Source organism: Hyaena hyaena, unplaced genomic scaffold (genome assembly GCF_003009895.1).
Source record: "Hyaena hyaena isolate Hyena2069 unplaced genomic scaffold, ASM300989v1 scaffold_879, whole genome shotgun sequence".
In the NCBI taxonomy this organism is placed as follows: Eukaryota; Metazoa; Chordata; class Mammalia; order Carnivora; family Hyaenidae; genus Hyaena; species Hyaena hyaena.
Window position 1 is genome coordinate 4,403 of NW_024081510.1, and position 51,578 is coordinate 55,980.

A 51,578-nucleotide genomic window follows, 5' to 3' on the forward strand; every position below is an offset into this window, starting at 1 on the left:
ATGAAGCAACAGAAAGAGAAATCAAGAAACTGATCCCATTCACAATTGCACAAGAAAACCAAAATACCTAGGAATAAACCTAACCAAGAATATAAGAGATCTGTATGATGAAAACTATACAAAACTTATGAAGAAAATTGAAGAAGATACAAAGAAATGGGAAAACATTCCGTGCTTATGGATTGAAAAAATAAATATAGTTAAGATGTCATTACTACCCAAAAGCCATCTACACATTCAATGAAATCCCAGTCAAAATTGCACCAGCATACTTCTCAAAACTAGAACAAACTATCCTAAAATTTGTATGGAACCACAAAAGACCCCGGATAGCCTTAAGTAATATTGGAGAAGAAAACCAAAGGGGGAGGCATCACCATTCCAGACTTTAGCCTCTACTACAAAACTGTCATCATCAAGACAGTATGGTATCAGTACAAAAACAGACACATAGAACAATGTAATAGAATTGAGAACTCAGAATTGGACCAAAAAGTATACAGCCAACTAATCTTTGACAAAACAGGAAAGAGTATCCAATGGAAAAAAGGCAGCCTCTTTAACAGATGGCGCTGGGAGAACTGGACAGCAACATGCAGAAGAATGAAACTAGATCATTTTCTCACACCATACACAAAAATAAACTCAAAATGGATAAAGGACCTGAATGTGACACATGAAACCATCCAAACCCTAGAGGAGAAAGCAGGGAACAACCTCCTTGACCTCCACCGCAGCCATTTCTTACTTGACACATCCCCAAAAGCAAGGGAATCAAGAGCAAAAATAAACTATTGGGATCGCATCAAGATTAAAAGCTTTTGCACGGCAAAGGAAACAATCCATAAAACTACTAGGCAACCAACGGAATGGGAAAAGATAGTTGCAAATGACATATCAGATAAAGGGTTAATATCCAAAATCTATAAGGAACTCACCAAACTCCACACCCAAAAAACAAACAATCCAGTGAAGAAATGTGTAGAAGGTATGAACAGACACCTCTCCAAAGAGGACATCCAGATGGCCAACAGACACATGAAACGATGCTCAGTGCCCCTCCTCATCAGGGAAATACAAATCAAAACCACACTGAGATACCACCTCATGCCAGTCAGAGTGGCTAAAGTGAGCAAATCGGAGGACTCTAGATGGTGGCAAGGATGAGGAGAAATGGTCACCCTCCTACACTGTTGGTGGGAATGTAAACTGGTGCAGCCCCTCTAGAAAACAGTGTGGAGGTTCCTCAGAAAATTAAGAACAGAACTCCCCTATGACCCAGCAAAAGCACTGCTAGGAATTTACCCAAGGGATACAGGAGTGCTTATGCATAGGGGCACATGTATCCCAATGTTCATTGCAGCACTCTCAACAATAGCCAAAACAGGGGCGCCTGCTTGGCTTAGTCGGTTAAGTGTTCGACTTTCGCTTAGGTCATGATCTTGCGGTTCGTGGGTTCGAGCCCCGCGTCGGGCTCTGTGCCGACTGCCGGCTCAGAGCCTGGAGCCTGTTTCAATCTGTGACTCCCTCTCTCTCTGACCCTCCCCTGCTCATGCTGTCTCTCTCTCTCTCTCCTAGAAATAAATAAAACATTTAAAAAATTAAAAAAAAAACAATAGCCAAACCTAAGTGTCCATCAACTGATGAATCGATCAAGAAGATGTGGGTTTTCTATACGATGGAATACTACATGGCCATGAGAAAGAATGAAATCTGGCTATGCGTAGGAACATGGATGGAGCTTGAGGGTGTTATGCTTAGCGAAAGAAGTCAGGCAGAGAAGGACAGATACCATATGTTTGCACGTATAGGAGGATTAGGAGGAACTTCACGGAGGACCGTTGGGGAGAAGGGGGTAAATAGCGGGGGAGAGGGAGGGGGTCAAACCATGAGAGACTCTTGAGTGTTGAGAACAAACTGAGGACTGATGGGTATGGGGGGGAGGGGAAGTGGGGTAGTGGGCATGGAGGAGGGCATTTGTGGGGATGAGCACTTGATGTTATATGGAAACTAACTTGACAATAAACTATTAAAAAAGGAATAAAAAGACTTGGTCATTAACAGAGTGAGCCACCAGGTGCCTCTGAAATTCCTCATGCATTTGTAAAGATAATTACAGAAGCTGGCAGATCACAAGGTCTACAGGGTCTCCTGCAGACCCAGGAGAGTGGATATGTCTGTTCATATCCAAGGGGAGGAAGAAAGCTGATTCTCTCTTCAGAACCCCTTCACTTGGGTGGTCAGCTCTTCACCTGATTGGACCAGGCCCACCCACGTTAAGGAGTCCCATCTGCTTTCCTCATTCTGCAGAGTCTATGTGAATGTCGTGCAGAACCACCTCAGGGACACACCCAGAATTGTGCTCACTCCCGGGCCCCATATAGTGGGCACAGGAGAAACCACCACAATGACTTTATTTGGAAAGGAATAGCTTCAAAAAACCTTCTCTGATCAACAGAACCCTGAGTCCCAGTTCTGTGTGTCTTGTGCTCAAGGATGGACAATCCCTACTGTGGACAGGCCTCATTCCTCCTGCATGAATTTAGGTTCAAAGACATTGGTATTAGCTCCTCTGGCTGCCCAGAGAAACTACCACAAACTTGTGGTTGACAGATGCATTGTCTCATGGCTGTGGAGAACATGAGACTGAGGTCAAGATGTCACAGGGCCGCTCTCCCTCTGAAGGCTCCAAGAGGGTCCCTCCTGAATCTCCCAGCTGCTGGAGCCCCTGTGTGCTGGGCCCCTGGCCCCTTCTCCCCAATCTCTGCCTCCGTCACCACATGGGCATCTCAAACCTCACTCCCTGGTCTCATAAGGACCTGCCCTGATCCGGGATGCTCTCACCTCAAGATCCTTCACCTTGATCACCTCTGCAAAGACCCCATATCCACATGAGGCCATGTTCTGAGGTCCTGGGTGGAACAATCTTCTGGGGACCACAACGGAACTCACGATGGTATCTCAGTAGCTGCAAGTGTTTGCCTAGACATCTGCTCTGCAGACATCTGCTCCAAGTTTCCTCACATTTTCTCCCTTCCTTCTTTTTCAACACAAGTGCATCCCTCACCATGACCTGTGCTCTCCCTACAGCGTGATGTTGACCGGTGACTGCCTGATGCTCTTTAAACCCAGGAGGAGCTGAGGGCCCACGTGTATCCCCACAGTTGCCTCTCCTCTTCATGACTCTTCTGCAGGGCAACCTTCTGACTTCATGAGCCCTGCACGTGTGCATTGTGAGACCTGTGCCCCGTGGCAGAGGGGGCATCATGGGACCACGGGAGGGCTTGGGAGAAATCAGATGGCATTCCCAGAACAGCACTGGACACAGGTACATAATGGCCACTGTGGGGCCCTAAAGTGCACATCCTGGGTCCCCTTCTCTAGGAAGCAGCAACAAGCCCCTCTGGGGTGGGAGGCACTGGGATGAAATGAGGCATTCCGAATTAACTGCAAATGCACACACCTTACTGAGGCAGCATCTCTCATCCACACCTGGATGCGAGCACACTCCTTAACTTGCAGAATATGCACAGAGTGAGTGCTGAGTTACCCCCAAGGTCGCATGGATTCACAAACCCTCGAGCCTCCATGGGAGATGGACCCCTTCCATGTCTGGGGTGCAGGCATCCACTCTACATCTGATTTTGCAGATGCAGCCAGGGGGAGCTGCAAGTTGGGCAATCCAAAGCTTGTGCATGCCCCCATTGGCCTCTCCTAGCACTCAGGGTACCAGCCTTAGTGAGGCACCCTGAGGGGTGTTCTAAGGAACTCCTGGGCCTCTCCCAGCCTCCCTCCATCATTGTCCCCACAGACAGTGTAGAAGTGGTTTCTGGCGGAAGTGTAAGTTCAGCTCTCCATCCATGAGCATGCTTGTTCAAATCCACATCCACACTTGTGTCTAGTCTACTCTCCCTGCCCACATGCCCTGACTCTACCCTGACCCACCTCAGGGAGCCCTGGAATCTTTGGCTGGACCTCCATGTAGTTCTGTCTGCACTGACCTGCCATGGAGAGGAGGGAAGACGGAGGTATTCAAAGTAGACAAGATGTCCAGGTCTTTGTGAGGGTCAGAGGGTGGGGGAGAAGTGGGAGTGGGTAGGTGGGGGAGGTAGGGCAGGTGAGGAGAAGGTGGTAGAGGAGGGGAAGAGAAAGCCTAGCATTTACAGAGCAACTACTTCATGTCTGGCACTGGGCTCAACAATTAACATATGCCCCAAGTACATTTCAGAAAATCACCCCCAGTGTGTAATAATATGGTATGTCAGTCAGCACGGTCTGTGTAACAAATATCACAGACTGGGAGGTTAATACAACATATATTGTGTCCTGGTCCTGGGGACTGGAAATCTGAGATCCAGGCGTGGGCAGGGCTGGTTCCTCCTGAAGCCTCTCTCCCTGGCTTCATGTGGTTGTCCCAAGTGTGTCTGTGCCTGATCCCCTCTTCTGATAAGGACTCCAGTCATATGGGATCAGGGCCCAGCCTAGTGACCTCCTTTTACCTGAACCACCTCTGTAAAGACTCCATCTCCAAATGCAGCCCTGTTCTGAGGCCCTGGGGATTGGGGCTTCAACATGTGAACTGGAGGGGAAGGAAAATGAAGATAAAACAGGATCATTCAGAAAGGTGCACCCCCCCTTTTTTTAAAATGTTTTATTTATTTCTAGGGGAGAGAGAGAGAGGCAGCGTGAGCAGGGGAGGGTCAGAGAGAGAGGGAGACACAGACTGAACAGGCTCCAGGCTCTGAGCTGGCAGTCAGCACAGAGCCCGACGCGGGGCTCGAACCCACGAACCGCGAGATCATGACCTAAGCGAAAGTCGGACGCTTAACCGACTAAGCCACCCAGGCGCCCCGAGAAAGGTGCACCCTTGTATGTGGTCTAGCTGGGATCTAGAATCGATGAATGGATACGTGTCCCCCAAATCTGTGACCCACTGGAACAGAGAGATCATGGGTCTTGCTGGTCTCCCTGTTCTGTCCCCCACCCTGAGGCGACCCCAAGGACTCTGTGGGCTGGCTTTCTGAGCAGATGGTCAGGGGACTGGGGTCGTGTGTCCAGAGGCAGAAGAATGGCCTTAAGGGTGCTGAGAAGGAGAGTCCAGAGAACGCGTAGATGAGGGATCCATTGTCTACGCTGTAGAAGGAGATACTGCCTGCATCACAGTCCAGGAAAATGCCCACCCGCTGCAGGGGCTCCGAAGGGTGCAGGCGAACCCTCGGGAAGGCAAGCGCCCAGAATGCCTTCCTATATAGCTCCAGGGCCCAGAGCCCATGCTGGGGTGCCTTGGGGATCCTTCCCTTCCGATCCAAGCTCTCCAGACACACGCCCAAGTTCCAGGCCTTCCTGCGTCCCACCTGGATCTCCCAGTAATACCTCCCAGCCGAGAACTGCTCCCGGCCCAGCACACAGGGGTCCAGGTTGAATCTGCCGGGGGTGTCGAGCTGCTCCTGTTCAAAGAGCAGTCGCCTCACAGTCTTCCTGTCCTCAGAAAGAACAAGCTTGGGGCTTGCAGTGTCTGGGTCCAGGGATGGGCTCACTGCGGGGAAGAGGAGAGGATTGGGTTTGGGGGTGGGGGTCCCTTACCTGCACTCCTGCATGAAGGTGGACCCACAGCCTTCCTGGGAGTCCCTGTGTGTTCCCGTTCTCTGTTGAGGATCCTGTGCAAACTGACCATCCCAGAGCAGCTGAGGGAGCTCCAGGGGGAATCAAGGAGAGTCAGGGGGAATTCCTATGAAGGGGCAGGCTGGCACATGGGGTGGTGCATGCCTCCCAGGGCTCTGAGTGTCACAGTGTGTGTGTGTGTGTGTGTGTGTGTGTGTGTGTGCGCGCGCGCGCGCGTGCATGCGCATATGTGTGTGTAGCATATGTGTTGTGTGTGTGCGAGAGAGAGAGAGACGGGGAGAGACAGAGATAGACATAGGGAGAGAGATAGAGAAACAGACACAGAGAGAAGCAAGGAGAGAGAGACAAAGAGAGCAAGGAGAGATAGATAGATACAGGGAGACACAGGCAGAGAGACAAAGACAAAGAAGGGCACAGAAAGACAGACTCAGAGGTCTGCATGCCTCTCAGGGCTCTGTGTGTCAGGATGGGTGTGCATGTGCTGTGTACATATGTGCCAGTGTGTGTGTTGTGTGTGTGCATGTGCGTATGAGGGAGAGACAGAGAGACATAGATAGATACAGGGAGAGAGATAGACAGAGAGAAGCAAGGAGAGAAACAGAGACAGAGACAGAGAGCAAGGAGAGCAAAGAGAGATGGACACAGGGAGACACAGGCAGAGAGATAGAGGGAGACAGAGGCAGAGGAATGTAGACACACAGAAAGACACAGGGAGAAAGAGAGACAGAGATAGAGAGACATAGGAGGATACATGAAGACTTGGGGACATGGGATGAGGTCTCAGGTGCACTGATGACATGGGACAACTCTGGGGTCGACCACTGAAGGGTCCCATCTGGAAAACCCCAAGAGGCAGCTTAGCAGCTCCACAAACTGAGATGAACACCTTCCAAAACAGAGCCCTTCTCTCCTGCCCCGACATCCCTCTCTGGGCCCTCAGGCCCCAGGGGATCCCCCAGGGGAGGGTCTGTCTACACTTGGATTCCATACAAGAGGCGGAGAGGCTGTGTGTGGATCATCCCGGTGCCCAGCTGCCAGAGCAGGCACCTTCACAACAACAGAAACCTCATGGCCGGTGTCCACCCTCGCCATTCAGCAGCCGTGCTGCTCTTGGCTTGGGTCTGCACACGATTCCCCAACACTCGTGTTTCACGACCTTCTATCACTGTCAGCTGGACAACACACACGCTCTCCTCCTATCTGAGCCCCAGCTTTCTCCCTGGCCTCCACCTCCTTCTGGATGGAACCCTGCTCCCTTTCACTTTCCAGCAAAGATTACGTGTTCCCCCTGATTTCTCATTGCTGCTTCCTGAATTCTGCACCCTGTGCCCCATGCAAACCCTTTCCCTGTAGAGTCGGGGCCATGCAGATGGAGCCCACCCACGTTCCATCTCTATGATGGCCAAGCACGGACTCACTAGCTGAACAATGAGCCTGGCTCCTTCTACTCCAAATTCCCTCATCGTTAGAAAATATTCACCTTAAGACACAGTTGGAGACATAGGGGAGCCTGGGTGGCTCAGTCGGTTAAGTGTCTCACTTGGGCACAGGTTGATTCATGGTTCGTTGGTTCAAGCCCTGTATCAGGCATTGTGATGACAGCTCGGAGCCTGGAGCCTGCTTTGGATTCTGTGTCCCCCTCTCTCTCTGCCCCTCCTCAGATCATTCTCTGTTGCTCTCAAAAATAAATAAATGTTGGGGCGCCTGAGTGGCTTGGTCGGTTAAGGGTCTGACTTTGGCTTAGGTCATGATCTTATGGTTTGTGGGTTTGAGCCCCGCGTTGGGCTCTGTGCTGACAGCTAGCTCAGAGCCTGGAGCCTGTTTCGGATTCTGTGTCTTCCTCTCTCTCTGACCCTCCCCTGCTCACGCTGTCTCTCTCTCTCTCTCTCTCTCTCTCTCTCTCTCTCTCAGAAATAAATTTTAAAAAAATATTAGGAGGGCACTTGTGGGGATGAGCACTGGGTGTTATATGGAAACCAACTTGGCAATAAACTATTTAAAATTTAAAAAAAGAAAAAAACGTTAAAAAATTAAAATAAATACATAAATGTTAAAAAAATTTTACAAACCCACACAGTTGAAGACTTAAAGTGGTTGCAAGATACCATGAACAATATTCCCATGGTAACATCTCATATAACCCACAGTAATAGGCTAAACACTAAAATTGACATTGACACAAAACTGTTCAATAATGACTTCTTGCGCACCACAACACACCTGTCCTTGGAGCTCAGCCTGTGCCCTTGTGCACTGACTACTCTTGCACACACCCACATCTGGTTGTGGATCTTCTCCTGTGCTGTCCAATCATGTGTGGGCTGGACCCTTGCACACCACACCCAGCTGGCCGCCACTGTATACCTGTGCTCCACTCTATCCACCGCTGCAGATTATCTCCCTGCAAAGCCGTTCTCTCACTGGTTTCTTTCCTCCCTTCAGGCTCCAGGCTTCTTCACAACACATTGTCCCTTTTAGACAACAGACAGGCTCTCCTACCATGGACCTCACAGTGAACCACAGCAAACACAAACAGAACCTTCCCATTCCCCGCTCACCAAGTCTTACCTCAACCACACAGCCAATAATTTTGAGCCCTCCCTCCCACTTCTCTCCATAGGGGATGCCTCTCTGTGGACCACACTTGCCAGTTTTTCTGAGTCATTTTCCCAGTGTCACCTGACTCCACTTCTCAGCTGCATGGAAGGGGACTGGCCACTCCCTCAACACACTGCCCCTGCGTATTTCCATGGTGACATGTCCCCTGGCCTCCCACAGCCCTGCTCTAACAGACCTTCAAATATCAGAGTTCTCCAATGCTAGATCTTGGATCTTTCTTCTTTACCCTGTATCATTCATTATTAAAATTCTTATTTCTTTCTCAAAGACAAATTTTTAAAGAACAGTTTTAGGTATAGTGAAAATGGAGCACTTACTGGTTCAGTTTTCTGGTTTTACATTCCAGATAAATCCCATGGACCCCAATTCCTATCTGCAGTCCCAATTTCTCCTGGGAGCTCCAGACTCACATAGCCAACGACTTAGCTGACATCCACCCTGGATGTCAGAGAACTTCTCAATCTTATGAGGTCTAAGGTGATTTTCACTGCTTTGTCCCGAGTCTGTCTTGTTTTGCCCCCAAGCCTTCTGTTAGATGGAGCCACAAGGGCCAGAGACTCATGTGGCCAAGGGGAACCTTGGGCTGCCCCCTCTGCCTTGCCCCTTCTGGACTCTGCTATTGTGGCCCCAGGACCCATCTCAGGGCTGTATCCTCTCCTCCATCAATGGCTCTCCCCTGCTTACATGCCCTCACTCATTTTGCATGGTGCTTCATGTGAAATCTAGGCCTCCACCTCAGCCTCCCAGGCTCTGCAGGCCCGGGCACACGTGAGCTTTCTCATTCTGTTGGTCCCTCTTCTGCACACCCAGTGACCCCACTCTCTCTTCCAGAGGGGAGGGTCCACCCCTCCTCACATGGCTGTGGTCCTGCCATCACCCATCCCTTCATTTAGATGTTGCCACCTCACCATCCCCACGGGCCTGGACATCCCATGTGAACATGCTCCTTGACTACCTCATTGTATTTCCATTCTTCCCTGTCATCGTTATTCCAGTTACAGTCACAAAACCCACTGACTTGTGCTCACATCCACACATAGATTCTATGCCCCATGAGGACAGGAGAGAGCTGTTTCATTCACTGAAAGATTCCAGTTGCTGGCACAGGAGGCATCTGGTTATAATCATAAGTGAAATAATGGATAGAGGTCAGCTTCTTTTTGTTTTCTCCTGGGCTCTCACCAAGCAGCTGTGCTGGGAAGGTGTCTCCAGAACCCCTGATGGCTCTCATTTGCTGTCTCCTGGCCAGCAGTTCTGCCCATCCTGCCCTGGGAGGCCCTCTCCACAGCCAGTCCCACCGCTTACACCCATGCTCCCCCTCTAGATGGTGCCCTGGGGGAGACAATCACTGGCCCTGCACCTCTGTGGTAACAGTGTCCCCACAATGGCAGTGACACAGAAGAGCTGGCTCTCTCACTGCCTAGGCTCTGCAGCCTGTTTGTCCTTCCAGTAATAAATAGGAGCTAAGGTCTCTCAGGCAGCTAACACTTGGTATTTACAGCCATGGGAGCAGCATTTAGCACAGGATTTAACACATCATTTCTGCACTCTGAGATAGAATGGCTCACACACGTATGCACATGTGCACACACACATGAGTACATATGCAAACACAAACACACAGTGTACATACAAGCAGAAATGAGTGCATGTGCATAGTATGCACACATGAGCACACATGCACGTACATGCATCCAGTACACAAACACATGGGCAGAGATGTAGAACACACACACAACATCCCCACACATGCACACACATGTGCACAAATAAAAGCACAGGCGGGGAGCAGACGCTTCCAACCCCCAGTATAGTCCTCACCGTAGATGACATCCTCTGGCCAGCCTGCAATGAAATAGAAAGATGTGAAACGGTAGGATTTCACTGAACAAATGGGGGGAAAGCTCATGTTCTGTGAAGCTGAGTCAAACAGGACTTAAAAAGCTCTGGTGTGGACTTTGTCAAGAAAGAGCAAATATCTCTTCTTATGTGCCTGAAAAACAATAATCCAGGTCAAATTATTCCTAGGAAAAGGTTTTGTGGGGCGTAGCCTGATGGCCCAGCCTTCCCACATCTGTTATAAAGAGACATCTCTGCTCTGATCCCCAGGTCGGGGTTTGACGGCTATGGGCAAGGTCACAGGAGGCAGGGAGGGAAGAGGATGGGTGAGTGGAATAATCCATACAGTGAGACCCCCACGCTCACAGCAAGATCCTCTCAGGTGACAGACACGCTGCTGCTGTGTTTGTTGATTGAGCACTTTCAGAATGCTCCCATCATCCCCGACCAATAGACACTCTCAGGTCCAAGCTCACAGCTGTCTCCACAGAGGAAAGCTGCCAGCCTTCCCAAAGTCACCCAATGAAGAGCCGCTGAGCACCTCTTAGGGCTGGAGGATCTCACTGGGCACGTGGTAGGTGGGCACTCCCTGAGCTGGGGCCTGGGCAGGTCTCTCCCATTTCTCCTGTGCTTGAGCGTGCACCAAGAGGCCCAGGAAAGCCTTCATGCTGGGCTCACAGGAGTGCTCCAGCTGGAAGGGGCACGTCTGTCCTGCTGGGGGCTGCTTACCTTGGGACAGCTGCTCCTCCTCTTCTCTGCACAGTTTCTCTTCTTCCTGTTGCACTCTATTCCTGTCCCTCTGACATTTCCAGAAAAGACAGGTGGCTCCAGTTGCTACAAGCCCCACCACAGTTAGGATCACAGGCAGCACTGTCCTCCACACCATTGATGGGAAACTTCTGGATATCTGAGCTAAAACAGAGACTGGGGAAGTGGGAATACCAGGGTGAGAGAGTCCCTGTGTTCTTAGGAACACCATGGGGTTCATGGATCTGGGGGCAGGTGCTTGTGAACTAACCTGCCATGACCTGGAAAATATATGTGTGTGTTTGTACAGACAGATCTGGACAAACATACAGGAGAGAGATGGTAGACACTGGCAGAACGTTAAATACTGGGTAGGTCTGCATTCTGTGTACAATTCTTGCAAATTTTCTGGAAGATTGAGGTTGTTTAGAAGGAAATTTATTTTATTTTTAATTTTTTTACAAATAGTTTATTGTCAAATTGGTTTCCACATAACACCCAGTGTTCATCCCCACAAGTGCCCTTCTCCATGACCACCCCCCCCACATCCATCAGTCCTCAGTTTTGTCAGCATTCAAGAGTCTCTCATGGTTTGCCTCTCTCCCTTTCCCCACCATTTCCCCTCTTCTTCTCCCCTTTGTTCCTCAGTTAAGTTCCTCCTAATCCTCCTATATGTGCAAACATATGGTATCTGTCTAGAAGGAAATTTTTATACAGAGTGAAACTGGAAGCCCCCGAGATGTCCTTTGGAAGGTGGATGCATAAACAGACTGTGGGGTATCCAGACCACGGAATACTGTTTAGTGTTAGTAGAAGGGAGCTATCCGTACAGCCACTGTGGAGAGCACGTTGGACGCTCCTCAAACACATAAAAATAGAACTACCACCTGATCCATCAATCCCACTTCTGGGTATTTATCCAAAGAAAGTAAAAATATTAACTAAAAAAGCTAATGCACCCCTACATTTATGGCAGTATTATTTTACGATAGCCAAGATATGGAATGAGCCCAAGTGTCCACTGATGGATGAATGGATAAAGAAAAGAGTATATTTAAACAATGGGATGCTATTCAGCTATAAACAAGAAGGGAATCCAGGCATTTGCAACAATATGGATGCACCTTGAGGGCTTTGCTAATTGAAGTTAGTCGGACAGGGACAAATATGCAGGATCTCATGGATAAGTGAAATATAAAATGAAACAAAACACCTCCCCAGACCTCCAGAAAACCAGGAAGCCCAGTTCATAGATGCAGAGAACAGATTGGTGGTTTCCAGAGGTGAGAGGTGGGGGATGTAAAGGGTGAGGAGGGTCAAAAGGCACAAACTTCCAGTTATAAAATAAATAACCCCCAGGGAGGTGTCATACAGCATGGAAACTGTAGTTAACTACTGGGTTGTGTATTTGGAAGCTGGGAGAGAATAGAGCTTACAAGTTCAGATCACAAGGAACTATGTGAGGTATTGGATATTAACAACTTACTGTCTGGGATGCTCAGAGCTCTTGGGGCTTGAATGGAGCAGACCACTCACCGGGAAGTTGGCTCTTGGCCTCCTTCCACTCTTGGAGGAGGGGGCTGGAGATGGAGCAAAAGAGGCCCCCCACGTCCCTGTCCTGGACGGTCACGTTGGACACCACTGCAAAGAGGCCCGTTGTTGGCGACACTGTGAGGTTGGTCATGGAAGATACGGCCTGTCCCCTGAAGTCTCTCCACTCCACCTGGGGCTCTGGGTACCAGCCCTCCGAGGTGCACTCTGCCCTGATACCTTCACCCCGGCCAGCTCGCACTTGGATTCTGGGCTCAGAGCCCAGCCCTGTGAGAAGAAACAGCCTTTCCAGCCTCTGCAACCATTACCACTCCTGACGGAAAAGTACAGATCCAGAGAATTTCCAGCAGGTATTGAGGTTTTTCACGGACTACCTACTCTGTGTAATATTTATATGCTATATATGTTACCCTCTTGCCAGAAAGCACAGGACAATACAGAAGAGGCCCAGAAAGATCAAATACCTTTCCTGTATGGCAAAATCAGTGTCTTTTCCTCTCCATGTCTCTCTGTGTTTCTCTCTGCCTCTGTCTTTCCCTCCCTCCCTCGACTCTCCTCTTTCTGGGTCAGTGGGGATAACAGAGAGAAGCAGGCTTAGAAAACGAGACAGGTGTCCAGAACCTGCCTGTTCTGGTGCATTAGCACATGCTGTGGGACATGCTCAGGCTTGTGCCATCATGGGACGATCTGCAGCTGGGGGAGAAGCTCTAGGGGAGACCAGAAGGTCAGGGGCCCCAGTGGCAACCCTCACCTGCCACCCTCAGCCACAGTGTGGTGTTCTCAGACACCACATCATCTTTGAACTTGCAGTGGAAGGTCCCGTTATCGAACACGGTGATGTTGTGTACGGTCAGTGCGGCTCGGCCGTGGGTCAGCCCGGCAGTCATAAAGGTCGTCCTGCCCTGGTACTGCCTCATCTGCTCTTCAGGCACATCCCTGCCTCCCTTGTGCAGGTGCACAGCTGGGGACTCCTGCTCCCTGTACCACCGCACCTCCATGAGCTCTGCGCTGATATTGAGGGACAGACGGCATTGCAACTCCACACTTTCCCCCACCACAGCCAGGACTGGTTGGCCAGGTCCAAGGACATAGAAATCAGCTTTCCCTTATGAGGGCAGAACAGAAAGCATGGGTTAGGTCAGGTGAGAGGAGACAGGGGCCCAGCCGCATTCCCCAGTGTTCCTCCCTTCTCCACTCCCCACCTGCCAGCCTGCTTAGGGTCCCCAGGGAAGGACTGCTAGGATCCAGCTCAGCCCCCTCCTGCAGTCCTGTCCATACCATGGTTCCCTCCTAAGACGGGTGAGGGTGGGTTGAGCCTCCTACCATTTGCAGAGAGGCTGCAGGACAGGAGCAGCAAGAAGACAATGGTTATGCAGCCGCTGAGTCGAAAAATGTCTGGACCCTGTGTGTTTGCCATGCCTGCTGAGGACAGAGAGACCTGAGCTCCGGTCATTGGAGACAGGGCAGGAGGGAGTTATTTTCTGTGTCTGTCTCTCAGTCTTTGTTTATCTGTCTCTCTTGGTTTCTTTCTCTGTCTCTCTCTCTCTGTTCTGAATCTGTCTCTCTGTTTCTGTCTCTGTCTCTCTTGGTTTCTGTCTCTCTCTCTTTCTCTGTCTTCCTTCCTTCCTTCCTTCCTTCCTTCCTTCCTTCCTTCCTTCCTTCCTTCCTGTTTCTGTCTCTCTGTTTCTGTTTCTATATCTCTCCATCTCTGCCTCTGTCTCTCTTGGTTTCTGTTTCTGTCTCTGTCTCCTTCTCTTTCTATCTTTGTGTGTTCCTGTGTCTGTCTCTGTCTCTCTCCATCTCTGTTTGTCTCTGTCTCTGTGTGTCTGTCTCTGTCTTTCTCAGTTTCTGTCTCTGTCTCTCTTTCTTATTCTCTGTCTCCTGTCTTGGTGAGAGATGAGTCACCACTAGGAGGTTAAACGGAGTGAAGGAAACATGGTAAGAGGAGAGAAAGGTCCCTTTTCACTATCTTGGCCCCTCTTACTCGTGCACAGGTTATTCATCCTAGAGATGGAGAGACAACAGTGGCCACCTGCTCTCATGTCCACTTACTTGTGGATGACGTTTCTCTTGTGGTCATGTGTCCACAGAGTTCTGCGGACACAATCTCCTGTGGACGGGCTCTGTCTCCTCACCTAGTTGTGTAGAAACATTCCCTGACCTCTGGCTGTGCTCTGTTGTGGAACACCAGCAAGCTGGGGGAGAAAACCCACACCCTGATCAGGTGATTCCAAGCCCAGAAGTACCTCGGTCGACCCCCTTACAGTCCAAGGAAACTTGCTGTTGGAGGTGAAGCCACATGAGCCCCAAGGGCTCTGGGCAGAGATGGTTTGAGGCCAGCATGCTCCTAAGCTTTATTATTTATGGTGAACTCAGCATCTAGAACAAGTGTTCTGAATCAGATGTGCTGGTTTGGGTGATTCCACCCAGCACTGCCTTGCAGGATTGGCACGGGGGGTATGCTGGCACATGCTCTCATTCTCTTCCATGCTTGCCTTCCTTTGGTGTAGGCCTCTGGGGTCTCCCTGTCACTCAAGAATAGGGAATGAGTGGAGAACACAGACATCTAGAGGAGTCCCTTTAAAGTAGAAAGTACTCACCCTGCCAAATAGTGCAGCTGTAGGGCTACCCAGGGAGATTCCGGTGGCCTTGAGGGTATCAGTTGACTTCTCTGCAAGTTCCAGAAGGCTGTAGAACAAAGCTTGAAGCCGTGATAGGAGAGGTGGGCAGCTGTGTTCCCCAGCTTCTGTAGAATCCTATTACTTTCTGTAAAAATGACAACTGCCTTTTTGGCAGTTGCAAAAGAAAAAACAAATAAACAAAGGGCTTCTTAAGGGGTGTAGTTGACAGAACTGAATACACTGAGTGTTGAGGAGCAAGGTCCTGGTAGCAGGAGATAAGAGGAGAGAGGAAGACCCAGCAAGGCAGCCCGTGGAGAGATTGCTGTCTGGGCCAGTGCCAGGAGCCCCTAGGTGGAGTCCTGGCTCTTGAGTATGAGGATCCAGGCAAAGGTCAGAAGCTGAGGGACTCAGATAAAGTTTCCCCATTATCAAAACACCCCCAGTCCCGGACAGGATGGGCCTGGTAACTTTGGGAAAGTTTCTCACCATCAGGTTGAAGTTGGCCAAATTCTGGCATTTCCTCCTAAGACTCCTGTGCAGGAATTCAGGCCACCTCCTCCTCCATGTCTGGGGCCATCACAGTCTGTCTTTGTTGGGGACCTGACTTGGGCTGGGCTCAGAACACTCCACTCCATTACCCCTTTTGTGAGTAAGACACTGGACTGAACCCTACCTGTTCTTCCCTCCTGTTGACCCAAAAGTCTGCACATTTTCTGGGAGACTTTGGGAGGGTAAAGATGTTTAGGGAAAGCTTCTGTCCCACTTGGAGGTGGGGTGTTCAATTGAATTTAGCAGAGTGTTATGGACTGAAGGTTTGGGTCCCCTTCCCAAAGTCTGTGCTCACACAGGAGCTGATGCTTCCAACCCAAACCATCCTCTGCGTTCCCCTGGGTAGAGTGAACTGTTTGGTAATCAAGTGGCTCCCCTCTTATATATAAATATGAAGAGTTATGTCTGCCACTCTTTTTCATCTCCCCTTTCATTGCTTTAAGCAGATAATGACATTAGCTAAAACCTAGTGCGGGTGTACTTCTGAGTCAGGATGGAGGACTGGGAATGTGACATTAGAGGGAGCATCTAGGGTTTGGCAATGGTGATGGAAGCAGGTGGTGATGCTTGCTTAGGAGAATGAATCCTGAAGGTGGGCTCACGTGGACAAGTGGTCCTTTCCGGTTATGTGCATGGTCCGCAGCCTTTTATGTGAGTGGGAAGAGCAACTGGAGACAGTAACCACCCCTCAGGGGCAGAGATGAACCTCAGATGGGGACCAGCTCCCTGAGTGCAAGGTAGAAGGACAGATACAGGAGGCCCCAGATTGTGGGGTCCCGCATGGCCTGTCCAGGACCCATACATGCAGACAGACAGACGTCAGATTGACGGTTGTCAGCAGTGGGTATAAGGAGAAAATATAACCACACATACTCCCCATACTCCCTCCCCTCCCATCCCCTCCTCCACCTTTTCCTTCTCTCTATCCTCCTCTCCCCCTCTCCCCCAACTTCCCTCTCCTCCCTTCCCTGTCCTTATACCCTTATTCTCTCTCCTCCCTTCCCTCTCCACTCTTCTTTTTCCCCTCCCCCTCCTCCTCCTAACTCTCCTCCACCTCCACTCTGAGTCTCCCCCCTCATTCTCCCTCTCTCCTTCTCTCCTCCCTTCCCCTCTCCCCTGTGGCTCCCCCACTACATGGCAGAGTTAGAACTCTGCTTCCTTTACAGCCTAGTTGCTCTGCTGATACTTCTCTGGGCTCCAGAGCATCTGGGCCTGGTGTGGGATAGGACCCAGATCTCACTGAGGTGCAGGAGAAACAGGACCCAGAGACAGTTACAGCAAGCCCCCCACTGTCTGATGAAAGGTGAGTTCCTTTACATTGTAAACTGTGGCTTTGTTTCTGTGTCCTGGACAGATGGGTCTGCACACAGCCCTTCCCTGTTATCCCTCCCCATGCAGTTCCCAGAGGCAGGAGTGGAATCCAGGCACTGCCAGGTTCGGTCTGTCCTACTTCTCCATCTGTGCTCATTTCCTCCAGAGACACTGCTGTATGAGTAGGCGTAAACTCTTCTGTCCTGGAAGAGCTGAGTTCAAGGTCCTCTATGTCACCATCTTAGACTGGCCACTCCTGAGACGCTTTCTTTCTCATCTCCTGATACTGTGTGGATTTCTCCCAATCTGCAGTTTTAATAGTTTATTGTTCGTTGACGTTTCTTGATTTATCTAGTGTTAGTTCCTTTTCTCAGCGGCCCTGGGCCTTCTCTGCTTTCCCTGCACCATCAAGGCAGCACGTCTGTGCTCCCTGACCAGCCAACACTCCACCTTCCGTCTACGGCTCTCCGCATGTCAGATGTGATATCAGCAAGGACTGGAAAATAAAAACGAACAAACAAAAATCTTCTCAGCTGATAATCAGATTAAGAGGACAGATACAGATAAATCCAGCTGCAAAGTAAATAGGATGTCTCGTGTAGCCCAAGGTCAAACAGCAGCTGTGAAAGGGCCAGAAACAACTGCTGTTTAAAAACTCCTGTTTCACAAACAACCCAGTAAAGACATGGGCAAAAGGTATGAACAGACACCTCTCCAAAGAGGACATCCAGATGGCCAACAAACACATGAAAAGATGATCAACATACCTCCTCATCAGGGAAATACAAATCAAAAAAACACTGAGATAACACATAAAACCAGTCAGAGTGGCTAAAATGAGCAAATCAGAGAATGCGAGATGCTGGCGAGGATGTGGAGAAATGGGCACCCTCCTACACTGTTGGTGGGAATGTAAACTGGTACAGCCCCTCTGGAAAACAGTGTGGAGGTTCCTCAAAAAATTAACAATAGAACTCCCCTATGGCCCAGCAATAGCACTGCTAGGAATTTACCCAAGGGATATAGAAATGCTGAGGCATAGGAGCACATGGACCCCAATGTTCATAGCAGCACTCTCCACAATAGCCAAAACATGGAAAGAGCCTAAGTGTCCATCAACGGACGAATGGATCAAGAAGATGTGGTTTATCTATACCATGGAATACTACATGGCAATGAGAAAGAATGAAATCTGGCCATGTGTAGCAACATGGATGGACCTTGAGGGTGTTATGCTGAGCGAAATAAGTCAGGCAGAGAAGGACAAATANTAGGAGGATTAGGAGGAACTTGACGGAGGAACAAGGGGGAGAAGAAGGGCGGAAATGGTGGGGGAAAGGGAGAGAGGCAAACCATGAGAGACTCTTGAATGCTGACAAAAACTGAGAACTGATGGATGTGGGGGGGAGGGGGGGATGGGCATAGAGGAGGACACTTATGGGGATGAGCACTGAGTGTTATGTGGAAACTAATTTGACAATAAACTATTTGTAAAAAAAAAAAAATGCGACCGATTTCTGTACGTTGATTTTTACCCTGCAAGTTTCCTGAATTCTTGGATCAGTTCTAGGAGGCTTTGGTGGAGTCTGTCAGGTTTTCTATGTAGAGTATCATGTCATCTGCCAAGAGTGAAAGTTTGAATTCCTCTTTGCCAATTCTGATGCCTTTTATTTCCTTTCATTGTCTGATGGTTGATGCTAGGACTTCCAGCACTATGTTAAACAAGAGTGGTGAGAGCGGACATCCCTGTCGTGTTCCTGATCACAGGGGGAAAGCTCTCAGCTTTTCCCCATTGAGGACGATATTAGCTGAGAGCTTCTTATAGGTGGCTTTTATGATGTTTAAGTAAGTTCCTTCTATCTCGACTTTCTCGAGGGTCTTTAATAAGAAGCGATGCTGTATTTTGTCAAATGCTTTTTCTGAGTCTATTGACAGGATCATATGATTTTTATCTTTTCTTTTGTTGATGTGATGTATCACATTGATTGATATGCAAATATTGAACCAGCCTTGTAACCCAGGAATGAATCCCACTTGATCTTGGTGGATAATTCTTTTTATGTGCTGTTGGAGTCAATTTGCAAGTGTCTTGTTGAAGATTTTTGCATCCGTATTCATCAAGGATATTGGCCTGTAGTTCTCCTTTTTTGCTGAGTCTCTGTCTGGCTTAGGAATCAAAGTGATGCTGGCATCCAAAATGAGTCTGGAAGTTTTCCTTCGATTTCTATTTTTTGGAATAGTTTGAGAAGAATGGGTATTAATTCCGTTTTAAGAGTCTGGTAGAATTCCTCAGGGAAGCCTTCTGGCCAAGGGCTCTTATTTGTTGGGAGATTTTTGATCACTGATTCGATTTACTCACTTGTTATGGGTCTATTCAGGTTTTCTATCTCTTCCCAAGTAAATTTTGGTAGTGAGTGTGTGTTTAGAAATTTGTCCATTTTTTCTAAGTTGTCCAGTTTTTTTTGGCATATAGTTTTTCATAGTATTCCTTGATAATTGCTTGTCTTTCTGAGGGGTTGTTTGTCATGAGTCTATTTTCATTCATGATTTTGTCTGTTTGGGTGCTCTCTCTTTTCTTTCTGAGAAGCCTGGCTAGAGGCTTATCAATTTTGTTTATTTTTTCAAAAAACCAACTCTTGGTTTCATTGATCTGTTCAACTGTTTCTTTGGTTTCTATATTGTTTACTTCTGCCCTGATTTTTATTATTCTCTTCTTCTTTGGGTTTGGGGTGCTCTTATTGCTCTCCTTCTAGTTGCTTTAGGTGGGCTGTTTTGCCCTTGTGCTTTTTCTAATTTCTTGAAATAGGCCTAGAGTGCAACGTACTTTCCTCTTAGGACTGCTTTCGCTGCATCCCATAGAGTTTGGATTGTTGTATTCTCATTTTCATTTGTTTCCATATATTTTTAAATTTATTCTCTAAGTGCCTAATTGGCCCATTCATTCTTTAGTAGGGTTTTCTTTAGCCTCCATGTTTTGGGGGGTTTTCCAGACTTCTTCCTGTGATTGATTTCAAGTTCATAGCATTGTGGTCTTAAAGTGCGCTTGGTATGATCTCAATTCTTTTATATTTATGGAGGGCTGCTTTATTTCCCAGTATGTGATCTATCTTGGACAATGTGTCATGTGCAGTAGAGAAGAAAGTGAATTCCATAGCCTCAGGATGTAGAGTTCTAAATATATCTGTCAAATGCATCTGGTCCCATGTGTCGTTAAGTCCATTGTGTCTTTATTGATTTTCTGTCTATTTGATCTGTCCATTGCTGTAAGTGAGGTATTAAAATCCCCTGCTATTAGCACGTTCTTATCGATAAGAGTGTGTCTTTTTGTGATTAATTGTTTTATGTTTTTAGGTGCTCCCATATTTGGTGCATATACATTTATAATTGTTCGCTCTTCCTGATGGATAGACCCTTTAATTATTATATAATGCCCTTCTTCATCCCTTGTTACTGTCTTTATTTTAAAGTCCAATTTGTCTGATATAAGTATGGCTATTCCAGCTTTTTTTTTTTTTTGACTTCCAGTAGCATGATAGATCTTTCTCCACACCCTTCCTTTCAATCTGAAGGTGTCCTCCAGTCTAAAATGGGTTTCTTGTAGACAGCAAATAGATGGATTTTGTTTTCTTTTATCCTTTCTGCTACCTTATGTCTTTTGATTGGGGCATTTAGCCCATTTACATTCAGTGTTCTTATTGAAATATATGAATTTAGAATCATTGTGTCGTTTGTGGGATTCATGCTTGTGGTGGTGTCTTTAGCATCTTGGGTTTCTTGCAACATTTCCCTCAGAGAGTCCCTCTCAGGATTTCTTGTAGGGCTGGTTTAGTGGTGACAAGTTCTTTAAATTTTTGTTTATTTGGAAAGACTTTGATTTCTCCTTGTATTCCGAATGACAGGCTTGCTGGATAGAGGATTCCTGGCTGCATATTTTTTTCTGTTCATCACATTGAAGATCTCCTGCCATTCCTTTGTAGCCTGCCAAGTTTCAGTAGATAGGTCTGTCACCACACTGATTGGTTTCCCTTTGTATGTTAGGGCCCTTTTCTCCCTAGCTGCTTTCAAAATTCTCTCTTTGTCCCTATATTTTGACATTTCACTATGAAATGTCGTGCAGACGATCGATTCAATTTACGTCTGAGGGGAGTTCTCTGTGTCTCTTGAATTTCAACATGTACTTCCTTCCCCAGGATGGGGATGTTCTCTGCTATAATTTGTCCAGGACTCCTTCAGCACCTTTCCCTCTCTCTTCCTCTTCTGGGATTCCTATGATACGGATGTTGTTCCATTTGATCGATTCTTCTTTCATTTTCCTGGATCCGTTTATCTCTCTTTTTCTCAGTTTCTTCTTTTTCTATAACTGTGTCTTCTAAATCACTTATTTTCTTTTCTGCCTCTTCAATGTGTGCATTGGACGCCTCCAGTTTATTTTGCATTTCATTTATCGGATTTTTTAATTCATCGTAACTATTTTTAAGCTCCGTAGTGTTTGTAGCCATAGTTTCTCTGATGTCTTCCATGCTTCCTTCAAGCCCAGTGATTAATTTTATGACTATTGTTCTAAATTCTTGTTCAGTTTTTTGCTTATATCTGTTTTGAGCAGTTCTTTAGCTGTCAATTCTTCCTGGAATTTCTTTGGAGGAGAGCTCTTTTTTTCTGTCATTTTGGTTAGCTTTCTATCTCTTGTTAGTTTTAAAAGCTTGTTATGCACTCTGCACCTGTGAGCGCTGCTTACCAAAGAAGGCTCTTTGACTCTCCAGGGCCTGTCCATTCAGAAAGTGTTCTTTGAATGGTATCTCTTGGTCTCTCTTGTTGAGACCTTGGTTATTTTATTTTCCTACTCGTAGTGTATTTGGGACTCTCCACCATGTGTACTTTGGTTGTTTCATGAGGTAGCCTTTTTTGGGTGTGTAAACTCCCTGTGCCAGGGGTGTAGCCAAGGTTGGCCCTGCTCTATATCTCAGGCCAGGCCTTGTTTCCAGTTCTCAGTCTGCACGCTCCATTGAAATTGCCGGAAATATAAACTCACAGGCGCGTTCCTCAGGGCAGTTTCAAGCCTCTTGCCTTCCCACTGGGATCGAGCCAGAAGCTGCTTCTCCTGTCTCTTCCAGGTCGAGCTGGCGAGCAAGGAGCAGTTTCATCCGGCGGTCGCCTGGGACGAGTGCTTTCCACCCTGGGTCAGCTGGAGAGCAGGAAACCAGGTACCTCTGTGTCCTGTCGCCCGAAATATAAACTCAGGGGCAAATCTCTCTTTCAGAAGTTTTAACCCTTGGCCTCCCCCCTAGGGATCCAGCCAAGCCAGAAGCACAAAGGCACAGCTGCCACACGTCCCCTCTAGGTCTTGCTGGTGAGAGGGGATATTCATACATTTCTAAGAATCTGAGCTCTCTCTAAGATTGGTTTCTGGCAAATAAAATGCAGGCCTAAGTTTTGATCATTTCTGAAATTTTAGGAATTTTTTTAGGAGGCTTTAAGCTAAGTGTTGTGATGTTTAAAAATTTCCATACCTTCCTGTGAAACGTGGATACAAAATACACCCCTGTCACTTATTGGAATGAGAGTTCCGGGCAGGAGGTCATGAAAAAAGAAAAAATCCAGGCGAAGTGGTAAGTGAGGAGAACATGGCTGCTGAGGAAGGAAGCTAGGCTCCAGCCAACAGTCCAGGTGGAATCTGAGTGGTGAAAGAGAATCAAGAGACAGGAGTGAGGGATGTAGCTTTTTGAATAGTTCATAAGCTGCATCAAAGAAAGTGGAGATTTATTTTTGGAACCCTAGCAATCCTGTGAAATAAAATGGGGTGTTGTCAGTAATGTGCTAACATTGCTATAATTTGATGAAGGTAGGGAGTACAGTTTCTTTATTTCCAGCTCCGTGTAACTTGTGTGAAGCTGCTGTAACTGGGTCATGTAGCAGTGGAAGATCAACAGCGCTGAGTTGGGAGACCATGGCGCCAAATACAGTTCACAACGACAAAGGGTCTAGGAAGTATAATTTATGACTGCTGTGTTGGAGGACCTTCAAAGCCAACTTAGATTGGAGACTCTATCTATTGACTCAGAAGAATCCTGGGTCAGTAGACATTCCTGCCTGGACACGATGGTGTAGACATACTTTCTCTGGTCTCTCTAGTAAGCACCACTATAAACCCTGGAAATAACATGGGGGATCCCCCAAAACAGAACTATGGAAGGCAGTGAGAAGGAACAATGGAATGGCAGGGTGTCTTGCATTTATTTATTTATCTATCTATTTATGTATTTATTTATTTATTTATAATTTACATCCAAGTTAGTTAGCATATACTGTGATAATAATTTCATGAGTAGATTCCAGTGATTTGTCCCCTATGTATAACACCCAGTCCCATCCCAACAAGTGTCTTCCTTCATGCCCCTTACCCATTTAGCCCATCTATCCACCCACAATACCTCCAGCAACCTTCAGTTTGTTCTCTATATTTAAGAGTCCTGGACAACTGGAGGGACAAAAGAGGCCATGTCATAGAAAGTAGGAGCTGCACAGAGGTGAATTGGGGGGTGAAAGAACCGCAGGTGCTGCAGGGGGGATGGACCCTTGTTCAGAGACAGAGAGACAGAGAGAGCAGTGTGCAGGTGATTGCATTAGAAAAACACTCTCCCAAAATCATTGACTGGGAAAGTGAGAGGAGCTGTTTATCACAAGGGTTTTTTTAAATTTTTTATTTATTTCTGAGAGAGAGAGAGACAGCGTAAGTAGGGGAGGGTCAGAGAGAGAGGGAGACACAGAATCTGAAACAGGCTCCAGGCTCTGAGCTGGCAGTCAGCACAGAACCCGACGCTGGGCTCTCGAACCCATGAACCGTGAGATCATGACCTGAGCCGAAGTCGGCCGCTTAACCAACTGAGCCACCCAGGTGCCCCTATCACAAGTTTTTAAAAGCAGCAGAGCTCAGTCTTAAGTTTATTTTATTTTTTATTTATTTATTTATTTATTACAAATAGTTTATTGTCAAGTTGTTTTCCATATAACATCCAGTGCTCATCCCCACAAGTGCCCTTGTGGAAAGCCTTAAGTTTTAGAAGTCTACAACATCAACTGGAGTCGAGCCTGTCGGGTATAGCAGTGCTCCTGTGGAGAAGGAAGGCAGTCAGATTTTCACTCTTCACGGATGATATGACGCTCTACATTCAAAACCTGAAAGTCTCCACCAAAAAACTCCTAGATCTAGATCTGATACATGAATTTAGCAAAGTCACAGATACCTAGGAATAAATCTAACCAAAGAGGTAAAATATCCTAAAATTTCCTAAATATCCTAAAATTCTAATATATCCTAAACAATCCTAAAATTTTTATGGGACTAGAAAAGACCCCAGATAGCAAAGTAATGTTGAAAAAGAAAACCAAAGCTGGGAGTATCACAATTCCAGACTTTAAACTGTATTACAAAGCTGTAATCATCAAGACGGTATGGTACTGGCACAAAAGCAGACAAACAGACCAATGGAATCGAAAAAAACCCTCAGAAACGGACCCACAAATATATAGCCAACTAATCTTCGACAAAGCAGTAAAGAGTATCCACTGGAAAAAAAGACAGGTTTTTCAGCAAATTGTGTTGAGAGAACTGGACAGTGACATGCATTAGAATGAAACTGGACCACTTACTTAACACCGTACACAAAAATAAATTTAAAAATGTATGAAAGACCTAAACGTGAGACAGAAAACCATCAAAATCCTGGAGTAAAAACAGGCATCAATGTCTTTGACCTAGGCTCCAGCAACTTCTTACTTGGGATTTCTCTAGAGGCCAGGGAAGCAAAAACAAAAATAAATTATTGGGACCTCATCAGGATAAAGAGCTTCTTCACAGTGAGGGAAATAATCAACAAAACTATTAGGCAACCAATGAAATGGGATAAGGTATTTGTAAATGACATATCAGATAAAGGGTTAGTATCCAAAATCTATAAAGAACTTACCAAACTCAGCACCCAAAAACCAAAAAATCAACTCACTATTCGGGCAGAAGACATGAATAGACACCTTTCCAAAGACATTCAGATGGCTAATAGATTCATGAAAAGATGCTCAACATTACTCATCATCAGGGAAATACAAATCAAAACCACAATGAGATATCACCTCACACTTGTCAGAATGGTTAAAATGAACACTCAGGAAGCAACAGATGTTTGGGAGGATGTGGAGAAAGGGGAACACTTCTGTTCTGTTGTTGGGAATGCAAACTATAGCAGCCACTCTGGAAAACAGTATGGAGGTTCCTCAAAAAAGTTAAAGATAGAACTACCCTGTGACCCAGCAATTGCTCTACTAGGAACTTATCCAAAGGATACAAAAATGCTGATTCAAAGGGGTAGTAACCCAATGTTTATAACAGCGCTATCTACAACAGCCAAACTGTAGAAAGAGCCCATATGTTAATCGACTGAATAATGGATAAAGAAGATGTGGTATACATATAGGAGGATTAGGAGGAACTTAAAGGTGGACCGTGGGGGAGAAGAAGGGTGTAAATAGCGGGGGAGAGGGAGGGAGGCAAAACATTAGAGACTTTTGAATGTTGAGAACAAACTGAGGACTGATGGGTATTGGGGAGAGGGGAAGGGGGGTGATGGGCATGGAGGAGGGCACTTGTGAGGATGAGCACTGGGTGTTATATGGAAACCAACTTGACAATAAACTATTAAAAAAAAGAAGATGTGGTATATATACACAATGGAATACTAGTTGGTGATGAAAAAAAATCTTGCCATTTGTAATAACATGGATGGAACTAGAGTATATTTGCTAAGTGAAGTAAGTCAGAGAAAGATAGATATCATATGATTTCACTCATATTTGGAATTTGAGAAACACAAGAAATGAACATAGATGAAGTCAAGGAAAAATATGACCAAAACAGAGAGGGAAGCAAATCATAAGAGACTTTCGTTTTGTTTTGTATTTTCTTTTTATTTATTTGTTTAGGAAAGAAAGAAAAATGTTTTTATTTTTATTTTATTTATTTTTTACAAATAGTTTATTGTCAAGTTGGGTTCCATATAACACCCAGTGCTCATCCCCACAAGTGCCCTCCTCCATGCCCATGACCCCCTTCTCCTCCCCCCACCCCCATCAGTCCTCAGTTTGTTCTCAACATTCAAGAGTCTCTCATGGTATCAAGTTGGTTTACATATAACACTCAGTGCTCATCCCAACAAGTACCCTCCTCCATGCCCATCAGGCACCTCTCCCCCACCCTCCCTCAGTCCTCAGTTTGTTCTCAGCATTCAAGAGCCTTTCGTGGTTTTTCTCTCTCCATAAAAGACTTTTAGATACAGAGAATAGGGGTGCATGGGTGGCTCACTTGTTGGCATCCAATTCTTGATTTCAGCTCAGGTCATGATCTCATGGTTTGTGAGTTCAAGCCCAATGTCAAGCTCTGCACTGATGGTGCGAGGCTTGCTTTGAATTCTCTCTCTCTCTCTTTCCCTCCCCTGCATGCGTGTATGCTCTCTCTCTCTCAAAATAAAGAAATAAATTTAAAAAATAAATGATAACAGAGAATAAACTGAGGGCCATTGGAGGGGATGTGGGTGGGGAGATGGGTTAAATGGGTGATGCGCATTAAAGAGTCACTTTTGAGGATGAGTACTTTTGACGGTGTTATATGTAAAAGATGAATCACTGAGTTCTACTCCTGAAGCCAAGACTATACTGTTAACTAACTTGAATTTAAATAATTTTTTAAATTGGAAAGACCACAAATACATGGAGGTTAAAGAACATCTTACTAAGGAATGAATGGGTTAACCAGGAAATAAAGGAAGAAATTAAAAAACACATGGAAACTAATGAAAATGAAAGCATGACATTCGAAAACCTTGTGATGCAGTAAAGGCAGTCATAGAAGGAAGTATATGGTAAAACTTGCATTCATCAAGAAGCAAGAAAAATCTCAAATACACAACATAACCTAACACCTAAAGGATCTAGAAAAGGAGCAGCAAATAAAGTCTAAAGTCAGCAGAAGAAAGAAAAACATATAGAGCAGAAATAAGCAATATAGGAAGAAAACAAACAAACAAACAAAAACAGTAGAAGAGATTAATGAAACTAATAGCTGGTTCTTCAAAAGAATTACTAAAATTGATAAACATCTAGAATAATCAAAAAGAAAACAGAAAGAACCAAAATTAATAAAATCACAAATGAAGAGGAAAGATCACAGCTAACTCCACAGTAATACAAATAATCACAAGACAATATTATGAAAAAAACATATGGCAACAAAATGGGCAAACTGACAGAAATGGACAGATTTCTAGAAACATCCAAATTACCAAAGCTGAAACAGGAAGAAATAGAAACTTTGGACAGACCCATAACCCTCAAAGAAATTGAATCAGTAGTAAAAAATCGCCTAAGACACAAAAATCCAGGGCCAGATGGCTTCCTACTGGAATTATACCAGACATGTAGAGATGAGTTAATACCTATCTTTCTCAAATGGTTCCAAAAAAATAGAAATGGAAGGAAAACTTCCAAATTAATTCTATGAGGCCAGTATTACCTTGATCCCAAAATCAAAGACCCCACTAAAATTCCTGATGAGCCTGGATACAAAACATCTCAACAAGATACTAGCAGATCGAATCCAACAGTACATTAAAGAATTATTCACTACAATAAAGTGAGATTTATTCCTGGTCTGCAGAGGTGATTCAATATTTAGAAGTCAATCCATGTGAAACATGACATTAAAAAAAAAACAATAAAAGCCATATGGTCCTCTCAGTAGATGCAGAAAAATCATTTGGCAAAGTACAGCATCCATTCTTGATAAAAGCCCTCAACAAAGTAGGGATGGAGGGAACATACCTCAACATTAAAGACCCACAGCTAATGTCATCCTCAATGGAGAAGAGCAAAGCTTTTCCTTCATGACCAGGAACAAGACAGGGATGTCCATTCTCATCATTGCTGTTCAATAGAAGTCCTAGTTTCAGGAGGAGGAGGAGGACAAGAAAGGAGAAGGTATAAAATAATAATAAGGTATAAAATTAGCATAGAAGAAGCAAACTTTCATTATTTGCACACGATACGATATCTATGTGGAAAACCCGGAAAACTCTATCAAAAAATTTTTTGAACTGATACACGAATTTAGCAAAGTTGCAGGTATAAGATCAACATACAGTAATTGGTTGCATTTCTATACACCAATAATGAGGCAACAGAAAGAGAAATCAAGGAATTAATCCCATTTTCAATTTCACTAAAAACAACAAGATATCAAGGAATAAATCTAACTGAAGAAGTAAAAGATCTGTACTATGAAAACTATAGATAACTTATGAAAGAAATTGAATAAGACACAAAGAAATGGAAAAACATTCCCATGATCATGGATTGGGAGAACAAATATTGTTAAAAAGTTTCTTCTACTTAAAGCAATCTACACATTTAATGCCATTCCTATAGAAATACCACCAGCGTTCTTCAGAAAACTAGAACAAACAATACTAAGATTTTTATGGAACCATAAAAGACAGTGAATAGGCAAAGTAATCTTAAAAATGAAAAACAAAGCTGGAGGCATCTTACTCCGGATTTCAAGCTATATTACAAAGCTGTAATAATCAAGACAGGGTGGTACTGGCAGAAAAACAAACACATAGGTCAGTGGAACAGAATAGAAAACCCTGAAATGGATCTACAACTATATGGTCAGCTAAACTTCAACAGAGCAGGAAAGAATATCCAATGTATAAAAGACAATGTCTTCAACAAATGGGGCTGGGAAAACTGGACAGAAATATGAATAATGAAACTGGACCAGTTTCTTATACCACACACAAAAATAAATTCAAAATGGATGTCATGTGGGACTGAGATAAGACTGTGGCTTATCGAGTCCTCTCAGACCTCAGATCGAGTGAGGTTAAATTAGGCCGCAGTGGTCACTAAATGCAAACTGGCCATCAATGAAACATGTAAGTTTGTATCTTTCTCATGAGCAGGAAAGCAAAGATCTTGCCTTTGTCCTGCAGGATTCTGACAAAATGCCTACCCCAGTAAAGATGTAGAACATGTATTGCAATGTCTTCTATTAGAGCAATGACAGTAATGAGTGAGAAGTAAAATACATTTGGGAAATGAAAAGCAGCTTTTTACAAAAATAAAATAGATTTAAAAATAAGAATAAATTAAATGCATCTCATATGGTGACTCTTGTTTCATGAAGTTAGGTGTATTAATGCAAAATTCCAATACCAGGCACATTTTCTCCTGTATGCTATGACCAACAGAGCTTGAATAAGTCCTTATTTTTTACACGGGGTATTTGGAAGATTGCAAACATCACCATCCTTGGACATGAAACACATACAAACACCGCCAATGAGGGGCGCTTGGGTGGCTCAGTTGGTTAAGCATCTGACTCTTGATTTCATTTCAGGTCATGATCTGACAGTCTGTGGGTTCAAGCCCCGCATTGGGCTTTGTGCTGGCAGTGAAGAACCTGCTTGGGATTCTGTGTCTCCCTCTCTCTTGGCCTCTCCTCTGCTCGAGCTCTCTCTGTATCTCTTAAATAAAATAAATAAACATTAAAAACAAAAAACAAGCTGCCTTGCTGGGTCTTCCTCTCTCCCCTTATCTCCTGCTACCAGGGCCTTACTCCTCCTCAATGCTCAGTGTGTTCAGTTATGTCGACCACACCCTTTAAGAAGATCTCGGTTTATACATTTTTTCTCTTGGAACTGCCAAAAAGGCACAGTTGGCCATTTTTATGGAAAGTAATAGGATTCTACAGAAGCTAGGGAACTCAGTTGCCCACCTCTCCTATCACTGCCTCAAGTCTTGTTCTATAGCCTCCTGGAACTTGTGGAGAAGTCAGTTGATCCCCTCAAGGCCACCAGAATCTCCCTGGGAAGACCTACAGCCACACTACGTGGAAAGGTGAGTACTTTCTACTTTAAGGAGACTCATCCTGTCTGTGTTCTCCACCCATTCCCTATTCTTGAGTGACAGGGAGGCCCCAGAGGCTTTTACCAAAGGAAGGCAAGTGTGGAAGAAAATGAGAGCATGTGCCAATTAACCTCCTCACATCAATCCCGCAAGGTGGTGCTGGGTTTAATCACCCAGACCAGCACATATGATTCAGAATATTTGTTCTGGAAGCTGAGTTTACCATAAATAATAAAGCTTAGGAGCATGTTGGCCTCCAACCATCTCTGCCCAGGAGCCCTCAGAGCTTGTGTGCCTCTTGCTCCAACTGCAAGATTCCTTGGGCTGTAAGGGGGTCGACGGAGTACTTTGGCTTTGGAGTGACGGGACCAGTGGGTGGGTTTTCTTCCCCCAGCTTGCCAGTGTTCCACAACAGAGCACAGCCAAGGTCGGGCAATGCTTCTACACAAGTAGGTGAGGAGACAGAGCCTGTTTACGGGAGGATGTGTCCATGGTGTTCTGTGCACACATGACCACAAGAGAAACGTCATCTGCCAGTAGGTGAACATGAGAGCAGGCGGCCTCTGTTGTGTCTCCATCTCTAGGACGAATAACCTGTGCACGAGTAAGAGGGGCCAAGATAGTGAAAAGGGACCTTTCTCTGGCCATGTTTCCTTCACTCCGTTTAGCCTCCTAGTGGTGACTCGTCTCTCACCAAGACAGGAGACAAAGAACAAGAGAGACAGAGACAGACAGACAGGCAGGCAGGCAGACAGAGACAGACAGAGACAGAGACACAGATACAGAGAGAGACAGAGACAGAAACCGAGAAAGAGACAGAAACTAACTCAGTCCTGTCTTGTCTCCAATGTCCGGGGCTCAGGTCTCTCTGTCTCCAGCAGGCATGACAAACACACAAGGTCGAGGTATATTTCCACCCAGCTTCTCCGTTGTCTTCCTCCTCCTGCAGCTTCTGTCCTGCAGCGTCTCTGCAAACGGTAGGAGAGCTCCACCCTCCCCCACCCCATTTTATGAGGGAACCATGGCATGGACAGAAAGGCAGGAGGGGGCTGAGCTGGATGCTAGCAATCTTTCCCTAGGGATCCTGGGCTCTGGTGCAGGGTTGTGGTGAGGAACATGGGTGTGGGTGGGTGTCCCCTGTGCATGGTGGGAAGGACGGCCCCTGGTCTCCTCTCACCTGACCTAACCCATGCTTTCTGTTCTGCCCTCATAAGGGAAAGCTGATTTCTATGTCCTTGGACCTGGCCAACCAGTCCTGGCTGTGGTGGGGGAAAGTGTGGAGTTGCAATGCCGTCTGTCCCTCAATATCAGCGCAGAGCTCATGGAGGTGCGGTGGTACAGGGAGCAGGAGTCCCCAGCTGTGCACCTGCACAAGGGAGGCAGGGATGTGCCTGAAGAGCAGATGAGGCAGTACCAGGGCAGGACGACCTTTATGACTGCCGGGCTGACCCACGGCCGAGCCGCACTGACCGTACACAACATCACCGTGTTCGATAACGGGACCTTCCACTGCAAGTTCAAAGATGATGTGGTGTCTGAGAACACCACACTGTGGCTGAGGGTGGCAGGTGAGGGTTGCCACTGGGGCCCCTGACCTTCTGGTCTCCCCTAGAGCTTCTCCCCCAGCTGCAGATCGTCCCATGATGGCACAAGCCTGAGCATGTCCCACAGCATGTGCTAATGCACCAGAACAGGCAGGTTCTGGACACCTGTCTCGTTTTCTAAGCCTGCTTCTCTCTGTTATCCCCACTGACCCAGAAAGAGGAGAGTCGAGGGAGGGAGGGAAAGACAGAGGCAGAGAGAAACACAGAGAGACATGGAGAGGAAAAGACACTGATTTTGCCATACAGGAAAGGTATTTGATCTTTCTGGGCCTCTTCTGTATTGTCCTGTGCTTTCTGGCAAGAGGGTAACATATATAGCATATAAATATTACACAGAGTAGGTAGTCCGTGAAAAACCTCAATACCTGCTGGAAATTCTCTGGATCTGTACTTTTCCGTCAGGAGTGGTAATGGTTGCAGAGGCTGGAAAGGCTGTTTCTTCTCACAGGGCTGGGCTCTGAGCCCAGAATCCAAGTGCGAGCTGGCCGGGGTGAAGGTATCAGGGCAGAGTGCACCTCGGAGGGCTGGTACCCAGAGCCCCAGGTGGAGTGGAGAGACTTCAGGGGACAGGCCGTATCTTCCATGACCAACCTCACAGTGTCGCCAACAACGGGCCTCTTTGCAGTGGTGTCCAACGTGACCGTCCAGGACAGGGACGTGGGGGGCCTCTTTTGCTCCATCTCCAGCCCCCTCCTCCAAGAGTGGAAGGAGGCCAAGAGCCAACTTCCCGGTGAGTGGTCTGCTCCATTCAAGCCCCAAGAGCTCTGAGCATCCCAGACAGTAAGTTGTTAATATCCAATACCTCACATAGTTCCTTGTGATCTGAACTTGTAAGCTCTATTCTCTCCCAGCTTCCAAATACACAACCCAGTAGTTAACTACAGTTTCCATGCTGTATGACACCTCCCTGGGGGTTATTTATTTTATAACTGGAAGTTTGTGCCTTTTGACCCTCCTCACCCTTTACATCCCCCACCTCTCACCTCTGGAAACCACCAATCTGTTCTCTGCATCTATGAACTGGGCTTCCTGGTTTTCTGGAGGTCTGGGGAGGTGTTTTGTTTCATTTTATATTTCACTTATCCATGAGATCCTGCATATTTGTCCCTGTCCGACTAACTTCAATTAGCAAAGCCCTCAAGGTGCATCCATATTGTTGCAAATGCCTGGATTCCCTTCTTGTTTATAGCTGAATAGCATCCCATTGTTTAAATATACTCTTTTCTTTATCCATTCATCCATCAGTGGACACTTGGGCTCATTCCATATCTTGGCTATCGTAAAATAATACTGCCATAAATGTAGGGGTGCATTAGCTTTTTTAGTTAATATTTTTACTTTCTTTGGATAAATACCCAGAAGTGGGATTGATGGATCAGGTGGTAGTTCTATTTTTATGTGTTTGAGGAGCGTCCAACGTGCTCTCCACAGTGGCTGTACGGATAGCTCCCTTCTACTAACACTAAACAGTATTCCGTGGTCTGGATACCCCACAGTCTGTTTATGCATCCACCTTCCAAAGGACATCTCGGGGGCTTCCAGTTTCACTCTGTATAAAAATTTCCTTCTAAACAACTTCAATCTTCCAGAAAATTTGCAAGAATTGTACACAGAATGCAGACCTACCCAGTATTTAACCTTCTGCCAGTTGTCTACCATCTCTCTCCTGTGTGTCTGTCCAGATTTGTCTGTACAAACACATATACACATGTTTTCTGGGTCATGCCAGGTTAGTTCACAAGCACCTGTCCCCAGACCCATGAACCCTGTGGTGTATGCATCCTAAGAATACAGGAATTCTATTACCCTGTTTTCTCATCTCCCCGGACTCTTTTAGATCATTTGTCCAAAAGTTTCCTGTCAATGGCATTGAGGACAGTGCTGCCTGTGATCCTCACTGTGGTGGGGCTTGTAGCTCCTGGAGCCATCTATCTTATGCGGAAATGTCAGAGAGACAGGAATAGAGTGCAGCTGGAAGAAGCAAGACAGTGAAAAGAAGAGGAGGAGCAGCTGTCCCCAGGTAAACAGCCCCCAGCAGGACAGACGGCTAGCTAGAGTATTCCTGTGAGCCTGGCATGAATACTCTCCTTGGTGCACACTGAAGCACAGGAGGAATGGGAGAGACCTGCTCAGGCCCCAGGTCAGGGAATGCCTGCCTACCATGTGCCCAGTGAGATCCTCCATCCCTAAGAGATGCTCAGCAGCTCTTCACTGGGGGACTTGGGGAAGGCTGGTGGGTCTCTGCTGTGGAGACAGCTGTGAGCTTGGACCTGAGAGTGTCTATTGGTCAGGCATGATGGAAGCATCCTGAAATTGCTCAAGCAACAAATACAGCAACAGCATGCCTGTCACCTGAGAGGATCTTGCTGTGAGCATGGGGGTCTCATCTGTATGGATTATTCCACTTGCCCATCCTCTTCCCTCCCTGCCTCCTGTGACCTTGCCCATAGCCGTCAGACCCCGACCTGGGGATCAGAGAAGAGATATCTCTTTATAAAAGATGTGAGAAAGCTGGGCCATCAGGCTACACCCCACAAAACCTTTCCCTAGGAATAAATTGACCTGGGTTATTTTTTTGGGGGGCACAAAAGAAGAGATACTTGATCTTCTTTACAAAGTCCATGCCAGAGCTCATTAAGTCCTGTTTGACTCAGCTTCACAGAACATGAGCTTTTGCCCCATTTGGTCAGTGCAACACTACCTTTTCACATTTTTGTTTCATTGCAGGCTGGCCAGAGGATGTCATCTACGGTGAGGATTATACTGGGGGTTGGAAGCGTCTGCTCCCCACATGTATGTGCACGTGTGTACATGTGTGCATACATAGGCACATGCACTCACGTGTACATGTATGTGCACTGTGTGTTTGTGTGTATGTATATGCACTCGTCTGTGTGCACACATGTGGATGCGTGTGTGATCCATTCTATCCCAGAGTGCAGAGAGATGCTGTGTTAAATGCTGTGCTAAATGCTGGTTCCTGGCTGTAAATACCAAATGTTAGCTGCCCTGAGAGACCTTAGCTCCCATTTACTACCTGAGGGAGAGACAGTCTGCAGAGCCTGGGCAGCGAGAGAGCCCATCAGCGAGAGGCACCATCACTGGGGGCACACTGTTACCACAGAGGGTGCAGGGTCAGTGACTCTTTGCCACAGGCACCATCTAGAGGGAAAGTGTGGGGTGTAGATGGAGGGTCTGGCTGTGGAGAGGGTCTCCCAGGGAAGGATGGGCAGAACTGCAAGCCAGGAGACAGCAGATGAGAGCCATCAGGGGTTCTGGAGACACATGTCCCAGCACAGCCGCTTGGTGAGGGTCAGGAGGAGACAGAAAGAAGCCAATTCCATCCATTCTTTCACTTACAATCATGACCAGCTGCCTTCTGTGCTAGCAACTGGCATCTATCAGTGAAGGAAAGAGCTTCCTCCTGACCTCATGGGGCATAGAATCTATGTGGGGATGTGAACACAAGTCAGTAGGTTTTGTTTTTTGTTTGTTTGTTTGTTTGTTTTTTATTTATTTCTAGGAGAGAGAGAGAGAGAGACAGCGTGAGCATGGGAGGGTCAGAGAGAGAGGGAGACACAGACTCTGAAACAGGCTCCAGGCTCTGAGCTGGCAGTCAGGACAGAGCCCGACGCGGGGCTCGAACCCACGAACCGCGAGATCATGACCTAAGAGAAAGTCGGACGCTTAACTGACTAAGCCACCCAGGCGCCTCTGTTTTTTTTTTTTTTTAACTGTAACTGGAATAACTATGATAGGGAAGAACGGAAATACAAGTTTGGCCTGGAGCATGTTCACGTGGGATGTCCAGGCCCCTGGGGTTGATGGGATGACACCATTTAAATGAAGGGGTGGGTGATGGCAGGACCACAGCCATGTGAGGAGGGGTGGACCCTCCCCTCTGGAAGAGAGAGTGGGGTCACTGGGTGTGCAGAAGAGGGACCAACAGAATGAGAAAGCTCACGTGTGCCCGGGCCTGCAGAGCCTGGGAGGCTGAGGTGGAGGCCTAGATTTCACATGAAGCACCATGCAAAATGAGTGAGGGCATGTAAGCAGGGGAGAGCCATTGATGGAGGAGAGGATACAGCCCTGAGATGGGTCCTGGGGCCACAATAGCAGAGTCCAGAAGGGGCAAGGCAGAGGGGGCAGCCCAAGGTTCCCCTTGGCCACATGAGTCTCTGGCCCTTGTGGCTCCATCTAACAGAAGGCTTGGGGGCAAAACAAGACAGACTCGGGACAAAGCAGTGAAAATCACCTTAGACCTCATAAGATTGAGAAGTTCTCTGACATCCAGGGTGGATGTCAGCTAAGTCGTTGGCTATGTGAGTCTGGAGCTCCCAGGAGAAATTGGGACTGCAGATAGGAATTGGGGTCCATGGGATTTATCTGGAATGTAAAACCAGAAAACTGAACCAGTAAGTGCTCCATTTTCACTATACCTAAAACTGTTCTTTAAAAATTTGTCTTTGAGAAAGAAATAAGAATTTTAATAATGAATGATACAGGGTAAAGAAGAAAGATCCAAGATCTAGCATTGGAGAACTCTGATATTTGAAGGTCTGTTAGAGCAGGGCTGTGGGAGGCCAGGGGACATGTCACCATGGAAATACGCAGGGGCAGTGTGTTGAGGGAGTGGCCAGTCCCCTTCCATGCAGCTGAGAAGTGGAGTCAGGTGACACTGGGAAAATGACTCAGAAAAACTGGCAAGTGTGGTCCACAGAGAGGCATCCCCTATGGAGAGAAGTGGGAGGGAGGGCTCAAAATTATTGGCTGTGTGGTTGAGGTAAGACTTGGTGAGCGGGGAATGGGAAGGTTCTGTTTGTGTTTGCTGTGGTTCACTGTGAGGTCCATGGTAGGAGAGCCTGTCTGTTGTCTAAAAGGGACAATGTGTTGTGAAGAAGCCTGGAGCCTGAAGGGAGGAAAGAAACCAGTGAGAGAACGGCTTTGCAGGGAGATAATCTGCAGCGGTGGATAGAGTGGAGCACAGGTATACAGTGGCGGCCAGCTGGGTGTGGTGTGCAAGGGTCCAGCCCACACATGATTGGACAGCACAGGAGAAGATCCACAACCAGATGTGGGTGTGTGCAAGAGTAGTCAGTGCACAAGGGCACAGGCTGAGCTCCAAGGACAGGTGTGTTGTGGTGCGCAAGAAGTCATTATTGAACAGTTTTGTGTCAATGTCAATTTTAGTGTTTAGCCTATTACTGTGGGTTATATGAGATGTTACCATGGGAATATTGTTCATGGTATCTTGCAACCACTTTAAGTCTTCAACTGTGTGGGTTTGTAAAATTTTTTTAACATTTATGTATTTATTTTAATTTTTTAACGTTTTTTTCTTTTTTTAAATTTTAAATAGTTTATTGCCAAGTTGGTTTCCATATAACACCCAGTGCTCATCCCCACAAGTGCCCTCCTAATATTTTTTTAAAATTTATTTCTGAGAGAGAGAGAGAGAGAGAGAGAGAGAGAGAGAGAGACAGCGTGAGCAGGGGAGGGTCAGAGAGAGAGGAAGACACAGAATCCGAAACAGGCTCCAGGCTCTGAGCTAGCTGTCAGCACAGAGCCCAACGCGGGGCTCAAACCCACAAACCATAAGATCATGACCTAAGCCAAAGTCAGACCCTTAACCGACCAAGCCACTCAGGCGCCCCAACATTTATTTATTTTTGAGAGCAACAGAGAATGATCTGAGGAGGGGCAGAGAGAGAGGGGGACACAGAATCCAAAGCAGGCTCCAGGCTCCGAGCTGTCATCACAATGCCTGATACAGGGCTTGAACCAACGAACCATGAATCAACCTGTGCCCAAGTGAGACACTTAACCGACTGAGCCACCCAGGCTCCCCTATGTCTCCAACTGTGTCTTAAGGTGAATATTTTCTAACGATGAGGGAATTTGGAGTAGAAGGAGCCAGGCTCATTGTTCAGCTAGTGAGTCCGTGCTTGGCCATCATAGAGATGGAACGTGGGTGGGCTCCATCTGCATGGCCCCGACTCTACAGGGAAAGGGTTTGCATGGGGCACAGGGTGCAGAATTCAGGAAGCAGCAATGAGAAATCAGGGGGAACACGTAATCTTTGCTGGAAAGTGAAAGGGAGCAGGGTTCCATCCAGAAGGAGGTGGAGGCCAGGGAGAAAGCTGGGGCTCAGATAGGAGGAGAGCGTGTGTGTTGTCCAGCTGACAGTGATAGAAGGTCGTGAAACACGAGTGTTGGGGAATCGTGTGCAGACCCAAGCCAAGAGCAGCACGGCTGCTGAATGGCGAGGGTGGACACCGGCCATGAGGTTTCTGTTGTTGTGAAGGTGCCTGCTCTGGCAGCTGGGCACCGGGATGATCCACACACAGCCTCTCCGCCTCTTGTATGGAATCCAAGTGTAGACAGACCCTCCCCTGGGGGATCCCCTGGGGCCTGAGGGCCCAGAGAGGGATGTCGGGGCAGGAGAGAAGGGCTCTGTTTTGGAAGGTGTTCATCTCAGTTTGTGGAGCTGCTAAGCTGCCTCTTGGGGTTTTCCAGATGGGACCCTTCAGTGGTCGACCCCAGAGTTGTCCCATGTCATCAGTGCACCTGAGACCTCATCCCATGTCCCCAAGTCTTCATGTATCCTCCTATGTCTCTCTATCTCTGTCTCTCTTTCTCCCTGTGTCTTTCTGTGTGTCTACATTCCTCTGCCTCTGTCTCCCTCTATCTCTCTGCCTGTGTCTCCCTGTGTCCATCTCTCTTTGCTCTCCTTGCTCTCTGTCTCTGTCTCTGTTTCTCTCCTTGCTTCTCTCTGTCTATCTCTCTCCCTGTATCTATCTATGTCTCTCTGTCTCTCCCTCATACGCACATGCACACACACAACACACACACTGGCACATATGTACACAGCACATGCACACCCATCCTGACACACAGAGCCCTGAGAGGCATGCAGACCTCTGAGTCTGTCTTTCTGTGCCCTTCTTTGTCTTTGTCTCTCTGCCTGTGTCTCCCTGTATCTATCTATCTCTCCTTGCTCTCTTTGTCTCTCTCTCCTTGCTTCTCTCTGTGTCTGTTTCTCTATCTCTCTCCCTATGTCTATCTCTGTCTCTCCCCGTCTCTCTCTCTCTCGCACACACACAACACATATGCTACACACACATATGCGCATGCACGCGCGCGCGCGCGCACACACACACACACACACACACACACACACACACTGTGACACTCAGAGCCCTGGGAGGCATGCACCACCCCATGTGCCAGCCTGCCCCTTCATAGGAATTCCCCCTGACTCTCCTTGATTCCCCCTGGAGCTCCCTCAGCTGCTCTGGGATGGTCAGTTTGCACAGGATCCTCAACAGAGAACGGGAACACACAGGGACTCCCAGGAAGGCTGTGGGTCCACCTTCATGCAGGAGTGCAGGTAAGGGACCCCCACCCCCAAACCCAATCCTCTCCTCTTCCCCGCAGTGAGCCCATCCCTGGACCCAGACACTGCAAGCCCCAAGCTTGTTCTTTCTGAGGACAGGAAGACTGTGAGGCGACTGCTCTTTGAACAGGAGCAGCTCGACACCCCCGGCAGATTCAACCTGGACCCCTGTGTGCTGGGCCGGGAGCAGTTCTCGGCTGGGAGGTATTACTGGGAGATCCAGGTGGGACGCAGGAAGGCCTGGAACTTGGGCGTGTGTCTGGAGAGCTTGGATCGGAAGGGAAGGATCCCCAAGGCACCCCAGCATGGGCTCTGGGCCCTGGAGCTATATAGGAAGGCATTCTGGGCGCTTGCCTTCCCGAGGGTTCGCCTGCACCCTTCGGAGCCCCTGCAGCGGGTGGGCATTTTCCTGGACTGTGATGCAGGCAGTATCTCCTTCTACAGCGTAGACAATGGATCCCTCATCTACGCGTTCTCTGGACTCTCCTTCTCAGCACCCTTAAGGCCATTCTTCTGCCTCTGGACACACGACCCCAGTCCCCTGACCATCTGCTCAGAAAGCCAGCCCACAGAGTCCTTGGGGTCGCCTCAGGGTGGGGGACAGAACAGGGAGACCAGCAAGACCCATGATCTCTCTGTTCCAGTGGGTCACAGATTTGGGGGACACGTATCCATTCATCGATTCTAGATCCCAGCTAGACCACATACAAGGGTGCACCTTTCTCGGGGCGCCTGGGTGGCTTAGTCGGTTAAGCGTCCGACTTTCGCTTAGGTCATGATCTCGCGGTTCGTGGGTTCGAGCCCCGCGTCGGGCTCTGTGCTGACTGCCAGCTCAGAGCCTGGAGCCTGTTCAGTCTGTGTCTCCCTCTCTCTCTGACCCTCCCCTGCTCACGCTGCCTCTCTCTCTCTCCCCTAGAAATAAATAAAACATTTTAAAAAAAGGGGGGGTGCACCTTTCTGAATGATCCTGTTTTATCTTCATTTTCCTTCCCCTCCAGTTCACATGTTGAAGCCCCAATCCCCAGGGCCTCAGAACAGGGCTGCATTTGGAGATGGAGTCTTTACAGAGGTGGTTCAGGTAAAAGGAGGTCACTAGGCTGGGCCCTGATCCCATATGACTGGAGTCCTTATCAGAAGAGGGGATCAGGCACAGACACACTTGGGACAACCACATGAAGCCAGGGAGAGAGGCTTCAGGAGGAACCAGCCCTGCCCACGCCTGGATCTCAGATTTCCAGTCCCCAGGACCAGGACACAATATATGTTGTATTAACCTCCCAGTCTGTGATATTTGTTACACAGACCGTGCTGACTGACATACCATATTATTACACACTGGGGGTGATTTTCTGAAATGTACTTGGGGCATATGTTAATTGTTGAGCCCAGTGCCAGACATGAAGTAGTTGCTCTGTAAATGCTAGGCTTTCTCTTCCCCTCCTCTACCACCTTCTCCTCACCTGCCCTACCTCCCCCACCTACCCACTCCCACTTCTCCCCCACCCTCTGACCCTCACAAAGACCTGGACATCTTGTCTACTTTGAATACCTCCGTCTTCCCTCCTCTCCATGGCAGGTCAGTGCAGACAGAACTACATGGAGGTCCAGCCAAAGATTCCAGGGCTCCCTGAGGTGGGTCAGGGTAGAGTCAGGGCATGTGGGCAGGGAGAGTAGACTAGACACAAGTGTGGGTGTGGAATCAAAGAGGGCCTAAACCTAACATCACACTGTAGAGAAGCACATGTCATGGTGAGGGATGCACTTGTGTTGAAAAAGAAGGAAGTGAGAAAATGTGGGGAAACTTGGAGCAGATGTCTGCAGAACAGATGTCCAGGCAAACACTTACAGCTGCTGAGATACCACAGTGAGTTCCATTGTGGCTCCCAGATTCACCCACCTGGGACCTCTGATGGTGGCCTCATGTGGAAATTGGGTCTTTGCAGAGGTGATCGAGGTGGGGAATCTCGAGGTGAGAGCATCTTGGATCAGGGCGGCTCTTTATGAGACAAGAGAGGGGGAGCTTGAGATGGCTACATGGTGACAGAGGCAGAGAGATTGGGGAGATGGGGCCGTGAACCCAGAATGCCTGGGGCCCTGGAAGCTGAGAAAGGCAGAAGGGACCCTCTTGGAGCAATCAGAGGGAGTGTGGCCCTGTGACATCTTGACCTCAGTCTCCTGGCCTCCTCAGCCATGAGACAATGCATCTCTGTCATTGTAAACCACTGGTTTGTGGTAGTTTCTCTGGGCATCCAGAGGACTGATACCAATGTCTTTGAACCTGAATTATGCAGGTAGAATGGAGCCTGTCCACAGCAGGGACTGGGCTTCTGTCTGCCCCTCCTTGAGCACAGGACACACAAAGTGGGGACCCAGCGTTCTGCTTGTCTGAGAAGGTTTTTTGAAGCTCTTCCCTTTCCAAATAGATTCATTGTGGTGATTTCTCCTGTGTCCACTAGTGGGTCCCTGGAGTAAGCACAATTCTGGGTGTGTCCCTGAGGTGGTTCTGCATGATATTCACATCCAATCTACAGACTGAGGAAAGCAGATGGTTCCCCCTAATGTGGGTGAGCCTGGTCCAATCAGGTGAAGAGCTGACCACCCAAGTGAGGGAGTTCTGAAGAGACGATCAGCTTTCCTCTTTCCCTTGGATATGAACAGACACATCCATCTGCTCTCCTGGGTTCAGCCAGCAGACACTGAGCAGACCTTGGGATTTATAGCTTCCGTAATCATGTCCACCAATCTTTAAAAATGTATAATGAATTTTAGGGTCACCTGGGTGGCTCAGTCTGTCAGCGTCCAACTCTTGACCTCAGGGTTGTGAGTTCGAGCCCTGTGCTGGGCTCTGTGCTGGGCATAGAGCCTACTTAAAAGAAAACTAAAAAACATAAGGAATGTTTATCAATTTTATAAAATGCTTATATCTGCATAAATATAAGAAAATAAGAAATGATATAAAATGTGTAAATTTCTATAACTAAATAAATATAAATATTTATGTAAAAATCTATTAAAATGTTTAGATTTATAATTATAAATATGGAATATTCATGAAGTGTTTATAAAAATTTTATATCTACATAAGTACAGGTAAATAAGAAATACTATAAGATTTGCATATTTCTACTGCTAGGAATTTACCCAAGGGATACAGAAATGCTGATACATAGGAGCACATGTACCCCAATGTTCATAGCAGCACTCTCCACAATAGCTAAAACATGGAAAGAGCCTAAGTGTCCATCAAAAGAAAAATGGATCAAGAAGATGTGGTTTATCTATACAATGGAATACTACATGGCAATGAGAAACAATGAAATCTGGCCATGTGTAGCAACATGGATGGACCTTGAGGGTGTTATGCTGAGCGAAATAAGTCAGGCAGAGAAGGACAAATATCATATGTTTGCACATATAGGAGGATTAGGAGGAACTTGATGGAGGAACAAGGGGGAGAAGAAAGGGGGAAATGGTGGGGGAAAGGGAGAGAGGCAAACCATGAGAGACTCTTGAATGCTGACAAAAACTGAGGACTGATGGATGTGGGGGGGAGGGGGAGCTGGGTATGGAGGAGGACACTTGTAGGGATGAGCACTGAGTGTTATGTGGAAACTAATTTGACAATAAACTATTTGTAAAAAGAAAAGTGCTTAACAACTTTAAAAATAAATAAATAAATAAAGTGCCCACAGGGAATGGAAAAAAAAAAGATTTGCATATTTCTGTAAATTTATAAAATAAAAAAAATTTATTAAAATACTTATATTTATAAATATGAATAAAATAGATTATATATAAAATTTTTGTATCTATATAAATATAAGTAAATAAATGCTATAAAATGTGTATATTTCTATAAAAATATAAATAGAAGTAATAATTAATAATAAAATAAAAAAGAAGTCAAGGCCAAGTTTAGAGGAAGGTTCAGAGGAGTTTGACCAGAGTCTGGTCCAAGAGACAGCATATATCAGAGGGAGTAAGGTCCAATGCTCCATGCAGCCAGCCCATGCCCAGCCCAGTGGGCTCTTCCCAGAAAGTCATGTCCAATTCACCAGCCCAGTGGGCTCCTCCTGGAAGGTCGTTTCTACCTCCTGATGGGACAGAGGAGTCCCTGCGTGTATAAGGACTGGATGTGAGCTCTGTGCACACATGCAGTTAGAGCCAAGACATGTACCCTGCCTCCTTGTCCCACATTGCTTCCTGAGAAGACACACTGTCAACAGGAAGCAAAGTTTCAGTTTATTGGGCCACTTTTATTTTCCTACTTATGGAAAGAGCGCTTTTAGGCTTGACACAGATTTGCATCATAAGGTCAAAGGCCAGGCCCAGAGCCTGGAAATGTTTGCTTCAAGGACCAACCCAGAAATGCGGGCTGCAGGGAAGGTCACACCTGTAGAGGAGGAAAACTGTTTTCTTTGTAAAGAGACAGAGACAGAACAACAGGAGAAAAAAAGACAGAAGCTGGTTAGCATGTGCATCATGCATACACATGGGGGACCTGCAGGACCACTTGGAATTTGGGTCTAAAAACTCACTTAGGAGAGGAAAGTGGGAGTAGGTAGGAAGCTTATAGAAAAGCAAATGGCTTTTTGGAAAGATGAATGGACTCTCAGGAGATAGACCAGAGAAGTGACTGTTTGGGACAAAGTTTGTCTGGAAGTGGGGATGGCTTCTTTTCTCCAAGAAGGGATTAGGGGTGTTCTGGTGGCACGTTTGTGACCCCTGAGGTTTTTTTTTTTTTCAGGCCACCCTGCCTTAGGCAGATGTGGGATTTCAGGACCTCAAATGCTGTCAGCTCAAAATAATTATGCCACGGTTCCATATTTTGGCGTGGCATACCCCATATCCCCACCTCCAAGGAGCAGACGGGCCTCACTCCAGCTGTGATCTGACTCAAAAATCCACCTCCAGTCATAGAGAAAATTAGTAATTTTGTCCTGAAAGCGTGAATGTCACAGTGTCTATAAGAAATACAGGATATTCTTATGTCTATAAAAATATATATATTAGGTCACCTGGACAACCAAAATACCATTCTTATTTGTATGTGTTCTTCCACCACTGTTTCTGGCACCTGTGGACCATGCCAGAGTCTGTGTTGATGTGGTGACTTTGGAAACTCCCCAAGGATGGGGGCTGAGGCCAGGGGACCCAACCATGGGATCAAAGGGTTGGAACATTCAGTCCCACCCCTGAACTACAGGGAAGGGAGAAGGGCTGGAGGTGAAGTCAATCACCAATGGCCAACAGGTTAATCAATCATTCCCGTGTTATGAAGCCCTCATAAAATCCCAAAAGGATGAGGTTCAGAGAGCTTCCAGCTTTATACTAGAACACTTCTGGGTGCCAATGAGCCAGGCCTCAAGCTCCACAAAAACAGGGGCTCCTTCATTGAGGACCTCACCCGATGTATCTCTTCCTCTGGCTATTGATTTATATCCTTTGTAATAAACCAGTAATCTGGTAACTATACAGGTTTCTTGAGTTCTGTGAGCCACTTTAGCAATTAATCAAACCCTAGGAAAGGGGTTATGGGAACCTCTGATTTATAAGCTGTCAGTCAGAATCATGGGTGACAAGCTGGACTTGCAATTGGCATCTAAAGTGGGGAGGGAGTGTGAGAACTCTTGCAGGACTGAGCCTTAAGCCTGTGGAAACTGGTGCCATTTCTTGCTTGATAGGGTCAGAATTGAGTTGAATTAGGACTCCCAGCTGGTGTTGCAGCATTGCTCTGTGTTGTGGGAAAAACTCTCAAGACACTGAAAAGTGGAATCCAGGGAAGAGGTAAGATGATGGAGAAGTAGGGGGGACCGGGATTTCTCTCATCCCTCAAACACAGCTGTATTGGGGTTAGATCATTTGGAACACTCAGAAAATTGATCTGTAGACTCAGAAGGATCTCTACAGGTGGAGGGAGAGAGCTTGGCAGATTTGAGGATTACTTCAACAAATAAATCAAAGCACACCTGGTGGAAGGTCCACACCCTCCACTACTACAAGCAAGGAGGAACTTTGTAGAGAATGGATCACTGGGATAGAGCAGGCAAATGCAACAGCAGTGTGCACTCAACACACTCCAAAATCACTTCCTGAAGTGCCAAGCCCTGGACAGTGCATGATCCCTTTTTAACATAGTAATTATCACAGGCGGAGGACACATAACAACCTGTTAAAGCATGAAAAAGACAGAAACTTAGCCAAAATGACAAAACGGAATTCTCAAAAGAAAATCAAAGAAGAAATGACGGCCAAAGAATTGTTCAAAATAGACATAAACCATATATCTGAACAAGAGTTTATAATAACTGTCAAAAGAGTCATAATCTGGCTTACAGTAAAGTATCTATTGCTGCAGATTTCAAAGACCTAAGAAATAGTCATGATGAATTAAGAAATTCTGTAAATGAAATACAAAATTAAGTAAATATAGTGACAGCAAGGATGGAGAAGCTGAGACAACAGGTGAAATAGAAGATAAAATTATGAAAAATGATGAAGTTGAAAAAAAGAATGAAAGGAAATTACTAGATCAAGAGGGGAGAATTAGGGAGCTAAATGATTCCATGAAACAAAATAATATCCATATCATAGGAGTCCTAAAGGAAGAAGAGAGGAATAAAGGGGCAGAAGGTTTATGTAAACAAATTATAGTTGAGAACGTCCCTCATCTGGGGGAGGAAAGAAACACCCAAGTCCAGGAGGCACAGAGAGCTCCCTTCAAAGTCAACAAAAATAGGTCAACACCACAACATCTCATAGTGAAAACTGGCAAGATACAAAGATAAAGAGAGAATTCTGAAAGCAGCTAGTGACAAACGGGCGTTAACCTACAACGGTAGACACATAAGGGTAGTAAAAGAGCTGTCCACTAAAACTTGGCAGGCCAGAAGGGAGTGGCAGAAAATATTCAAGTGCTGAATAGAAAAAATATCCAGCAAGGCTGACATTAGGAATAGAAGGAGAGATAAAGGCTTTCCCAGACAAACAAAGACTAAAGAAGTGCATGACCACTAAACCAGCCCTCCAGGAGATCCTAACAGCGACTCTGTGAGTGGAAAGCAGGAAAGACTACAGAGGACCAGAGACATCACAATGAACATGAAGCCTACAGATAACACAATGACACTAAATCCATATCTTTCAATAATCACTCTGAATATAAATGAACTACATGTCCCAATCAAAAGACACAGGATATCAGAATGGATAAAAACAACAACAAAAAAAATCAAGATCATCTATATACTGCCTATAAGAGACTCATTTTAGACTTGAAGTCACCTGAAGATTTAAAGTGAGGGAATGGAGAACCATCTATAATGCTACTGGAACTCAAAAGAAAGCTGGAATAGCCATACTTATATGAGACAAACTAGATTTTAAACTAAAGGCTGTAACAAAAGATGAAAGGGCATTATATCATAACTAAGGTGTTTATCCATGCAGAAGAGCTAAAAAGTATAAATGTTTATGTCTCCAACTTGGAAAAACCCAAATATAAAATCTATTAATCACAAACATAAACAAATGTATAGATATTAATACTCTAATTATAAGAGAGTTTAATACTCAACTCACGACAATGGACAGGTCATCTAGGCAAATAATGAAACCACAGCTATGAATGACACTTTGGACAAAATGGACTTAACAAATATACTCAGAACTATTTTTAAAAAGTAGTTTATTGTCAAGTTGGTTTCCATATAACACCCAGTGCTCATCACTACAAGTGCCCTCCTCCATGCCCATCACCCCCCTTTCCCTTTCTCCCACCCCCATTAGCCTTCAGTTTGTTCTCATCATTCAAGAGTCTCTTATGGTTTGCCTCCCTCTGTCTCCCCCACTATTTTCCCCCTTCTTCTCCCCCATGGTCCTCACGTTAAGTTTCTCCTAATCCTCCTATACATGCAAACATATGGTAGCTGTCCTTCTCTACCTGACTTCTTTTGCTCAGCATAACACCCTCAAGTTCCATCCATGTTACTACATGTGATCAGATTTCATTCTTTCTCATTGCCATGTAGTATTCCATTGTATAGGTAAACCACATATATTTAGAACTTTTAACCCTAGGGGCAAGATGGCAGAGAAGTAGGGAGCTCCATGCATTGCACTCGCCCCCATATATCACACGGAAAAGATCTGAAGCCATAGCGAACTTTACAGAACCCAAGAGATTGGGAGAAAAAAGGACGCAGAATCCACTGAGAAAGCCTTCTGACGTTGAGTGCAAACTGGGGAAGATAAAAATGGGCCGGGATTGAAGACTCAGAGGGACCGGGGCAATCCCCCTCTGCAGAGAGTGAGAGAAGGGAGTGAGAGAGAGTCCAAAAGAGAGAGTCCGAAAATAATGAAGAGACAGTCCCTGTCACTGGGGAACAGAAAAACCTCCGTTTGGGGCAAAGAAGGACCCTGAGCGCAAAATCCCCGTGCGTCAGTTCCCTGCGGCCAACTCGTCCAGGAGCGGCACACGCCGACCGCTCCTTTGAGCTCCTGGCTGCCTGGACCCCTAGAAAGGTCGCACACTGATGGCACCATTGTGCTCCTGGCTAGCTGGACCCCTAGAGGAGCTGCACACGTACCAGGCCTCCATGCTCTTGGCTTGGCTGGACCCTTAGAGGGAAGGCGAGGGCTTAAATCTGGGAGATTTACCCACGAGTTCGTGTTTTGGGTGATGAGACACAGAGGGATCCTGTTTCCCACTCTCCAGCGGGCCGGTGTGCCCCCAGGCAAACCCCCATCCTTGCTCGCCAACCCGACCTGGAGGAGAAGAGAGCAGCGATTCTGGTTCCATCCCCAGGACTAGGCAAGAGGCTTGGAACTGCCCTGAAGAGATCGCCTGCGAGGTTGTGTCTAAGGCAATTTCAGTGGGGCGCACGGACTGGGATTTGGAAACTAGGCCTGGCCTGGGTTAAAGAGTGCAACCCACGTTGGCTGCACCCCCTGACACAGGGAGTTTACACACCCAAGAAAAAACTAGGTGCAGCACTTGGTTCAAGAAGGGACTAGAGTGCCGCCACTGTCCTCCCCACAACCGCCAAGGCAGAACTCCTGCCTGACTCATTGGATCACACCATGTCCACCACTGCTAGAGAGATCCTCCTTTTTTTTTTCCTCCCCCGGAACACTGACCTGATTAACTCTGGTCACCGGCTTGCTTAAACAGTCACATTTAGTCCATTCTGTAGATGTAAATTCTACACCTACCTACCTTATCATCTCTTTCTCTCAGGAGTAATTAGACTATATAGTTTCTCTGGATAACACCAGCGTCCTTCTCTCACCTATCCAACAATATTCAACCCTAAAACACTTTGAAAAAAACTTCTTATCAATTCTGCCTGTTCATTCTATTTCCAATTTTGCCACATCCCCGCCCTGTCTTCTCTCTCTTTCTCTATGGTCTTCAACAGCACTGCATACACAAGGGATTTAATTGTAGCTGGGAAATTGGGTTATATGCTTTAACCCGTTCTTTGCCATTGGTTTTCTTCTTTTTTCCTTTTCTTTTCTTCTTTTTGACCTTTTAATGTATTTTTTAGTTTTCTATTATTCGACTCCCCTCCTCCGTCTTTTCTCTTAACTTTTTCATTTTTTTCTCGGTTTGCATGTTTGTTGGATTTGTCTGTGTGATTGTTTGCCTATTCTCCCTGTGTGTTTGCCTGTATGTTTTCTTCTCCAGGGCTACCTCAAGAAACAAGCCAAAGTAAACGTGGTGGAGAGTCCCAAATATCACTACGAGTAGGAAAATAAAATTACCAAGGTCTCAACAAGAGAGACCAAGAGATACCATTCAAAAAACACACTCTGAAAGGAAAGGCCCTGGACAGTCAAAGAGTCTTCTTGGGTACAGCAGCGCTCACAGGTGCAGAGAGCATAACAAGTCTTTAAAACTAACAAGAGACAGAAAGCTAACTAAAATGACGAAATGAAAGAGCTCTCCTTCAAAGAAATTCCAAGAAGAATTGACAGCTAATGAACTGCTCAAAACAGATAGAAGCAGCATAACTGAACAAGATGTTAGAACAATAATCATAAAATTAATACCTGGGCTTGAAAAATGCATAGGGGACATCAAAGAAACTATGGCTAAAAACAACATGGAGCATAAAAATAGGCATGATGAATTTAAAAATGTGATAAATGAAATACATAATAAATTAGAAGTTTCCAATGCACGGATTGAAGAGGCAGAAAGGAGAATAAGTGATTTAGAAGACACTTTTATAGAAAAAGAGGAAACTGACAGAAAAAGCGACAAACATAACCAGGAACATGAAAGAAGAGTTCGACAGCTCAGCGATACGGTCAAACGCAACAATATCCGTATCATAGGAATACCATAAGAGGAAGAAAGGGGGAAAGGTGCTGAAGTAGCCTGGAACAAATTATAGCAGAGAATTTCCCTAACCTGGGAAAGGAAGTAGACATTGAAATACAAGAGGCACAGAGAACTCTCCTCAGACATAACTAGAATCGATCTTCTGCACAACAAATCATAGTAAAAATGGCAAAATATAAGGACAAAGAGAGAATTCTGAAAGCAGCTAAGGAGAAAAGGGCCCTAACATACAAAGGGAAACCTATCAGAGTGGAGACAGACCTATCTACTGAAACGTGGCAGGCCAGAAAGGAATGGCAGGAGATCTGCAATGTGATGAACAGAAAATATATGCAGCCAGGAATCCTCTACCCAGCAAACCTGTCATTCAAAATAGAAGGTGAGATAAAAGTCTTTCCAAATAAAAATAAATTGAAAGAATTTGTCACCACTAAGCCAGCCCTACAAGAAATCCTGAGGGGGACGCTCTGAAGGAAATGTTGCAAGGAACAAAGATGCCAGAGACACCACCACAAACATGAACCCCACAAAGGACACAAAGAGTCTAAACCCACATATTTCAACAATAACACTGAATGTGAATAGGCTGAATGCTCCAATCAAAAGACATCGGGTAGCGGAATGGATAAAAAACCAAAATCCATCTATATGCTGTCTACAAGAAACTTATTTTAGACTGGAAGACACCTTCCGATTAAAAGTAAGGGATGGAGAAATATATATCATACTACTGGAAATCAAAAGAAAGCCGGAGTAGCTATACTTATATCAGACAAACTGGACTTTAAATTAAAGACAATAACAAGAGATGAAGAAAAGCACTACATAATAATTACAGGGTCCATCCATCAGGAAGAACTAACTATCATAAATGTCTATGCACCGAATATGGGAGTACCTAAATATCTAAAATAATTAATCACAAACAGAAACAAGCTTATAGATAAGAATGTGCTAATAGCAGGGGACTTTAATATTCCGCTTACAGCAATGGGTACTTCAACCAGACAGAAAATTACTAAAGAAATAATAGACTTGAAAGACACATTGGACCAGATGAATCTGACGGATATATTTAGAACTTTACATCCTGAGGCCAGGGAATTTACTTTCTTCTCAAGTGCGCATGCCACATTCTCCAAGATAGATCACATACTGGGACATAAAGCAGCCCTCAATAAATATAAAAGAATTGAGATGGGGCGCTTGGGTGGCTTAGTGGGTTAAGCATCCAACATTCGCTTAGGTCATGATCTCGCGGTTCGTGGGTTTGAGCCCCACGTCAGGCTCTGTGCTTACTGCCATGTCAGAGCCCGGGGCCTGTTTCGGAGTCTGTGTCTCCTTCTCTCTCTGACCCTCCCCTGCTCGCGCTGTCTCTCTCTCTCACTCCTAGAAATAAATAAAAATATTAAAAAAAAAAAAGAATTGAGATCATACCATGCACACTGTCAGATCATAATGCTTTGAAACTTGAAATCAATTACAGGAAGAAATCTGGAAAACCTCCAAAAACATGGAGTTTAAAGAACACCCTAGTAAAGAATGAATGGGCCAATCAGGCATTTAGGGATGAAATTAAAAAATATATTGAAACATATGAAAATGAAAACACAACAATCCAAAATCTATGGGATGCACCAAAGGCAGTCCTAAGAGGAAAGTACATTGCACTCCAGGCCTATGTCAAGAGATTAGAAAAAGCTTAAGTCCAAAATCTAACAGCTCACCTAAAGTAACTAGACGCAGGGCAACAAGAACGCCCTAAACCCAGTAGAAGAAGAGAAATAGTAAAAATTAGGTCAGAAACAAACAACATAGAGACCAAAGAAACAAGTGAACAGATCAATGAAACCAAGAGTTGGTTTTTTGAAAAAATAAACAAACTTGACAAACCGCTAGTCAGGCTTCTCAAAAAGAAAAGAGAGAGCACCCAAATAGACAAAATCATGAATGAAAATGGACTTATCACAACCAACCCCTCAGAAATACAAGCAATTATCAGGGAATACTATGAAAAATTATATGCCAACACATTGGACAACTTAGAAGAAATGGACAAATTCCTAAACACACACTCACTACCAAAATTCACATGAGAAGAGATAGGAAATCTGAACAAACCCATAACGAGTTATCAAAAATCTCCCAACAAATAAGAGCCCTGGACCTGATGGCTTCCCTGGGGAATTCTACCAGACATTTAAAACAGAATTAATCCCAATTCTTCTCAAGCTATTCCAAAAAAAAGAAATCGAAGGAAAATCCTGGACTCATTTTATGAAGCCAACATCACGCTGATTCCCAAGCCAGACAGAGATCCAACAAAAAAAGAGAACTACAGGCCAATATCCTTGATGAATACGGATGCAAAAATCCTCAACAAGATCCTTGCAAATCGAATCCAGCAGCACATAAAA

The 51,578-nt window shown here is 46.0% G+C and overlaps 2 protein-coding genes across 2 annotated transcripts; one reads left to right on the forward strand and one right to left on the reverse strand.

Annotated features, from left to right (window-relative positions):
* Positions 1-4,934: 4,934 nt before the first annotated feature.
* Positions 4,935-13,795, reverse strand: BTNL10 (butyrophilin like 10; the record flags this gene model as incomplete). Its single annotated transcript, XM_039220272.1, has 6 exons — positions 13,702-13,795; positions 13,130-13,483; positions 12,364-12,645; positions 10,810-11,004; positions 10,063-10,086; positions 4,935-5,536 (listed from the first exon to the last, which is right to left on the reverse strand). Coding segments are annotated over exons 1-6 (1,551 nt in total), but the record flags the coding sequence as incomplete, so codon positions are not given.
* Positions 13,796-29,759: 15,964 nt separating this feature from the next.
* LOC120222432 (butyrophilin-like protein 10) lies at positions 29,760-47,437 on the forward strand. The gene is given in 9 exon segments (XM_039220259.1): positions 29,760-29,804; positions 30,676-30,790; positions 31,028-31,381; positions 31,866-32,147; positions 33,173-33,176; positions 33,247-33,437; positions 34,145-34,168; positions 38,855-39,456; positions 47,333-47,437. Coding segments are annotated over 8 exon segments (1,656 nt in total). The 5' UTR covers positions 29,760-29,804; positions 30,676-30,696.
* The last annotated feature ends 4,141 nt before the right edge of the window (positions 47,438-51,578 follow it).